Genomic DNA, 64588 nt, shown 5'->3' on the forward strand with positions numbered 1-64588 from the left:
ATATTTGAATCTCGACCCTTATCCTTCACATCTCATAAATATTTATAATTATGGCACGAAGGGTATGCGGTGATAAATGATTAAAAAATTCACTCACATACTGTTGGCCGTGTAATAAATCCGTTGGCAGCCTAATCACTTTTACTATCGGCCGCGTCTGCCGTAAGAATAAATACCAATGTATAATTTCTATAACACAGATTTCGTCATTTATAGCATCACATTACGTGGTCAACTAGACAACTGCCCACCTAATCAATTGGAGCTTATGTTAATGTAGCATCATTTGTGGCAACTCTTTTTGTATTTTACCAGAAATAAATCTATTGCCAGTTAGTAGTCCAATATTTTCATGTTGGATGATGATTCTACTTGCCAAATTATTTTCGTTATTTAATTTTGTAAGGTAATAAAAAGAAGTAATTACTTATTAGGAAAAGTTAATAGACTCTTTTAAAACATTGGTTTATGAATTATTTTTTTATAAACTATTTATGAAAAAATTACAAAAATTAACTAACTTTTTTTACAAATTTTTATATTTTTCATGAAAGCGATGTTAACAAAATTTTTAAAATAATTTATTAACAAATGGTGTGCTTGAGTATATCAACAGCTCCGCGACTCTAATTGCTGTTAGCAGTTTTGGAGTTAGCATGTTGTTGTATGTTTGTGTATTATTAAAAAAAAAAAAAAACTTGTGTCCCACGTCGCCTAGTTTACTTGGTGTGCGTGAGTATATCAACAGCTCCGTAACTCTAACTGCCGCTAGCAGTTTTGGAGTTGGCGTGTTATTGTATGTTTGTGTGTTATAAAAAAAAAAAAAAAATCTCTCGGTATTTTTAATTGATTATCATTTCCCTTTGTAACTAAGGAATTTATAAAAAAAGAAAATCTGCTGGCAAGAATCAATATGTTAAAATGTAGTTTCACCTTACCTCTTTTTAAAGAGTTTAAATCTTCTGTCCCACTTTTTCTGCTCTATTCTATACTTTACCAATAAAAACTTGTCACGTGTTAACATAATTAATTAAATATTATTATTAGTTAATAATGGTAATATTAATAAGTCAATAATAATAATATTTAATTAATTATGTTAACATATGACAAGTTTTTATTGGTGAAGTATAAAGTAAAATATTAATAAGTCAATAATAATAATATTTAATTAATTATGTTAACATATGACAAGTTTTTATAGGTGAAGTATAAAGTAAAGCAGAAAAAGTGAGACAGAATATTTAGATCATTTTTAAATGTTTTACCAAAAAAACAAAATTCTTTTTGGCAAAATGATTAAAAAATTCACTCACATACTGTTGGCCGCGTAATAAATCCGTTGGCAGCCTAGTCACTTTTACTATTGGCCGCGTCTGCCGTAATAATAAATACCCATGTATAATTTATATAACACAGATTTCGTCATTTATAGCATCACATTACGTGGTCAACTACCCACCAACCACTCATTGTCTTTACCAAACCACCCTCAACAAATTATCAAGATTGTCAATTCCTACCAAAGACTTGAGACTCTCAAGAATTTCATACTTTTTTTTTTTTTTTTTTTTTGAGCTTATCAAACTGATTAATTAATACTCTGTTTTTAAATGTGTTATTTTATACTGATTATTTAAATTTTTTTTTATAAATAATAAATACGATTTTTATAAGGGTTCTTTTGACGAAGATCTAAAATAAAGTGATTGTACTTTTTTTTTAGAGAAATGCTATGTCTACGATATTTCTACAACATTTTTACAACAAATCCTAAGTGGCAAGTTGTTACTGGTTGTTTTTGTTGGGGCAAAAAAGTAATCTTAGTGTTAGTTTTAAATTTGAACCAATAACAACTAACCACCCATGATTTGTTGTAAAAATGTTGTAAAAATGTTGTAAAAATGTTGTAGACGTAGCATCTCTCTTTTTTTGAAGGGGAGAGAGAGGAATGTCTGATTCAAATAATAGACACAGACCATCATAAGAATATTATTATTATTATTATTTTGTTTTTATCATAGGAATATTATTACTTACAATTGAGTGAAAGTCAAAATACAATTGAGTGAAACTCTATTACCTAAGTTTCAAGATTATAAATTCTATTCAAAATAAAGTTATATTACAAAAAAAATCAAAGAATTGAAAGTCAGGTCTTCTAAGTTGTGGTTGTGCTAAGTGCTAAGTGGCCATTTCCTGACCATGAAAAGTGGCTACTTGCTTTTATTGTTATAATTAAATTAGCCTGTCTAATTAATTGGTAGGATAATTTAATTTTAGCTATATTTCAAGAAATTAAACTCCAGCTAAAATTCTATATATCTTATTAATTATTAAGTTAATTTAATTTAATTTAGGCAAAACCCTATTATCTAAGTTTTGAATTCAAATTAATATTCCCGTTAAATTTCCATTGCTAAAATTTTCAATTCAAGATTAAAAAAAAAAAAATATTTATTTTAATAATTCTTGCACATTACATTATATCTCTACGTCAAGTGATTCAATATACATATTGTATTCCTGTAATTATAATTAGCCTCTATGCATGCATATTGTATGTGCTCAAAAGCTTTTCTATATATTTTAAAATATTTTTGAGTGTAATTTCTTTTTTGAACGTGTGTTTGAAAGTGGTGTTGTGATATATATAAAAGAATGAGTGGGAAAAATAAGATGAACTTGAGGGAAAGAAGACTAAACTTTATGAGTTCTCTTAGTTTTTTGTTTAAAAAAAATGGAAAAAGTCTAAATTTTAGGAGTTTTCTTCTTAAATTCAAAACAATAGTAGTTGTAGGTGTTGTAGAAAGTATAGATAGGTATCATAGATTGGTTATTTTTTTTCACATTTATGACCTTATTTTAAGAAAAGTTACCTTTAATTAATGAGAGTATTTTTGAATTACATAAAAGTCCAGTTTAAATAGGGGAACCCTCTTATAGATAGTATATATTACAATTTTAAATATCTCACTAATCATGATGATAATTTGAATTATAATTATAAAATAAATATATATTTTCTTTTATTTTAATTCGCACGGACATACAACTATTAGCGGTAAAAAAAGAGAACGAGGGGGTAACAAATTAATGGAGAGTGAAAATGAGGAATGAAGTTGCTTGTTATTTTAAAAGACTAACATTTTTTCTTTGTGTTTGTTGAAAGTTGAAACTTGTAAACACAAAATGTATCAATTCAATAAACTATTATGTTTTCAAAAAAAAAAAAAAACTATTATAAAAATAAAAGTGATATTTTTTTATGAAGAGTGTGCACGCATGTATGCCTTGCTTATTACAAGAAATGTCATTTCGTAATTATTTTTATTGCAAATAAAAAATAAAATTATTCCAATATTACTTGCTCGACCTTTGCTTTTTTTTTTTTCCCCCCTGATTGGTTTATAGAGTTTCTTTTAGCTCTCAAACGATGTGACATCATTGAGATTGAGAATAATATAATTGTATTTGTGAGAAAAATATTCATAAAAAAATGAAGTTATTGTTAAAAGTGAAATAATTACCTAAGATGGATGAGAAAATATTTGGTAAATTGCATTTTGGTAAGTATCTCAATTTGAAAACATTTTTATTCTGGTATTTCAAAATCTAAAATGTTTCTCCATTTTAATTCTTTTTATCAATTTCTTACTTACGTTTTATGTCCCTTAAAGTATATGGTCCATTCAATTAGTCCATTAAATATGGGATTAGTTTGATCTTGGTTGTTCAAATATAGGTACCTGCAACCCTAATATTAGGAAATATAGTGTTGGTTAATTCCATGACAAAAACTATTGTAATGTTTTGGGATTTTTTTACTTTGTAAGGGTGTAGAATGAATTGAATACTGAAATTTTTGTTCATTGTGCAAGACTGAAGACTTTAGCGAAATCGAAAACTCATTCCAATTAGAAATTTGTTCAGGTTGAACAAACCTTATTATGAAAGGTTACGAATTTTTCTTCCAAATATTTTATTGTAGCTATCTTACATATATTAAAGTCAAAATCAATTCCAATTTTCAAGAGAAGAATGCGATGACAAAATAAGGAAAAACCTTCATAAGAATCCCTATTGTAAATTTGTAATCCCAACTGTCTTCTGACCTCTCCATTGAATAACCTTGTACATTTTAAATTATTACCCTTAATTTTGGTTTTTTTGTTTATTAAATAGATGAATTTGCATGTAGTGTGAATTAATGCATATATTAAATGCAAAATTTATTTATTTATTCAAAATTTAAATATATTCTATATTTATACTATCCATTAAAATCTTGTTATAATTAAAATAAAAGACTATTAATAACCATCATAATTAACTATTAATAACTACCACAATTGTTAAGTTAATATGTAGACAAACATAAAAGAAATTAAAAAAAAAATTATATTTTGTTAAACTGTCTTAATATATCATATTATATATATAGCTCCATAAACAAACACATATAGTCAATGCCATTAATAAATTACATAATCATTAAAGTTTATGTTTAGACAAAAAAATAAGAGAAAAATATTATTCAAAGTTACACTTTCCTGTGTACAAAATCTATCACAATTAATACTTAATTAGCATGTAATTCATGCAAACACATGGATGCATTTAAAATTAAACACAATTTTTATTATAAAAATATAAATGATTAGTCAAATTATTAAAAAAAAAAAGTAGCATGTAATATGCGTATACCTATGATACATTTAGAATTAAACACAATTTTTATCATAAAAATATAAATAATTAATCAAATTATTATTTTTTTTAAAAAGTAAACGCAATTAGTCATATATTAAAATTCTTACCCAAATTTAATACTACTTATGATCATTTTTTTTTCTAATTTTTAATAAGATAGAATGTGTGGTGATCTTTGCTGTGTAATGGTTTCTATAGAGTATATGTGATTTTTTTTTTTAAAAAAATTGATAGTTCATTAATATTAGTTTCTTAGTATTTTGCACTTATTAACTCACTTAGTGCAAAGATTAAAAAAATTAAGTGGATAATTATGGTGTGGTCCCCCCCTCACACACGCATGTGTATATATAAGTGCCAATATATATACTTTCATATACGAATACACTCATAATCAATGTCATTAATAATTGACATATAAAATGTTAAATTAAAAAATAAAATAAAATAAAAGAGAGATGAAAATCTATAACAAAATATAAGCTTTTCAATGCATTGAATGAGTAACCAACTAATATGATTTTAACACTAAAAAGATAGGATTCATAAATGATTTAAATTCAATATAGATATGTAGTAGAGAGAGAGAAAGAAAATGAAGGTAAAGGATGAAAAGGAGGTGCCAACAGTGATGACTGCATCTGAATATGACATATTAGTATTGAAGGATATAAATTAGAAATTTTACATAGAAAATGCTATTTTTATGTAAATATATAAAATAAATGTGATTGATTATTAAAAAGGGCAAATGAGTCATTTAAAACAATTTGGCAGCCAGCAATAATTTCAGCTATCAGTTTTTTATTATTATTATTTTTTTCCCAATAAAAGGTTAATTATTGATTGTGGATAAACAACTAAAATTTCCTGCTACTTATCTAAATCTTTATGGCGAATCGGCTTGAAACATCTGGAGGAAAAAAGAAAAAGAAAAAGCCATCGTATTGTACTTAAAAAAAACTTATTAGTTCGTCCATATTTATTAAATTAGGATAAATAAAAAAACGTATACGTCCAAAACTCCCATATTTATCTACTGAGTCTAGTAGTCTACTCTTATTCCCCGAACCGAAGCCCACAATTGGGACCCACCATGAGCGGCTGTCGCGTGCCGCATAGGCCAACTCACACGTGTCACAAAGTCGTATTCCAATCTGTCACGTCTCGTATCAGTAAAACCTCTAAAAAGAAAAAAAAAAAGCTAAAATCACATCTATATTTCCAAGATTTTGTATATAGTAAGTGATTATTAATTTTTTGTGAGGAAGGTTCATCTGTTCTTAATGATAACTCTTTATCATCTTATTAATATATTAATAATTAGTAATTGATGTAGGTAGAGATTGAGATCCAAATATTTTATTCAACTACAAGAGAGTTTATCAATAAAGAAAGATAATGCCCATGGCTTAGATGAAAACCAATTAAAAACCGAACATATAAATATTTTGTAAAATATTATTAAATAGTTTGTGATGCTAGTATTACTCTAGTTTAATACGTCAGCGACACGCTGTAATAATATTGTAAAATAATTTGTGGTGTGGGGTCACCACATGCCCCCAAAGCCAATCTTTTTTTTTTTTTGTTTTTTTGAAAGCCCAAAGCCATCTTTTTCTAAGTTCTCTTTTCTCTATATAATCACAGCTAGGCCTGTCTCTTCAAAGAGAACCCAAAATCTCCTTCTCTTTCTTTCTCTCTGTGCTTTCTCTGTTTCTCTCGCTTAGTCTTTCCCTCTCTCTCTTTCTTAGTGTGCTGTTCGTTTCCCGGGAAAGTCGGCGTTTGGTTGGTTTGTTTAGGCTGGCTATACCTCGATTCGAACCTCAACAACCATATATTTCTCTCTGCACGTGACTAGGATATTCTCTCTGAAAATAGCGTGTGTGAAAATTATTGTTATTGTTTTTTAAATTTCAATAAACTACCTGTATTTGTCTCTGAATCAAACGGATTTTTCTCTGCAAAAAAAAAGCCATTTGGTTTGGCGGAGAACGAAGCTGAACCGTTTAGATCTGTGAATCTTATCGTAAATATATTTAAAAAAAAAAAAAAAAAGAATCAGAGAGAGAGAGAGGGAAAAAAAAAATAGTGAAACTCTCTCTCTCGAAGTCTATCTTTGTTTCTTCGCTCAGATTTGAGTTTATCTGGATCTTGTATTTCAATCTTATTTGGACTAAAATACGTAGATCCGATTTAGGCTCCTAAAAGAGCTCCAAATTTCTTTAAATTTTGAAGTATATAACAGAATCGGGAATCTAGCTAATATTGGACTTTCGATAATTCCCGAAAATGTTAGCGAGTTCGGGTTCGATTTTCCATCTCCGAACCGGTTCTTCCTCTCCTCAGCTTTCGCTTAACAAGTCCTCGAACCAACCGAAACCGAAACTCAATGCCGCCCCGATAACCCGGTTCAGTGCTCGGTGCTCGGCGGCGGCGGCGGCGAAGAAGTCGTCGTCGGTGAATGTATTAGACAAGAAGTTTTTGGGGACCCGATTGAGAGCTTCCGGGCCGGGGAGGCTCCATTTTTGGCAGTCGGATGGACCCGGCCAGTCGCCGAAGCTCCGGGTCGGAAAAGTCCGCTCCGCATTGTCTCTTGTGCCCGAAAAGCCCCTCGGGTTATACGACCCGTCGTTTGATAAGGACTCGTGCGGGGTCGGGTTCGTCGCGGAGTTATCCGGCGAAAGTAGCCGCAAAACGGTATGTATGTATGTATGTATGTCTGTGTGCATGTGTATTTGCATGCATGTGTGAAATATTTTTGATTTTGTGCATGTGAATTTAAAAGCTATGTGATTTGTGGGCGTGCGTGTTTGTTTTGTAGCTGAAGTGGGTGTGGGTGTTTTTGATTGGGGGTTGTTGGATTTGTGGGTGGGTGTGTGTGTGTGTGTTAAAGACTTTATAGCTTTAATGGGTTTTTAATGGTTTTTGTAGGTAACTGATGCTTTGGAAATGTTGGTACGTATGGCACATAGAGGAGCTTGTGGCTGTGAAGCCAATACCGGTGATGGGGCTGGGATTCTTGTCGCTCTTCCTCACCAATTCTACAAGGAGGTACTGTATATAAATACAAAAAAAGTATTTGGATTCTGTTTAGGATTAGTTTTATTTTTCACCTACTTTGCAATTTCTATTTGTTGGTTTCTGTTTATTTTGACTGATTTTTAGCGAAAAAAATTGTTTTTTTTTCTTCTCAGTGTGGTATTGGATTAAATTTCCTTTTTTTTTTTTTTTACTTGCTTGTTTCTAGTGGTCCCTGTTCTGGAGACATTTTTCACGGGAAAAAGTTTCAATATTTTTTGAAAATCCTAAAAATTTGTTCTTGTTCAAGAGCCTCTGATTTTTTTATTTTATTTTTTATTTAATGATTAGCAATTAGGCAAATTGATCTATGTTAGTTGAATTTGGGATTTATTTATTTATTTATTTGTTGGGTAAGATTTAATTTGATTGATGCTTGGTTGGTTTTTTGTTTAGGCTGCTAAGGATCTTGGGTTTGAGCTTCCATCACCAGGTGAATATGCTGTTGGCATGTTCTTTTTGCCCTCGTCTGATACTCGAAGGGATGAAAGCAAAAATGTATTTACAAAGGTAATTTTGATTGGAGGTTTAATGTTTTGCCTTCGAGGGGTTCTTATCCATTTTCACCAATCATACAGTTTAATTGCTGCGTGTCATACATACACTGTCAGTTACTTTGTTGTTCTTATCTCAAACTACATTTGTTTGATCCTGTAACACTTCCAATTTAGTTGTTCAATTTGAACGGACCACTCTTTTTACAAGTGCAGTAATATTTCCTTATTTGCATGGAACTTACTTGGTTTGAAAAGAAATTTCCCAGCTGTTTTCTGTTGATAGCTGGAAGGTGGAAATCCCTTTTTGATTCAACGTGAAACTTGACATTGATTAGTAGGTGGTCTTCTTATGCCTGTCTTTATTGGAGGAGATTAACCCTTCACTTCACCCCCATGCCCATGGCTATATCACTTACAATGTATATTAGCCAGATGGACTGTGGTCCTATGAATATAACTTCTTTGCTATTTAGGTGGTCTCCTCAGTGGATTTCATGTTTATTGAAAGTGGTTTTTACTGCATACCTGCTTATGTTTCACTATGTCCAATTTGCTTTCTTTACTTTCTCATCTGCTTCTTCTAATGATTTTATCTTTTTGGTGGGAATATTTATGAAAATCTTTTTTTGAAGGTTGCGGAGTCTCTTGGGCATACTGTTCTTGGGTGGCGACGTGTGCCAACAGATAACACAGATCTGGGCCAGTCTGCCTTGCAAACAGAACCTGTGGTTGAGCAAGTGTTCCTTACCCCAGCTCCTGAGTCACAAGTTGATTTGGAGCAGCAGGTACATTTCTTTTTCTGATACCCTACAAGTTAGTTATAGAGGTTCAAGGTGGAAGGCATGATTCTTATGCAGCAGTATTGTTAGGAGAATGCTTTTTTCTTAATCACATTGATAGTTTTGTTTTCCCAATTGTCAATTTTTCGGAGCAAAGCATATGTTTTCAACTAGGAACTATTTTGAGAATTGAGTTGGTAAAAGAAAAATGTTGCATGATTTGATGATTCAAACCAACCTGAATTTTTTGGACTCAAAGGAAACAAAGGGTTTGATTATTTGTACTTCAATTTATTTTTTATAGTTAATGTGGGAACAAATTTGATAGCATTCTCCTGTAGTTAATGCTTGTTTTCATTGCTTTCTCCACAGATGTACATACTGAGAAGGGTTTCAATGATTGCTTTAAGAGCTGCTTTAAACCTTGAATATGGGGGTGCCAAGGACTTCTATATCTGTTCACTTTCCTCAAGGTGAGCTTTTTGGAAAGCCAAATCACTAGGTAGTATATCATCTAGTATCTTTGCCTCCTTGCAATAACATTGTTCATTTCTTTACCTGATTTGTGCAGGACTGTTGTTTACAAAGGTCAGTTAAAGCCAATTCAGTTGAAGGATTATTATTACGCAGATATTGGCAATGAAAGGTTTACGAGCTACATGGCCCTGGTAAATATTTTATCCATTCACTTTTCTTCTCTCTACACTAACTTCATACTCCAAACAGCATGGGAACAACCGGTAACTGAAGAAGTGCAAGGTTGAGGAAAGACTTCTGAGGCATTGAGGTTTGAATGATCTCTTAAGTTCTTCCACTCCCTTGATTACTGTTTGAATTTGGATGCTGGATTAGATGCTTTGGGTGAGTTGGTAAGAAAGCTTCATTATCAAGATAATCATGTTTGCAGAGAAACTAGGTGCGGTGCTCTTTGTGATCAGTTATTGAGGATGAGATTTTTCAATCGAGTGGTGGGAAAGAAATTGTGTTGATCAAACTAGCTTAGGTTTTCCAAGATTTATAATGGCATTGCATTAGTGCCTAAAAAAAAATTTCATCTATGCTGTTTCCACATCCACTTATTATACTCTGAATATGGTAGATTGGATTGCCCATGACAATCTTGGTTCTTTTGATCGTTGGTGCAGATCCACTCTCGATTCTCAACAAATACATTTCCTAGCTGGGATCGTGCTCAACCTATGCGTGTCTTGGGCCACAATGGAGAAATTAACACTCTTAGAGGCAATGTAAACTGGTATGTTGTTGAGCAAAAGGGTTTTGGTTATGTTCTTAGTGAATGGTGGGATTGAATGATGTACTGTATAACTAATAAAGATCCTTCTGAACATAAAACTATGCATGTCTTGTTAAATCAGTTTGTGATTGATACATTAGCAATGCACCTTGATTTAGACACGGTTCCTTTATTTCCTGTCAAGAATGCTTGTTCATGGCTGAAGTTAATAATTGTGATGTCATCTCACAAGAACATTTCCTACTGATGTTTTGCCATTATTGTCATTGGGTAAAATTGTAATTCAAATTTTAGTAATGTTGTGAAATGTGCTTGTCCTTTGATTGGTTGCTTATAATATATGCTGGTGAAGATCAATCAGAAAGGCCACTTTTTATCTGAATGCGCTTTATGAGAGTTGAAGTAAATGTAAGTGTTAAATGATGCTTCATAAGATACAGTTCTCATTGACGCTGCTCAGTTAATGACTTCTTGAACAGGCATATGATATCTGGAGGATACTCCAGAATTACAGTCTGTAAGCTCATTTTTGACTGCAAGGAATAAATAAAGGAATCTTTAAAAATCCACTTGGGAAAGAACTTGAGTTTGTTTATGAGACAATCACCATAGTCTAAATCTGTCTCTAAAACCTTGCCAACCACTGTGTGTGCATTCTGTTAATTCACAAAATTACTAAAACGAGGGAAACTGTGAAAAACACATAGGCCATAGCTGGCTGATTTACAGAATATGGTCCTGTCAAAGCTGATTTCTCTCTCTCTCTCTCTGGTTCCAGAATAGTGAATGGACTGACACATTTTATGTTTTACTCAGGATGAAGGCCCGTGAGGGTCTATTAAAGTGTAAGGAGCTTGGTCTCTCAACTAATGAGTTAAAGATGCTTCTACCAATTGTTGATGCCAGTTCATCTGATTCAGGTGAACTTTTTAGCTTGATATCTTGTATATATGCATTCATATATAAGTTCTTGCTTGAAGGTTATGAAGGTTAAATGGTTAGATGCATTATAAGTTCTGTTTATGATCTTATCATATTATGATGTGCCTTTATATGACTTTTTTTTTTATGTCCATAGGAGCTTTTGATGGCGTCCTTGAGTTTCTGGTTCGAGCTGGTAGAAGTCTTCCTGAAGCAATTATGATGATGATTCCTGAAGCATGGCAAAATGACAAGAATATGGACTCTGATCGAAAGGCACTGTATGAATATTTCTCAGCTCTGATGGAGCCATGGGATGGCCCAGCTCTTATATCATGTAATAATTCTAGCAATTTTTGCACTCTCTCCAAATCTTTATAATAAATATTATCTAATTTTTCAGCTATATATGTGAAATCATTTGCAGTTACTGATGGCCGCTATCTGGGAGCAACTTTGGACCGCAACGGGCTGCGACCTGGGCGTTTCTACGTCACCCACAGTGGACGAGTTATCATGGCCAGTGAAGTTGGTGTAGTAGACATTCCACCTGAAGATGTGAGTAGGAAAGGCAGGCTAAACCCTGGCATGATGCTTTTAGTGGATTTTGAGAAGCATATTGTTGTTGATGATGACGCCTTGAAGCAGCAATACTCACTGGCAAGGCCTTATGGCGAGTGGCTTAAAAGGCAAAAAATTGAACTCAAGGATATAGTTGACTCTGTTCATGAATCTGAAAGGGCCCTTCCTCTTATTGCGGGAGTGATTCCTGTAAGTATGAGAATACTGTTCTCTTTAATTTTCTATTGTGAGAAATTCTCATTTTGGTTAATGTATTTTCTTACTTTAGGCGTCTAGCAATGATGGCAACATGGAAAACATGGGCATTCATGGTTTACTGGCTCCATTGAAAGCTTTTGGGTATGTAAATCTCTGTCCTGCAAATGCTATTGCTTTCTTGAATTTTACACTTGACAGGAATGATTTACTAATTGTTGCATCCCTATGTAGTTACACTGTTGAAGCTTTGGAAATGTTGTTGCTACCCATGGCAAAAGATGGTGTAGAAGCCCTTGGTTCTATGGGAAATGATACTCCCTTGGCTGTAATGTCTAACAGAGAAAAGCTCACTTTTGAGTACTTCAAGCAAATGTTTGCCCAAGTAACAAATCCTCCAATTGATCCTATTCGGGAGAAGATAGTCACCTCCATGGAATGCATGGTTGGTCCAGAAGGTGACCTGACGGAGACCACTGAAGAACAATGTCATCGTCTTTCTTTAAAAGGTCCTCTTTTATCTATCGAAGAAACAGAAGCAATCAAAAAGATGAATTATAGAGGTTGGCAAAGCAAAGTTCTAGACATAACTTATTCTAAGGACCGAGGTAGCAAGGGACTGGAGGAGACACTGGATAGGATATGTGCTGAAGCACATGATGCAATTAAGGAGGGTTATACATTACTTGTGCTTTCTGACAGAGGTATAACATTCTCTCCTTTTTTAGTACATTTAATTTCATCCAATAAATTAAGCATTTGTAGTTGATTTGAGTTGAGCTGAGTTACATTTAATTGCATTTAACAGATACTTGATGGAAAACCATGGCTTTCTGAGTGATTTATTTTTCCTTGTTGGATTTGTAGCTTTCTCACCTAAGCGTGTTGCTGTAAGCTCCCTCTTGGCTGTTGGTGCTGTACATCAACATCTAGTTAAAAAGCTTGAGCGAACTCAAGTTGGGTTGATAGTTGAAACTGCTGAGCCACGTGAAGTACACCATTTCTGTACACTGGTTGGATTTGGTGCAGATGGTATATGCCCATACTTGGCTATAGAAGCTGTTTGGAGATTGCAGGTTGATGGAAAGATCCCACCGAAAGCAAGTGGTGAGTTTCACTCCAAGGAAGAACTGGTAAAGAGGTACTTCAAAGCAAGCAACTATGGAATGATGAAGGTTCTTGCCAAGATGGGGATATCAACTTTGGCATCTTATAAGGGTGCTCAGATTTTTGAAGCTCTGGGTCTTTCATCAGAAGTGATCGAGAGGTGCTTTGCAGGAACCCCAAGTAGAGTTGAGGGTGCAACATTTGAGATGCTTGCACGTGATGCGCTTCATCTGCATGAGTTGGCGTTTCCTTCTCGAGCTTTCCCTCCTGGAAGTGCGGAAGCTGTTGCACTGCCAAACCCAGGGAATTATCATTGGAGGAAAGGTGGTGAACTTCACTTGAATGATCCCCTTGCCATAGCAAAGCTGCAAGAGGCTGCCCGAACTAACAGTGTAGCTGCCTACAAAGAATATTCCAAGCTTATTCATGAGTTGAATAAAGGCTGCAATTTGCGGGGGCTCTTGAAATTTAAAGAGGCAAAGGAAAAAGTTCCTTTGGATGAAGTGGAACCTGCCAGCGAAATTGTCAAACGGTTCTGTACTGGGGCCATGAGTTATGGATCAATATCATTGGAGGCACACACAACATTGGCTATTGCTATGAATAAGATTGGAGGAAAGTCGAATACAGGTTTGCTTTTTACTACCTTTATAATGTCCCCACATTTAACTAGAGTACTTACTTAGTGTTTGGTCAAGGTTCAGCTAAATACTATAACATTCATACGTGGGAGTTTGGTGACGATTGAATCAGGCTTTGGAATTGATCTTTTTTGCATTGCTTATGTAATGAGCTTTTTTTTAAAGCTTTTTATGTGTAATTTCTTACACATGAATTTTTTTTTTTTTTTTTTTTTTTTTATTTTAGGAGAAAAGGACTAATGATATTTTCAAATTACTAATTCTTCATTTGAATTTCGCTGAAGGTGAGGGAGGTGAGCAGCCATCTCGCATGGAGCCTCTTGCAGATGGCTCAAGGAACCCAAAAAGGAGTGCAATTAAGCAGGTTGCAAGTGGGAGATTTGGAGTTTCGAGTTATTACCTTACTAATGCTGATGAATTACAGATAAAAATGGCTCAGGTACCTGTTTGATGTTATACGTTTGAACTTCAGTTTATGTCTTTTGATGTTCATACATTCCTATTTGGCCCCTATATTCCTATTGGAATGGAGGTTCCTCTTGTTTATGGATCTGTGTTCATGGCAGATGATGATGTGTCTGCAAAGCACCTCTGGGTGCCTTTACATCTTTTTTTGACATGTACATTTGGCATTTGGTGAGGTTAAATAAGAACTGAGTTTGTTTATTCTCTGTAATTGATGTTGTTTTAACTTCGATCTTTGTCATTGCTCAGGGGGCCAAGCCTGGTGAAGGAGGTGAGCTTCCTGGACACAAAGTTGTAGGAGAAATTGCGGTCACCAGAAATTCTACTGCTGGGGTGGGACTTATAAGTCCTCCTCCACATCATGATATTTATTCAATTGAAGATCTTGCCCAATTAATTCATGATCTTAAGGTTTGTGCACATGCTGTTCCTATGCCTGTTTCTTTGGTAAATGTACTTCATTGTATCCCCCTTCCTCCACTGAAAGACCTTATAAGCTGCTTATTTGTGTTCTTTTGTTCAGCTCCCTTCCATTTGTTAGACTATTGGTTTTGCTATTGGGTAGAAATAAACAATGAGTCTAGATGTAAACTGAATCTTTTTCAGGAAAATGGGGGTTGAAATTTGTGTACATTTAATTGATTAATGGAGTTGTAGGCCATCTGATGTCTTTCCTTTGATTTGTAGAACTCCAACCCCGCGGCTCGAATTAGTGTGAAGTTGGTATCTGAAGTTGGCGTGGGAGTAGTTGCTAGTGGAGTGGTGAAGGGGCATGCTGACCACGTTCTGATCTCAGGTCATGATGGAGGAACAGGGGCCTCTAGATGGACTGGAATCAAGAATGCTGGGCTCCCATGGGAACTTGGTTTGGCCGAAACTCACCAGACATTGGTTGCTAATGACCTTCGTGGTCGAACAGTTCTCCAGACAGATGGCCAACTTAAAACTGGAAGAGATGTGGCCATAGCTGCACTTCTTGGTGCTGAAGAATTTGGCTTCAGCACAGCACCTCTCATTACTCTTGGCTGCATCATGATGCGGAAGTGCCACAAGAATACCTGCCCTGTGGGCATTGCTACCCAAGATCCAGTACTTCGAGAGAAGTTTGCTGGAGAACCGGAACATGTTATTAACTTTTTCTTCATGGTAGCAGAGGAAATGAGGGAAATTATGTCACAACTTGGACTTCGAACTGTAAGAGAGATGGTTGGCCGTTCAGATATGCTTGAAGTGGATAAACAAGTGACTAAGAACAATGAGAAGCTGGACAATATTGATCTCTCTTTAGTACTTAGACCTGCTGCTGAACTTCGACCTGAAGCTGCACAGTACTGTGTCCAGAAACAGGATCATGGCTTGGATATGGCACTGGACCAAGAACTTATTTCACTGTCTACAGCTGCATTAGAAAAGAGTCTTCCTGTGTACATTGAAACACCAATCTACAATGTGAACCGTGCTGTTGGAACAATGCTTAGTCACGAAGTGACTAAACGCTATCAAATGGCAGGGCTTCCTGCAGATACCATCCATATCAAATTCACTGGAAGTGCAGGTCAGAGCCTTGGAGCATTCCTCTGCCCTGGAATAACACTGGAGCTTGAAGGTGACAGCAATGACTATGTCGGTAAAGGGTTATCTGGTGGCAAGATTGTAGTTTATCCTCCAAGGGAAAGCAAGTTTGATCCAAAAGAAAACATTGTAATAGGTAATGTGGCTCTCTATGGGGCAACAAGTGGGGAGGCATATTTCAATGGGATGGCAGCAGAAAGATTTTGTGTTCGTAATTCGGGGGCTAAGGCCGTTGTTGAAGGAGTTGGTGATCATGGATGTGAGTACATGACTGGTGGGAATGTTGTTGTACTTGGAAAAACTGGCAGAAATTTTGCTGCAGGTATGAGCGGTGGTATTGCATATGTTCTTGATGTGGATGGAAAATTCCAATCTCGATGCAATACTGAGCTTGTAGATCTTGATAAAGTTGAACAAGAAGAGGATATAATGACTCTTAGAATGATGATACAGCAACATCAGCGTCACACAAACAGCCAGCTTGCCAAAGAAATACTTGTTAACTTTGAGAATCTTCTGCCTAAATTCATTAAAGTTTTCCCTAGGGAGTATAAACGGGTTCTTGCAAACATGAAAGCAGAGGAAGCCTCCAAGGAAGCTGTTGAACATGCTTCTGAAGAAGCTGATGAACAAGATGAGGGAGAATTATTGAAAAAAGATGCTTTTGAAGAGCTTAAGAAGTTAGCATCTGCATCTTTTAATGGAACATCCAATCAGGTAATTCTCTTCTGATGGTAATTTGTCATTACGTTTAACTCTGAATATTGGTCCTCTCTTTCTCTCTCTCAAACGTGAGAAATTTTATAGCTAGCTGGTTCATAAAATCAAAATCCACAACATATTTCACAACTACCAATGTGGCAAGTTGTTAATGGTGGATAATAAAGTAGTATCAGTGGTGGATCCAGATGAGAATCATCAATAACTTTCCAACTCAGCAATGGTGCTAAGTCCGTAGCTGTTCATATTGATTTCTTGACTGGAAAGTTTTAGTCTTCAAAACCACCTCACTTCTAAAGGAGGTTTCTCCTTGCTTATGCATTTGGTAGGCTTAGTTTTCTAGTTCACCTGTATAGTGTGTATAACTTATATGAGGGTCTGATGTTAGTGGTGATATTTGCAGAAGGTAGAAGAGGCTGAACCATTGAAGAGGCCTACTCAGGTTACCAATGCAGTCAAACATCGAGGGTTTGTATCATATGAGCGTGAGGGTGTTCATTATAGGGATCCTAATGTTCGGATGAATGACTGGAAGGAGGTTATGGAGGAATCAGAACCTGGCCCACTTTTAAAGACTCAGTCAGCCCGCTGCATGGACTGCGGTACTCCTTTCTGCCATCAGGTAAGAATTACTCTCTCATTTTCCCCTTTTTCGTAAATTGTATGCAACCATATATTTTCATCAGGGTTTGAACTTTCATATGCACTTTTCCTCATTTAAATCTTTATTTCTAAATTTTGCAGGAGAATTCTGGATGTCCTCTTGGAAACAAAATACCTGAATTTAATGAGTTAGTGTACCAAAATAGGTGGCGTGAGGCATTAGATCGTCTCCTTGAGACAAATAACTTCCCAGAGTTTACTGGCCGAGTGTGCCCTGCACCTTGTGAAGGTTCTTGTGTCCTGGGCATTATTGAGAATCCTGTATCTATCAAGAGCATTGAATGTGCCATTATAGACAAGGCCTTTGAGGAGGGATGGATGGTACCACGGCCTCCCCTGAAGAGAACTGGGTATGCTTTTTTTCTTAGAATATATTAACATGATTTTGTATTTTCTGTCAATTTTTCCTTCTTTGCAATGAGGAGGGTTTTTTTTTTCCCCCTCCTTTACTGGAGAGATTTGGAATTATTTTCCTTGATTAAATTGTTGACTGACGAAGTTACTTTTTCTTGTATCACCCAGTTAGAATAGCCCTACTCTTTTAAGAGAGATTCTATATGGATAATTGCTTTCCATTTCATGAATATAATTAATGTGTATGGTTGCAGAAAAAGAGTTGCAATTGTTGGAAGTGGACCAGCTGGCTTGGCTGCTGCTGATCAGCTAAACAGAATGGGACATACGGTGACTGTGTATGAGCGTGCTGACAGAATTGGAGGACTTATGATGTATGGTGTTCCAAACATGAAGGCTGACAAAGTGGATGTAGTTCAACGGCGGGTGAACCTTATGGCTCAAGAAGGTGTCAATTTTGTGGTTAATGCTAGTGTTGGAACTGATCCCTTGTATTCTCTTGATCGGCTCCGAGAGGAGAATGATTCTGTTGTTTTGGCAGTAGGAGCCACAAAACCAAGGTAAGTTTTAGTAGGTGGATTGATTACATTAATGATTTGTCTTCAGTTCCTATTTACCACTAGAAACTCGATTATCTGCACTTAGTCATTATCAGTGCATGTTCAATATTGCTGGCTATTTTTGGTGCAGGGACCTTTCTGTACCAGGACGGGAGCTATCAGGAGTCCATTTTGCTATGGAGTTTCTTCATGCAAATACTAAAAGCTTGCTTGATAGCAACCTCCAGGATGGTAACTACATCTCTGCAAAGGGAAAGAAAGTAGTGGTCATTGGTGGAGGTGACACTGGCACGGATTGCATAGGGACATCTATCCGGCATGGATGTAGTAGCATTGTAAATCTAGAGCTTCTCCCTGCGCCACCACGAACTAGGGCCCCAGGCAACCCTTGGCCACAGGTTTAACTTTCTTTACCCCACCATTTCCTTTATGATGCATGTTAATGTCATGCCTTTTCCTTTAGTTACATAAGCATCTAAATACTGAAGGGACCATCAACCAAATTTGATAACTAAAAGTAATTGTTTCAGCGTTATCATTTGTACAACAAATTCCTTTATGTGCACATTTGTTTGCTCCAAAGTTGACAAAATTTGCATGAGATTGATAACTTATTGCAAATAATATGAATTTATGTTGAAATATTTGGTTTCTATTTTCAAAGAAAAAGGTATGCAGAATGTGAGCTTTGTCACATAAATGTTTAGATGCTTATGTAACTAGTTTGTTTAATTTTGGGATTGCAGTGGCCTCTTATATTCCGGGTGGACTATGGGCATCAGGAAGCTGCAACCAAGTTTGGAAAAGACCCAAGATCTTATGAGGTATTGACCAAGCGATTTATTGGAGATGAGAATGGGGTTGTCAAAGGGCTTGAAATTGTACGTCTCCAATGGGAGAAGGATGCTAGTGGGAAGTTGCAGCGCAAGGAAGTTGAGGGCTCTGAGGAGATCATCGAGGCTGACCTTGTTCTACTAGCCATGGGATTTCTTGGCCCTGAGCCGGTTAGTTTTCTTCATTTTGCTATTACCTTATAATTCATCATTAGAATGAAACTGGTGACCAAGTTGAGTTTCTCCCTAGAGCAAAGTCTGAAAGAAAACAAATGGCCTAATTAACATTTTTTTTTAACTAACGAAATCTTGGTCCAAGTTATCTTGGGGCTGAGATCTAAAACTGAGTTTACCTGGTTTGTTAAAGAGAGTTGCTCATTGATGTTCTGCTTTGTGCCTATACAGACAGCAGCAGAGAAGTTGGGTTTGGAGCAAGACAATCGATCAAACATCAAGGCAGACTATGGCCGTTTCTCAACCAATGTAGATGGGGTCTTTGCTGCAGGTGATTGTCGGCGTGGCCAGTCTTTGGTAGTATGGGCAATCTCTGAAGGCCGGCAAGCTGCTGCACAGGTTGATAAATATCTTACAAGGGAGGAAAAGGACCTTGAAGTTAGCCCTGTTATCAAGGAAGACCTTATCAAGAGGCACCATGACCTTAACAAGAGGCACCAAGATAGCAGCAAACACACTGTAATGACATAGGTGACGTCAATTATTCTTTCCCATACAGTATTCAAACGAAAGAAGATATAGAAAAAGTATAAATTCAAAAATTGGAGTGGGAGGAAAAAGTGGATTTCCTTGGGTAGCGGCAAAGGTTTTTGCAGAAGTAAGAAATAGCTTCAAAGTGGCTGGACATAGATTTTAGGATTTTGGGTTTAATTTATGTATTAATAATGTTTATAGGTTCTTTAAATTTGGTCGTTATTAAGGAATAAAATGTACAGTTTTGCTTCTAAATTATTGATTAAAGAATTGCGTATGGGAAATTTAAAATTTTTTTAATGCTATGTTGATTGAAGTTCTGAGTTGCCTGGATCTCCATTTGTGCACTTCTGTCAACAAATTTGAAATGAATAGCTCTCATGAAGTCCATTAATAATATTTATGAGAGCTATTGATTTCAATAAGTTCATTACAATCTGAGTTGGTCTTGCGATCTTAAATTACTATGAATTGTGTTTATTAATATGTTTTTGCAAGAATTGAGCGATGTATTTGTAGAATTTATTAAAGGTTGTGTAGGGCATCTTTTCCTCATTAAGAATTCAAATAGGTCAATGAATTGATGAAGGGAAAGAAAACTCCCCTTGTCATATATGTGGGTCATTTGCTTAAGACTCCCAAACCCCAACCCTCTGGAAATTTGGAATGCCTATATTGTCACATTGATGTGCTAACTTTTTTTGAGTGAAAAGGGAAAGAGTTGTACATGTTCCACTTCCAGATAATTCATCCTTAACCAAATGCAGGGGTCCTTAATATACTTAGCATATGCAGCTAACATCTGTGCCATCTTATTACATTGCCTAGGAATCGAATGAAAGAAAATTTTCAAAAAAAGAGGAAGCAAGATCTTGGATAACTCTAGAATTAAGCCTACCATATCCTTGTTGATTTTCTGGTTCATTGCCTCCTTTTGTTAAAAGAGAGAAGGTGAAACCATTCTGTCCAATTAGACTGCCAGAGCAACTAATTTGTGGGATAAAACTTATGAAATTTTGCTAATTCCTTCTGATTTGTACTTGGTAGGAACTATTTATGGTGCTTATTAAGCAGGAATAAAAAATGGTGCTCCTTCTACATCATTTTGATATTTATTCCAATTTTTTAGTCCTCTTCCTTGTTTGATTTTTTTGGTCATTTGTTTTTGATTTCTGGATGAAAATCATTAAGTTCTAAGAAATTGGTTGTTTATTTGAAGATTTTCGACAGTCGCATTTCCAATAAATATCATAATTCACACAAAACACAAGAACTATAGCTTTTATCTTTTAAAAAGATGTTGATGTTCATATATCTTGTTTTTGTGAAATATTATAATTTCACACATGTTCAACTTTTCGTTGCAAAAGTAACTACGTAGATTATATTTTAGAAATATATATATATATATATATATATATATCTTATTCTTATATTTCACCCAAAGATACATTTATTAACGGTTGTGCTTGTTTTGTTTGTCGTTTAAAATATATCCATAGTTGTCAAATTATGAATTCTATAGCTTCCCTTCTAGATAAGAAAGTATAAAATTATTTTAAAGATATTGTGCGCCTAATATATGATAGAAATTTAAACAATAGAATATCCGAACAATGACAATAAATCTTGAGATTTTATGTTCTCAACAACCGAACAGGCCTAGATGTTGGAGTTCAAGTTAGATTTTTCACTCACATGCACCCACATGCATTGATAAGCCCAGGAAAATCTTGAAAGACTGGCTGCCGTTGGACATGGGAGGAGTCTAATAAAAGGACCTCCAGCTAAATAATGATCGTACTCATAACACAACGGAGACGGAGTTTGAGAGAGGTGGTTGGTAGACATCCTTACCTTCAATTCCTAGACTCAAACACCTGATGCATCGCTTAGGTGGATGACAAATTATATTGGTTGACAATCAGAAGCCCAGTGCCTCATATACTCACAATCTAACAGACGTGAATAGTTCCTAAACAAGGGGCAAAGAAAATACATGGACTGAAATCATAAAAGGAAAAAGAAAAGGCAACGAAAGTATCATAGTCAATGCCTTTTTATTATTATTATGGAACATTGAATAAATAACCACATTATTTCCTGGGAAATCATATACATTTATTACTTTTGCAAGATCAAAGCAAGGTCTATTTATCCTGCCCTCAGAACTCCTTTACATTCCAACTCTCTTACATATACAATAAAAGAGTATTTAAAGAGCTTGATTATTTAGCAAAATGATAGAAAACAGTACATTAATACCCTTGATGACATTGCATTTACATGGTAATAATTCTCGGCCAGATCATTCGCATCCACCCAACTGGAAAAAAGTGAGAGGAACAAAACAATATATCAGTTTCTAGTTGAAAAGTTACTAGTGGGACTTGATATGCTACATAGATCTTTGTACATCCTTAATTATTACCAGAGTGATGAATTCCGGTAATGAATGCATTACATAAAATCAAGTAGTAATAAAGGAGTTTTCCAGCATACAATTTCAGGGAAATCTTATCTTTCCAAGGCTCAATTACTAGGCAGGCATTTTGCCACAAAAGATGGAAAGTTACCTAGCAACCTAGCTGTGTGTGTGGAAAACACCCTCATTGCACATTTTGAGGTTTAGAAGTCAGGTTCAGTTCTGATCTATCCCAACTCCAAATATTTGAATTTTGATAATTCTACAGAATATTTATCTTACCAGTATAGCCTCTATCTCCTTGTTTGAGACTGGTGTACGTTTTGGCTGAAGAGTAGCTTTCCCTCCCACAGCAGTGTTTATGGGTGCTGCTGGAACATCTGACTTATAAGTGTCCTTATTTGTTGATGCATGTTGAGCTAGAGATGCAGAACCTATACATGGAAAAGTATGGCACTCTAAAATAATTATTTTTGTAGGTGCACACTTATAAACAAACAAGAAAAGCTATAATGCATATCTGTACTAAAGATCAATAAAAGTAAATGCAACAATGCTTCTACAACAGTTGCCAAAAAGGTTGGTCCGAGGATACGCCTTACATGCGTTAAAGTTGAGTGACTCTCTTGGGGTGTCAATGCAGAGTTATACCAAAGAATACATCAATGGACAAAATTTTTGACCAAAGGCGTTTCCTCCTTAGGATTACTAGTAGGTACCAGTTAAAATTAGAATATTTTCAAGGGGAAAAAAGCAGCTTACTTGTCAAAAACAAAAAAAGTTTCATGTCTCTTCATTAAGCTTCACACAATTAAACATAGAGTTGCTTGCTCAACCAAGAGCATCTCATTATCTAATTTGTTATATGTGCTTCAATGATGAAGCCATTCCCATGAGAGTTCCATTAGGTATATCAAAATTATTGAAGCCAGCTTGAAACCATTTCTTGGTAGTGCAAATTTTGTGACTTGGGTGTCTGAAAAATATTTGCAAAATATCAGATTTACAATGTAGATAGGAGGAGGGATATTGCTTGTACAATCATTGAAGGAGCCCATTTCTACAATGTTAAGCATAACAATGTTAAATGGGCATACAGAAGAAAGGCAAAGCACTGAGCAACAGACTATGAAAAACTACTGCCACTCATCATAAAAAATGACATTCTTGTGCCATTGATATATTTCAGATTGTTTGAATTGAAAGACCATGGGTTCGATGACCAGACCAGTATTACAAGTACCTGGATTTCAGTAGAGACATCTTCATGGATTTGTGGTCCCACAAACAGTCATATGATACAATCTAAAAAGAAGCATTACTAATTTTTTTTCCTTTCAACAAGCTAGTCACTAGACTATTTCATGAGAAAAAGAAAAGCCTCGTCCTTTACTTGGGATCAGCTACAAAACCTTCTCTGCTCCATTGTAATGTCGACATACATTCCTCATTAGCTAAGACCAGATACCACATTCTTGTCAGCCTACAAGTGGTACATGGATGTAATGTGATGGCATTGGCATTATCTAATCTTCCTCTTTTTGATTTTATCAACCTCTTGCATTTATTTATTCTTTTGATAATTCAACCTCTTGCGTTTTTATTTCTCTTTTGTATATCTCTGGTGCCCATTGGTGTGTTTCCAGTAGTTTTAGGACACTTCAATAATTTCTCTCTCGTATACAGCACTTGTAGCGCTTCTTCATTTAAAAATAAAAAGGAAAAGAAAAAGAAAAAATATAAGGTTTTAGAACCAGTGAAAGTCATAATCAACAGTTTCCTGGGCTTTGGACAGACATCTTAACCTACATACTTCCTAGCAGTCAGGATAAAACTTGAACAACACCTTACAGGATGAACTTAAAAGTGAAAAGGCCCATTGCTTTAATAAGTATCACCAATATTTCCTTTTCTGCTCCATTATATGCTCTATCATTGGCTTCCTTTTTGTTCTTCTAGATATTCATATCATTAAAAAATAACATCATAACTTCTGTAAAGCCAATTGTATTTCTATTTTCACAACCCCCATGGGTTTGCCACTCCATTTATAATTGCATCAGCAGCATCCATGTTATATAATCAAAGCTTCACACTACTCACTAATGGCCAGTTTAATAAGCCATCACATACCCCGTATTCTCTAATCCCATATTCCAAAATCCCAGCTTCACATTACTCACAAGAGAACCATTGAAGCCTACTTTCCTTTACATTGTCACGATTACTACCACCTCTAACTTCTCATACTGTGTTTAGCTCGATCACATCCTTCATGAATCATACATTTTTTTTGGAAATGGCTGCAAAATCCTCTGACATTATTTGTGCTCCTCCATTTTTCTCATCTAAAACCCTGCCCTTTCTGGCCTTCCCTTGCTCTTGTAATGTTCCACTAGAATCAAACAAGACATAATAAATACAATCACATCAATCAATCTAGTATAACACTTCGAACAAAACCATATGCCATTGTTGCTTTTCTTATAACAATAGCTCAAAGACATCCTCATTCCTCATCTGTTCAGTCTTGGTAGCATACAGCTCATTCATCTAAATAACATGGACACTTAAAATTGGACATAATTAGCAAATCTGAATTACTAATCACATAAAAAGTTTGAAATAAAAAACAAGAGTGACCCAGTATTTAATTTGACAAAACAACATAATAGAGATGCACAAAACATGAAGCTACCATAGTATAAAGCATTTTGAATCAAAAATTGACCCGAACTTTTTGACCCACTTATTTCTTTCTTAAACTGTGTCATGTAAATATAGACGTGTAAGAATCAATGACCACTTGTTATATGCAAAAGGAAGTCATAACAACATATGAAACTGACAATAAAAATAACAAGAAGCAAAGGAAAGACGAAAAAAAAAAGAACAGATTGAAAAGAAAATAGAAAGAGACAGATACCTGAAGAAGCTGAGGAAGTTGGGTGTCTCTGTGGGAATTTAATGCGTGGAATTCTCTTCAATAAATGCCCTTCTGCACCCATTATCGCCTTCTTCCACTTTACCCTTCTTTCCTCTGTGTCCTTCTACCTTGTAATCTCTTTCCGTGCTGTGTATAGCAGTATAGGGCGTGTTTGGATTTTGGAAAAGCCTATAACGGGTTTTGGTTGTCTTTTTTTTTTTCTTTTCTTTTTCTGTGTGTTTTACGCAAGTCAAGAATCTTGAACCTATCAATCTTCACCCTTCACCTTATACTTGGGAAAGCTCTTGGTCCACTTTGGTATCCGGTCCATTTGGTCCACTTACTTTTTCTTTTTCTTTTTTGGTTGAGAGAGAGTTTCGACCTATAACGTTCACTTTTGATGATAGTTCTTTACCTTTAGATTAAGACACCAATCAATTTTTGGTATAGGTGGGGATTAAACTCCAAATATTTTATTCAACAACCAAAGACTTTATCAATTATGCTAACCGGAACCCACAAGGTCCACTTACTTAAGAATGAAAAAAAGACAAATTTGAATTAAGAGTAACTATTATAAATTCTAATTTATTAAAAAAAATATAGATCTCAATTTTGTATTACAAATTTTACTACAAAATCCTTGCATGATATGTCAACTTCTAAATACAAAACAAAAATATTAATTACAAATTTATTTATTAGTATAATGATGATGTAATATCAAACACATTCATTATCCTATTTTGCGTAATTTGATTCTATCTCTTTTCCTTATGAGAATAATACAATACATAACATAATACCTAAATTTTTATTGTGATTAAAATTAAGATGTTGACATTGTCATTAATAATATGTGAACTTTAGCTTTTGTTATTCTAATTGTAAGATCAAAAAAAAAAAAAAAAAGTTTCTTTAGTCATTATTTCTTGTAAGAACTCAATTCGCGACGGCCCCAAAACAGTATTGGGTTCGCACGTTGAGGGCCCAAACAATATAATTTGTAGAGCGAAGGCTAGGCCGTGGTCACCGAACGGTGGTTAGTCGTGGTGGTCATACAGAATTAAACCGTGTTCGCTCGGGGAGTCTTTCTCCTCGAGACGGTCTAGGAGGCTCTGGTTCTTGGCCTTTTTTTCCCAGCCCCTTTCCCGGATTGCTTGCTTCCCCTTTTATATTAGCTTATATCTCTTATCCAACGTCCACGTGTAGGTTCGACTTTACAGGACTGATACTTGTCCCATCAGCCCATACCCAAAGTGGTTGGGGGTGGTTGTAAAAGCTGAAGAGCATGGTTCTGTCAGGTGCAGAGTATTCAATGGCAGTAATGGCAGCTTTCCCTTTGTCTTTGGTCGCCATACTGTCCAGTGGTCCTTTCTCTATCAACATAGATATTTTAGGTTTTTCCCAAAACTGTTCCTATACCGTTTTTGCCCTTTCTTTCAGGAGGACCTTGGGAATGCCAAGGACAGAACCATCCTCGGTTATGTCTCAAGATTACTTGGACTTTTATTATACGTCCTCGGCTATATCCCTTCTCGGCTCGGGCCTTGGGCCCCAATGTAAAAATGGGTCAGGGCCACAAATTATTGGGCCCTACATTTCTTATTGCCATAAGAATCATTTTAAATTTATTTTGCTTCTTTTTAGAAATTTTGTATAAAAAAACTTATTTTCTTTTGTTTTTTGGAGTGAAATGATTCTTAGTGATCTATAAAAGATTATTAGTCTTAAACATAAATATCTTCCTAGAGTCTTGTCAAATTAAAAAAAAAAAATCTTGTCCTTTTTTTTTTTCTAATATATTTATATGAATAATATTACGTCCATAATATTTTCATAATAAATTTTATTAGTAGATTGTTATTGATAAGTAAAAAGTGATCTCACTAATGGGTCTTGATTAGAATCAAAAATATTCTTCTACTTAAAATTTATTGTGAAATTATTTGGAGCTAGCATTACTCTATTTAATTTTTTTTTTTAATTTTTTTTTCTTGAGGAAGTTTTTTTTTTTTTTTTTGAAATTCTTGAGGAAGTTTTAGATTAGGGCCTGGTCCTATCTTAATTTGACCGACCCCCCCCCCCCCCAAAAAAAAAATAAAAAAAGTCAATAGCCCAGACCTAATTACCCCACAAAAAAAGAAGCCCAGATCTATCAGTAGCCCACAAAAATAATAGAGAGTTTTCAAATTTCAATAGTAGAAGACAAAAACGACACCGTTCACTTATTAATAACCTCAACAGTTCCTGACATTTTTAGATTGATTTTCATTTTTCAGGGTTTGTTTGTTTGTGTGATTATATATTTTGCAGAGGCAAAGAAGGAACGAACGAAACAATTCACAATGGCGAGCCGTCGTTTATTGTCATCAACAGCATCAACTCTCTCCTCCACTCCCAAGCTGGTCTTTCAAGCTGCTACCACCCGACCCGACCCGCTGATTCGCTCAGTAGTGACCCGATTCATGTCCTCCGCGACTCCACACCAAGAAATCCCCCTTCAGAATAATAAGCAAGAGTCTATCAAAGAAGACCTAGAAACCAAAAATAAAGAAGAAGAAGAAGATGATGCTCAATATGTAGATGAAAATGGCAATTTTGTCAATAAAGCCACCGGCGAAGTGGGTGGGCCCCGCGGACCCGAGCCCACCCGTTATGGCGATTGGGAGCAAAAAGGTCGCTGCTCTGATTTCTGAAAATCATTCCACTCTAAATCAAAACTTATCTTTTTTTTTTTTTTTTTTTTGAATTGAATTGTATGCTCTCTCTTTGTGTTCAATTTTTGTTATGTTTTTTTAGTGTGTAATATTTGATGAGAAGGAATGAAATTAAGAGCAAATAAATTTGTGTTTTACGCTATTGCTTCTTGTTTTCTCTCTGGAAACAAATATGGGCACATGGTTTGGTTTTTTCTTGTTTGTGAAAAAGGGTAGAATTGAAACCTATGGGAATTGCTGAAAAAAGTACATCATTGGAGTGTAGTGAATGGTAGATTAGCTAAAATTTTGGTTTGATTGCATGGAATATGGCTGATCTATAACCATAATCAATGCTGTTTATCCTTGGAGGCAACTGGGAACTGGGCCTGTTATTAGACTAGACTATTCATGGTTGCAAAACTTCACAAGGCGGTGGGCCTATGGAGAAAAGAACATGTCATTAAAATGGTTAATGGACCATGTAAGCATTTTAGTTAAGATGTTAGGATACCAAAGAACTTCAAATTCTCACACACGCGCATTTGTCAGCGTGGAAGTCATGGCCTGCTGTCTCAAGGGCATACCCTGAAAAAGTTCTACTATAGGAAAATGATTGCGTTTGGAATGTCTCAAGCGTGTAATTGGTGTCGAGAACAACAACCAGGTACATTGATCGATACTATTACTTGGGTTTTCTGTTCAGGTTTTGCTTATGTTATTTTTATTTCTTTGTCTGTCTGTTGATTTACATATGTTTGATAATTTGTGTGTGGGGCGTCTGAGAAAATGTCTGAAAGAAATTTGACCTTAATGTTAACTCGGAGTAATTTTTGAGAAGACCAGGCTATCAAAGCCTGAGAAAAAAAAGTGGAAACAAGATGAAAAGTGTCAAGGTATCTGGTTTGATTGGAGCGTACACTAGGTCAAGGTGTTTGTTTTGAATTTGTAATGACCTATCAATGTGAGAGTAAGCAGTGTTTTGGAAGGTTATGTTTTCATATTTTAGTTTGCATTAGAGTTTGTCAGGCATTTTTTGATAGATAAGTGGGTTTTGATTTGAAAAATGGTGCAGAGGATGAGTGAATTGTATGCTTGTAAGCATCTGAAAATCTAATGTGAATGCTCTATTGTATATATCTTTATATTATGTATATAAAGAAGAAGAGTGTGAAGCACTGGCCCTTAATTAAAGTCATGGCCAATTTTGGATGGCAATAACTTTATAATGACCATTTTGTTTATTTTATTCTCTTGATGCTAGAATTGCATATATGTTAAAACTATTTATTCACTTCTCTGGCAGTCTAATTTTTAAGCAGTAGGTAGGAATTAATTATAATGTCAAGCATTTTGAATCTTTGTTATAATGAAAAGATAGAATGCTTGGTTTCTAGCTCTCATAAATCTAATTTATATTTAAGAGTTAATAAAGGCTTAGGTTGCAGTAGCTGGTTGATTGTGGATTACAGAACAACAGATGTCTGAATCCATTCCATATTCTTCTATCATCCATTTCTAATATCTGGTTGTGTACATTTCCTTTGCTGTCCATAAAAAAATCAGAATTATCTTGGTTAAATTCTTTAATATTTACAAGGCCATTTAGCGTTATTTGGTTTCTGTTTGTTTGTATCAGACAGTGTTTTAAAAAAAAAAATTACCATTTGGATTTTTTATGGGTAAATATGGGCCATCTAGCCATATAGGTTGAACTTATGGTCTTATCCTTCAATTTTATTTATGTAGGATATGCCATTTGGTCCAAAGATCATTGGGAAATTATTTTTGAACCATACAATGACATTGTTGGAGTGGGAAGTATATGCTTATATATGCTACTTCCTTCGGGGGTATCAACTGATAGTTTTGACTGTCTGGAAGAATACTTGATATTTAGCAAATTGTGTTGATTGTTTATGCTGTTACATTGAAGTTTCCAAGAATCACATGATTGTGTTCTATTGTATAATCTTTTAGCATAGAATGGTATTTATGCCATTATGTTTTAGAGGGCAGCTGTCTAACTAAGAAGTGAAAAATGGGTCTCGTGTGGTTCCGTGTCATGAGGAGAGCTCATAATCTGCTGTTGTTGTCTTTAATGTTACTGACGGGTTTTGTAGGAACCACAAAGAATGTGAGGAATTATCTTTGATCTGCAACGGGCTTGTTCAGATCAAAAACAGCGATCCAGTCTACTAGATCTCACTCAGGTTTGTGTCCATGCTTGAGAATTGAGGTCATGCATTTGTCACTGTGATGTTTTAATCTCTCTCTCTAAATTGTTGTGGATTTTTCCTCATATTGTTGGACTTGACCAACTGGTAAATCATGTCTTCCTATGCCAAATGATTTTAATTTATTTATTTTATTGGTGCCCTGATTGAACACGTGACCTCAACCTTCACCTTGCACACACTCGAAGTCTTGAAATTATAGATGACCCACCATAAAATGCACTAATAGCTTAAAAGGGTGCCCCCTAGAATAAGGTGAAATGGTGGAACTGATTGTGGCAGAAATTTGCAGCTTTTGGTACACAAATCAAATTTAACATGACTTTATTTGGATGAACCTAGATTTCATTTCATACAAGATTCAGGAGTTCCAGAGAAGTGCAAAAGTTTTAACACTTCTATCTTTAAATCTATCTGGAATAGAGCTTATGAGATATCAAGTCATAATAAGTTGGCATAGCTCTATGGCATCTGCCTTGAACACTGAACTAGTCACAGCTTTTAGTATCACCTCTGGAAGCAGTCTCATGATACTCTTGTAAAAGAAAGAAAAAGAAGCTAATTCACCAAAAAAATGTTGTCATCTGGTGCAGTGTTCATTACTAATTGATTCTTTCTTTTAGTAAAAATTGAGAACTCACTTAGAATGAGCCACAAAATGCCCCATCATGGTATAGAGGATGTATGAAGGAGTAGAGCTTATTTTCCATTTTGTTAAGAGTTGTTTTTCAATTTGTTTTGTGTCGCAGTTACTTGATCTGGAAAGGTGGTAATGATGTGGATACAATCATGATGATGGGCATGCATATATGGTTTTCCAAGTGAAGTCAAGGTATTGAGTGATCTTACAACAGAAGATTGAGATCCCTAAACATCCCACGTTCAATCTCTCTGTAGGGCTTTAAGAAGATCTTATAAATAAGACGTCTCTCTGTAGGGTTTTACCAAGACCTTACAAATAAGACATGTTACATCAATAGTTGGCCATCAAAATTATTGTGGTATTGCAACTACTCGCAAAACCTTGAAAGAAAAGGAAGAGACGTGAATCAAATAGAAAAGTAGGATGTGGTGTCACTCAATGTACAACTTCTTGATATTAAGATTTCTTGCAAGGATAAGGCCATCCCAAAGGCCCCACATTCTGTTGCCATGGAATGGGTAGTGCCGATGTTCCTAGAGAGCACCCCACCACTCTAGGTCCCTTCGCATTTTCTGATTAGATCACTTGTACCGGCTTTTCCTGGGTTACCTTGAACTAAACCATCTGTATTGAGCTTGAAATAATCCATGAATGGTTTTATTTGCTTTTTCTTTTGCCAATTAACACATTTTCCCACCATAACCTTCTTGTCACTTTGAGTTTAGCCTCCGCAAAAAAAGGGTTTTCTCTCTTCACCTAACTTATACCATTTGAAAAAACTTTCTATGTTATGCAATTAATCACTAATTTCTCTTTTAACACTTTTATTCATATTAATTACAGACTTGCACAATGCACATAAAAATTTGACAATTTGTTTTTGTTATGTGAAAAATGAAAATAATAGATGAAACTTATAAGTGTTTTGAATAGCTAAAAGAGAAAGCAAATATATGTAAATCAATAATTTATATTAGAAAAAAAGTAGACTTTAATAACAAAAAAGAAGAAGTAATTTTATCAAAAACCTACTAACATTATGTTGAGAAGATGACATAATTGTTAATGAAGCGGCTCTACATTCTACTCAATCTTCTCCTCCTAAAGCATCATCGAAGTGAACTGAATGTATTGAAATGGACCAAATTGGATTGAAATGGATCGAAGTGGACTGAAATAAACCAAATTCGACCGAAATGCTACACTGATGTGGTTCAATAGGAGTGTAGTAACAATAAATACTACCTTTAAACTTTTAGATGTTATATAGATTAGCCAATCTAGGGTCCCCTTGAGACCAAACCAATGATGAATGAGAAGGGTGATTTTCTTCCATAAAACTAGCATCTTGATGTGTGAACATAATGTTGGATTGCCAAGAACGATAGCTGCCTATCCAGAGTTCCTTTGGTAGCGGATAATTCTTCAAGTTTTACTTCCATTGGTTTAACTTCTCACACAACTGGTTGTAGTCTTGGGAAAAAGTCTTAAATTGGGACTATAATTCTGCATTAGTTACCACTATCTTGTGCGAATTTTTTTGTCAAATGATTGGCTGAAGAAGATTTTAGCAAAGAATTGTAGTAGGATTGGGTAGGATTTGGGCTTCGATATGATGGAATGAGGGGTTAGGAGAGTTTGTGGATTTGGGTTTAGAATTTTTAAGGTTTAATTTTTGTCAACTTAGTTCCTTAATTTGTTAAAATGAGTATAAGAAGATATATTAGATGCCACATCTCATTATTGTTTTTAGTTAAAATTTTTTATAATAAAAGCATAATGTTTAAACGACATTAATTTTTTTTAGTTTTGCATAAATGACATTATTTGCTAATAGATTTGAGCAGAATAGCCAAATGGACAAATTTTTACAAATGAGAGACTAAATTGTAAAATAAAAAAAAAACAAAAAAAAAAAAAACCTTTGGACTAAGTTAAAAATTACCTTTTTAGTTTTATTATGTTTCTAAAGCTTTCGTTTTCCTTTCTTGCTTTTCCATCTCTAATCAATGAACTAAAACTAAATTAATTTTCTTTGGTTTTTGAGTTTAAATCTTCTGTCTCACTTTCTCTATCCCACACTATGTTCCACAAATAAAAACTTAACATATGGCCATCTATTTAATTAATTGCTAATTTTCTGCCTTTCTTAATTTAGTTACCTTAATTAAATAAAAGCTTAAAAATTAAAGCACAACAGTCAACACATTCCCACCACCGAGCACAGGCACCATCGCCATTTTTCACTGGCACCATATGCCCCACTACCACCCCCACCAACCATTGCTGGCTCCATTAGCAGTCGCAAATGTGTTCAATGTCGCCAGACAACCATTCACTACCATCATTATTGGGTATTGGTATTTGTTATTATTGGCGGATGCCATCATCTATAATTATAACTTGTTAAGAGATTTGAAGAAGACAAGGAGGCGGTGGGCACCCATTATGGATTTAAATAAGAAACTTGTTGTTTAGAATATGATATGGTAATTTTATGCTCCAATTTTTTACCGTCAGTAGGGGATGGTGTACAACTTGATGTAGCCTTTTAGTTTTATAATGCATCTTCTTTTACCAAAAAAAAGAAAAAAAGAAAAAAGGTTAAGAATGAATAAAGACTTTGGAAAGAACGTATAGAGAAGAAACAGGAGACAAAAGACTATTGATATAGTAAGGATTTCTTTATTTTGTTTCTTTGGCAACTTGTTGCTGCTAACAAGTGGTGCCGGTAAAAGTTAGTGGTGGTGTCGGTGGCGGTGACATGTTGATTGTTGTGTTTTTTTTTTTAAATTTAGATGACTAAGTTAAGAAAGGTAGAAAATTAGCAATTAATTAAATAGATGACCATGTATCAAGTTTTTATTTGTGGAACACAAAAGATTTGGACTCTTTGGTTCTCTCCTCTTGGATTGGGAACCTTTCTCATCAATAAATGTATCGGGATTTCTTGTCTCTGCTTTGATCATTTGTAGGTGGGAGGCTACCAATGTATCCAAAAAATAAAAAAAATAAAAAAATAAAGGAGGTAAGAAAATCCTCTTTGATTTCACGGGTTTGACTTACCTTTAGTACTTTTTTAATTGGACATGTCCTTTTATTTTAAATATACAATGGCAAATGATAGTGGGTTTTAATCGTCACATTTTATTTAGTTAGTGAGTGATGTGACCATCTCTTATTAAAACAAAAGGAGATTCATTTTAAAAAGTACTGGAGGTAAGGCAAACCCAGATTTCACTACTGTAAAACTACCATTTTCTTTTCAGGGTCAAGACCACCACCGACAAATTTTAAAAACTAAAAGTAAATCAATTAATTTCGGGCACAAGGATTATTAATGGTGGAAAACATGGTCTAAAAAAAAAAAAAGGAAAAAATAGTGGAGGAAATTGGTAAAGACAAACTCTCACCCTAAGGCCAGTTGTGTTAGAATCTTATAATAAAGCTATGAACTCCAACACAAAGGCTAGAGCCTATGTTTAGTGTCTAAAGTGTCGGCACTCTATGCCAATGGTAGTCTTATCTCTAGGTCTAAACAAGTTTTTCTAAGACCATAATTTTTGTTATAACTCTAACGTGTCTGATTGTGAATAATTGCCCGTTATGAATAGTTGCCCGTTACTTTTACATGCACTTATTATTTTTCTTCATTACTCACCATCAATTGCATCAAGGTTTGTAGTAAAAGTCGTGTCTCTAGATTGATCAAGCCTTGAAACGAAAGATTGATAGAAAGAGCATAAACCCAATCCAGGAAGCAAAAAAGAAAAGAAAAGAAGCGCGGAACAGTAAGGTTGTGAAACCCAGACTGGACCGTACGGTCTGACCGATTAACCGGAAACCGTTCATCAATACGGGTTTTTACTTTTTAACTCTCAAGAACCGGCCTATAAAAGAAAAGCAGTGAACCGTGCAAACCGCGGTCGAACCTTCCGGGTTTGAAAACTGTTGACGGTTCTTATGGTTCAAATTTGGATTTTATTTTTGGTACTTACCACCATTGTTGATGCTTCAAACCACCATGAGATGCTGTTAGACCTTTAGATTGCATCGCCTCTCTTCTTCTTTTCTGTCTTACTCACGTTTTCTCTCTAATTTTTCTGCGTTTTTTTTGCCTTTTTGCCGTTTCAGTTTCTATGTCTAGACTGAGGACTCTGGAGTTGCTTTGCAAACGATGGAGATGGTGAAGTAATGCTTGGCTGTCATCTACTTACTGACCAACCACTTTATTCTTGGGCTTTGTTTTGTATTTAGGCTATAATTTAATGAGTAGACTTCTAGCTTCTCCTTTTTAAGTCCTTTATCTTTTTTGTTTTCCACTTTTAAATTTCATTGGAAAGTTGACCGTTCAAATAGGCTTGAGCATCAAGGCATGGGCTTGGTTTAATTTGTGCCTAAGGCATGGGCTTAATTTAGACGTAGGCTTCACAAAATATATATATATATATATAATTTTTTTTTATAAAATTACATTTTTGGTACCTAAATATTTTCTTATTTTAGTCAAATTTTCTATTATTTCTAATTTAATATATTTATTTTTATTAAATAATTATTAAATTAATTATGACATCATCACGGTTCGACTTCGGTTCAATCTTAAAAATCTTAAACTTCTCTTTTTTTCGGTTCATTGAACGGTCCGGGTTTGAAAACCATGAGGAATGTGCATGGGACTTATTGATCCATACAAATATTTGGTTCAACATGTTCCACATAAAAACATTGAACTAGCAATTGAGTTGTAGTTCAAGTTAAATCCTTCACATTTTCTTTGGCTTCCATTCGAATTGAATGCCCAAGGCATGGAAAGCGACTGACGGGCAAGGGCATAAGCCAATTAAGTGCCAAGAATTTTTGGACAAACTTTGAACAACTCACTTGGACCATCATAGTATGGGTGTGTTTTAAGTCTTTTAAATCTATCTTTTGTAGACTATATATCAAATAAGTTATACCCAAACGTACACTTAATCTAAATCATTAAATGTAAGTTCCAGTTAGCTCAATTAGTAAAGTTTTTTATAGATGAATAAGATATTTGAGGTTCAATTTCCGCCCACACAAAAAACTGATTGGTATCTTGGTTTGATGATAAAGAGTTATTACTAGAAGCGGACGCCATAAGTTGAAACTCTTAAAAAAAGAAAAAAAATCTAAATCATTAAATAGATCTCTTTTAAATGCAATGATAATTTTTCACCATAACGAACCAAAGAAGAAGCAATTTCACTCGGAGTTCAATAACCATGTGTTTCTGTTGTACTTGCTAGGGGCAGAGTGGCGTGATAAAAAGAGAAAAAAGAAAGAGTCCAAGCTTTAATTACAATTTGAATTGTTTGCATTAGTCTTAAATCTTAATAAATATTGTCATCAGGTCGTTATCAGTCAGTGGATCAATCCCATTTATACAATTATTATGAAAGACCAGGTATCGTTAGCAGCTATCATATGCCCTAATCTCCTTAAGTATGTGGTGCAAATTTCAATTGTGAATGCTTTAGAACTTTATATCAAAGACGACCCAACTTTGTTTTATTGTAATGACTATATGTTGTAAAATAGCGGAAGCTTAAATTACTAAGATTGATTGTGAAAAAATTTCAGGCTTGAGAAAGATCTCTAAACTAATCAATATGAACAAAGAAAATTCATCCAAAAGAAAATAGACACAAAACACCAAGAATTACGTGGTTCGGCAATAGCCTACATCCACGGGCAATGATGAACAAATTTCCCTATAACAAATTTGGGATAATACAAATTTGTGTAGAGACATTCTGACAAACCCAAATCCCAAATACAACTAAATAACTACAAAGAACCAAAGGTTCACAAATACCAAATACCAATTGCGAATTGCACACAAACCAAAGAGAGAGTCACAAATCAAATCCAAAAGTTACAATGCACCAAGAGAGAGCAAATCACCAAACCACAAAACCAAAACCAAGCGGTAACAAACCTCTCTCACTATTCCAAATTGCAACCCACAAATATCAAAGAACCAAACCAAGAGAGAGCCTCTTTTTCTCACACACACTCTCTAAATTTGCCACAACACTCTATTTATATAGGAGATTTGAGTCGGCTAGCATATCCAAAACCAAGAAGAACTAGATTTCTTTTTCACACAAAAAAGGAGAATCACTTCTATTCCAAATAGAATTCAAAATCAAGTGGTAGACGAGACTTCTAATAAAGTTTGATAACTTCAAACAATAGTAACCCAAAAAGAATAAAATTCCTTCCTTATTCAAATCCAACAAGGAGTCAAACTCCTAATTCAAGACATATTCTACACTCAGTGGCGGCTCCAGGAATTTTTTTTAGGGTGTTCCTCAACAAAAATAAATTACATGATCTAATAAAAAGAAAAATTTGTATATTGACAACAACAACAATTAAAAAACACGTAAAGACATAAAATTTACAATTGTCTTGTACATGGTTTTCTTATCAAATATTTGTCTATAATTTTAGCAAAAGAATAAATAATAAACTATAAGTCCATTTGAAATATTAATAAAATTATTAATTATTGTTGTTTAGTTGTTCATTAATTTATTTGTCTTTTATAAACTATAATTTGTTATATTATTGTTGCATTAATTATAAAATTATTAATTGTTGTTTAGCCTAACATAATTTAATTTGTTTGTCTTTTATAATGTATTGGTTAACTAAATTATTAATTATTGTTTATTAGTTGCTTCCCCCAATTAATTATTGGTTAATTAAATTATTGTTTACACTTATGTATTAATTAAATTAATATTTATTTAATATTTTTATATTATAATATATTTCATTTAAAATCCATTTTTGGTGAATTTCTTGCTCATTTGTGAAATTTTCATCTAAATTTTGTGTTATATTTTGTTTATTACTAATAACAAATTTATCCATTGATCATTTTTAAGACTCAATTAGTTTTTTTTTTATTTTTTTTATTTTAAGTTTTTCATATTTAGATGCATATTTTCTAGTAAATATTTCTAATCAAACAATATATTTACAAAGACTAAAATAAAAATAAAAAATAACTTTCAAGTGTAGAGCAAATGAGAAATAAAACCCGGTTTATATAAAAAGTATTATTGTAGTTTCACTGAACAATAAATTTTTTTTAGCAATCTCAACCTGCATAAATAAAAATTTATTCATTATATTCCTAATAACTAAAAAATATATATAAAAACACAAGATTAAAACAAAAAAATAAAAAATAAACACAATACTGTACAAGCCCAGGGCCCTAGCCCAGCCAAGATGGCACCCACAAAAAAAAAAAATAAAACAAATCCTATTGCACCAATAACACACACACACCCAAAAAAAAAAAAAAAAAAAAAAGTTTAAAAAAGAAAAAAAAAAAAAAAAAAAAAAAGAAAAACCGGGCTTAACAAAGCAAAAAAAAAAAAAAAAAAAAACGCAGGCTTAACAACCAAAAAAAAAAAAAAAGGCCCAGACATGGTGAAACGTCCAGCCCACTGCCCAGAGAAAACTTATCTTTAACAAATCTAAGGAAGACTAGAAGAGTCTAGAGAAAGGCAGTACCTCAAAACTCAAAACCAGCCATTCTTCAGTTCTGCTTCTGCAGAATCAAAACCCAAACGCAACACTCAGCAGCAGCGTAAAAAAAAAAAAAAGAGATGAGATCGGAGGAAGCTTGGTCTAGGGCCGGCCCTGATAGTGGGAGTGGAGAGAGAATGAGAGAGACGGAGAGCATGAGTTGAGAGAAAAAAGCAGAGCAAGAATGAGAAAAAGAAAGGTAAAAATTTTGGCGAAAATGGCCAATTGGCCTTAAAAACCAAACAATCTAGTTAGTAGGCGAGAATTAGAAACTTATTTGGTTAATAGCATCTCGAGCCTCTAAGGCTCGATTTTGGTCTCAAAATCGAGCATTTAAGCCTCGATTTTCATGTGTGATCTGGCCTGCACACGCTGGAATGGTCCAGCTGGAAATCGAGTCTCTTAGACTCGATTTCCACGTGTATTCCAACCGGAAATCGAGTCTTAGAGACTCGGTTTCCAATTGGGCTTTTTCAAAATTAACGTTCTCACTCTCTCACCCTCAGTCTTACATCTTCATTTCCCACACTCACAGAACTCTCTCATTCTCTCATTTTCTCTCTATCTCTCACACGGCCTCTCACATTCACACACGCTCACACACACAGAGAACCCCGCCGGCGTCGACGAGCAGAGCCCGGCCCAGCCCAGCGACGACGCCGACGAGGCTGAGCCCAGCCATCTGCTCCTCTCCTCATCGATCTCTCTCTCCCTCACTAGGAGATCCTTTATCCTTTTCTCCCTCTCTCTCATTACCACCCCCATACCCATTCATTTTTCCTCACCATACCCATACCCATTCCGATTTTGGTTGGTAAGTTATTTATATGATTTTTTGTTTTGATTAATGTGAAATTTTGGGTTTGGATTTGGATACTTAACATCTAGGTTATTTATTTAATTTTCAGTTTTGATTTTTGTGAAATTTGGGTTTGGATTTTGTGGTAGATACTTTATTTAATTTTTATTTTATGATTTTTATGAAATTTGGGTTTGGATTTGGTGAGTGCAGATGACATTCAACTCTCTTTGGCTGAAGTCAAATTTGCTTGGTTACCCATTCCGATTTTGCTTGGTAAGTTATTTATTTGATTTTTTGTTTTGATTATTGTGAAATTTTGGGTTTGGATTTGGATACTTAACATTTAGGTTATTTATTTAATTTTCAGTTTTGATTTTTGTGAAATTTGGGTTTGGATTTTGTGGTAGATACTTTATTTAATTTTTATGTTATGATTTTTATGAAATTTGGGTTTGGATTTGGTGAGTGCAGATGACATTGTTGCTTGGATAGTGCATATTGTTGCTGCCATCCTTAAGAGTTTCCAAATTTCTGCCTTCAGGTTAGATTGTTATTGCTGATTAGGATTATAGCTTTTACGAGAGAATTGTATATCTCATTAGGCCCATTTGCTTGTCTATTAGGAGCTTAGAACTTACAAGTTTATATGAAATAGTTATCTCATATATTTATAGTGCTTGCGTACCATTACAAATTACTAAATTATATGCATATAAAAAAGCACTTAGTAGTTTGCTATTGAAGAAACAAATTACATAGTCTTTTTTCAGTTATGTATTTTGGTTGATTGGTTATGATTTAGGTTTTTCGGTTAGGAATGGTTTTGTTTAATTAGTTTAAATAGATGGATTAGATTTAGTTTTGATTAAGGGATTTTGGTTAGAAGTTTTGTTTACGTTAGCTGGCTTGGCATAAATTGGTTTTAGGTATCTAGAAATTTCCATATAAGGAAGTAATCTCCCAGCCTTTATCGGACTATTCCACTCCCAATTAATAGGACGCCTCAGAATTCCCATGGACTGATAGCATAGAGAATGGAACATTGGATGTTTCTATATTAAAACTCAAAATAAAATTTCAAATTAATAGAAGAGCAATTCATTGTAAAAGTTACCAAATGACAATTTCCTTTTTTTATAAAATTAGAAAAATACCCTTAACACTAGGAAAAAAAAAAAAAAAAAAAAAACCACACCACCTTCCTACCTTCCCTGTCCCACTTCTCCTCACTGCACCACTGCCACCCCCTCCCACACCCCCCCCCCCCCACCCCAAAAAAAAATAAAAATAAAAAATACAGAAGCTCCTCCCACCACCGCATACTAACTTTTTGTTGGTTTTAACATAGAAATTTTGTGCAACCTTAGATTTTGTGCAAACAAATAGTAGAAAAAAAAATTTCAGATCTGAAAAAAAAAATAAATAAATAAAACTAATAATAATGATAAAAAAAATAAAACAATTTATTTTCCTTGAAAATATTGTGTAAAAAACATTTTTGCCAGGAAAATGCTTTACATAGTAAGAAACGGAACTAGTAATGCAGTTGCTGTCAGTGGAGCCACTCAAGTTTATTATTAGTTCCAATGTGTAAGACTACTTTCACCAGGCCATCATTTTTTTATATATATTTTAACAAATTTTTCTTATTGGTATCATTTTTTTTATATATTTTTTTTAACAAATTACAATTTGTAAATTCATTACCCCACCATATTTGAGCATTGGGTAAATAACATAATCCATCTTAATCTGTCTCATACTGATGAGTGTATCAACATGCATGTGTGCATACAACAAAATCATCCAAGACAACATCCTTTTCTTCAGCCTCCTGTACTAGGATAATCTACTCCTTGCGCTTGATTCATGATCATATAGCTGTCTAAAAATTATACCAAAATCCATACTTATGTATCTTATAATAATTTCTATTATAAATTATCTAGAAAAACGTATAACTAAGTAGGCTCATGGATATATATGAAGTAACATAAACAATATTTAGAGAAAAACAAGAAAAGATACAATTGATTACACTACCTCAAATGCTGCCACTTGACCACCATTACAAGCCAACTCCTGCTCTGTTTCGGAAACTAACATGAGTTTTCTCTCTTCAACTATCTTGCTCATTTCTGTGACCAATGTCACATGCTTTGAAACATTTCCATGCATTTTTCTGTACTCAGGGTATTTGTCAACAAATTTGGCCATGTCTTCTGCAGAAATTCAAAATGTTGGAATGATGGAATGTTATACCTCAACCCACCATGCTAATTTAGTAACATAATATCTCGTAAATCTGAATTTATCAAGCCTCATACAAACCTATTGTCTGGATGCTCTGGTTACTCTTTGAAATCTGCTGAAATTCATCTACCAATCACTTGATATTCATCCCAATATCTCCAAAATTCTCATACATGTTAGCTTTGAAAAAGGCATCTTGTTCTGATGACAACACAACCTCCTGTGAGTGTGAATTGAACAAAGATCATTTTCTTAGCAACGCAAAACATAAAAATAAATATGCGCACTATAACAGGAAATGCAATGTAACCTTTTGATCCTTTGGAAGTTTGCCAATGTTTCTCAAATCCACCTTGTTGTCTTGAATACCTATCAATTCATGAACCATTGCCTATGGAACATGATGTGATAAATGAGTTCAATAAATGATAAAACCATCCATGTTACATCAAAACAACGAGGCATTTCTCATATAAATGGTAAAATCTGTACTGACAACTCCAAATACCTGATAGGTCCACTGGTTTAGCAAAGGGGTCACAGGATCATCCCTCCTATCAATTACTAGCAACAATGGGGAAACTTCCATTCGCCTGAAATCAAAAGGCCCACTTTCCTGCTGGTACATCAGCTTCTGATACATCCCAAAAAAGTATTAAAGTCAGATTTCTATGAACCTAAAATAGTAAAATTCAAAGGAGAAACTGCATCCAGTAAAATTAACAATGATATGAAATATCATGAATACACATATCATCAATCAGTTTCTAGGGGAAAAAATATACATGTGTGTGTATGAAATTCTGAAAACAGATCTCCTGGTGTGTGTATAACATCCAGGATTCAAATCCCCCCTCCCCTATTGTAACTATCAAATTATAAAAAATAAATTACACATTAAAAAAAAAAAAAAAAATCTGAAAACAGAATGCTTTAAAATTAATATGAAACTCGGTGATACATATATCATGAACAAGTAACATCTACATGCGTGTGCATTATTCAATATAGGGAAAAAAATGGGAAGGTTATGAACACCTAAGTGTTCTCATTGGAGTATAGTAATTCTAGTTAGACCTAAGTAATCTCATTGAGATTATAATCAGCAAGTTTATATAGCTAGTAAAATATTAAATTATCATATTTTTGTTTTATTTAGCTCAGAAAAAACTTTTGCTATCTATGTTTACTTGCAATGTCAATATTACGTGCTAATTGCTTATCATTCTTGTGCAGTATGGATGCTGCAAATGCTGGACGGATTGACCATACACGGCCTGGCCCTATTGACGATTCGGTGTTAAAGTTGCAGTCCACCCATCGGTCAGAAGCTATTTGGAATGGACAGGTACAATACAGCAGTAAATATTTATGTAAAATGTACACGTATTTAATTCATACAATATACATGCAGACGTTTGTCATATGTTAATCCAAGGATTCGTTTTGTGCAGGATCCAGGGGCCCTTACTTGCCGTGGCCGTACTGAAGAGTTCTCAAACCGAGAACCAATGGTAGATGATCGAGTTGTTCACATTATTAAGGCATTGGGGTTGGAGGGACTGCTGAGGCAGCCGGGTAGAGAGCTTGACCACGGCCTAATTACAGCCTTAGTGGAGCGATGGCGGCCCGAGACTCACACCTTCCACATGCCACATGGTGAGATGACCATTACATTGCAGGATGTGGAGGTGATTCTCGGGCTTCCTATCGATGGTGACGCTGTAACAGGGAGCACACAGAAAACTTGGACGGCTGTGTGCGAGGAGTTCCTTGGCTTTCAACCTATAACTCAAGACCAGCATAAGGAACTTCATGGCCAAAGGATTCTCATCAAACGGCTTTTGGAGCAAGTTGCTAATCCATTGCCGCCTAATGCCGAAGAGGATGAGCTGTATAGGTACGCACGATGCTATATCCTAGCGCTACTGGGGGACACAATATTCATGGACAAATCTGGCGATAGGGTGCATCTAATGTGGGTGCAGCAGTTGGAAGACCTTCGCAACCCACGAAGGTACAGTTGGGGGAGTGCTTGCCTTGCATGGTTGTACCGAGAGCTATGCAGGGCAAGCCATAAGGAAACCAGTCAAATCGGTGGATGCTTACTGTTGGTGCAGTATTGGGTATGGGCCAGGTTTCCTTATTTGTGCCCGGCAATTGAGCGTGGCCCACCAGTAGGAGCTTATGGTCCTCCAGCGCGTGGTCCTCTGTACTTGAAGTAAGTCTCTACTTTATAAGGATTATTTCTTATTGTAGTGATATTATTAATTGCCTAGTTTTTATCTATAACATAATCTTAGTAGTTATATGTGATAACATTATAGTTTTAGTCATGACATTATCTTAGTAGGAAAGTTATAAATATTAATCTTTTGTTCTTGACAACACTTGTAGGTGGGCGTGGGTCCCAAACAAGAAAAACAGGCCTGCCCACATCTTCAGGGATAGGTATCGCCAGCAAATAGCTTCAATGCTGCCAAGCCAGGTATGAAAATGCCTTGTTTAACATGTTAACATGTTTAGGAACAAGATATATGTTTGGTGAATTTTGAAATATAAACATAGTTGCCTAATATGTTGCGTACTTGTTTTTGGGCTACTGTAGGTGGTGTGGCAGCCGTACGAAGCCCATTTTGAGGACCTTCCGCCATGGTGCGTTGCAGGGAGGGCTGTGTGGACGGCAACGGTGCCGCTTGTATGTTTCCACCTAGTAGAGATACATACACCGGATCGTGTCGTTCGTCAATTTGGGATGATCCAAGAAATTCCCGAAGATGTTAACACTGACCCCGTGCTTCATGCCATTGATTTGAGGGGGAAGGTGGGCGTTGATTGGATGCGGAAACATGCCACCCATTTACTAAATTGGGGTAACCGCCTTCAACGGTGTTGTCAAGCAGTGCTTGGTGATATGCCTCCACAGCATCAGTACTTCGACTGGTTCAAAAGGGTGACTCGGAGGTTCATTGATGTTCCTGGTGCTACATTGACTATACTGGTAACTTCTCCACATTTTGTACATTTTACCGTACTCCTTAGCATGAAACAATATTGCATGCATGAAGCAACATTACAAATTTGATAAAAATCAGTTTTAGAAAATTCGGTAAACATGTTACTAATTTATTCAAAAAGAGGGTATAAAAGAGCGGATATGAAGAAATTAGGTTTTATACCATCGGTGCTAAGAATAAGGAAGCATCTGCAACCCGGGAAGTTATTATCACGTTTGGCTGGTACTTCTCCAAACATTCAACAATAGGAGCAGCTCCTACATATGTACTAGCACCCTTAATACATTAAGACAAAAAGATAGGATTCAGATTTACAAAGTAGTAATAAAAAAGAGGGGAATTTCAATAGTGATTAAATAATTCATTAAAAGAAAAGGTTTATTTATGCAAGCATCACATGCTAATGAAAAGGTGCCTCAGATTATGTAGCCAGTGTAGTCAAAGGGAAAAAAAAATGAACTTAAGGCACATCCTCGTGAGTTGACAAAAAAGTGCTCACCTGAGTGAACCAAGGTACTGAACTCTAAATATAAATATTATAAATTGTATGTATCTAATGCTTGTTAGGCATGGTTTGAATTTTTCAAACTTTACAGTAATCTCATATATACAATTAAAAAAAAAAAAAAAAAGGAGAGAACCAACTATTAAAGCTAAAAGATTATGAATTAAATCTAAAAAAAAAATATATATTTCTAAATTGACTTTCACCTCTATGTCAGAAAGCAAGTAGTTGTAGTTGCTCGGGAGTGATCACCAGTCAAGTAGATACAAGCATAATCACCAGTCAAGGAGAGAGTACATCAGATGCAAATAATTGGATTCAAACAGTTACTATTCATGGGCATTTTAGTTGCCCTTAGCACACAAAAACAGTCAATACATTATCATCGGTTCAAACAGTTCAAACAAGGCCGCTGTGGTTGAAGTTGGCAAAGTAGTAGCTACATTGCCAATGCCATATCATTGCATTACAGGCAAAAGCTGCACAACGCAATTAATGTAACGAGTACAATGGATAACAAATGTTCAATTACCACAATATTTAGCAATAAACAAAATACAAACTAAGTCAATACAACATAGTCTACATAGTCGTCTAACACTTGTCCATACTAATACAACATACTCTACATAGTCACCTATAACATTTCCATACTGATACAACATAGTCTACATAGAATTTGCTGCACTTGTCCATACCGAACATAACCACAAGTCCCACGTACAATGCCATTCAAAAATCCAGTCTCCGCTCGCCTGACAACCACGAAGGTACAGTTGTTAGTTTCTGCAATGTGAAGAACAACAACCAAATGACATTCTGAGCATATTATATAAAAACAGTGACAACACTTGCCTAGTTTGCAGCACTACCACTTGTCGAAGCCCCATGGGAATTGGGACAGCATCTGCGGTTATGCCCCTCTTGATGACACACTCCACATCGTTGCCTTGGTTGAATCTCCCTCAAGTCCGGATCTTCCCTCCGGCTTCCCCGTTCTCGTTGTATCCCATCCATTTCATTCCTTAATCTTGACTTCACAGGACGACCTTTGCCCCGCAACAGCTGTGGGTTAGGCACCCATCGTGGTCCGCGAACATCCCTCCACAATGACTCTGATTTTGGCACCACAAAATGATGTGAATATGTCTGAATGGCGTTGTTCAAACTGTAACATGGGTCAATATAGCTGGTCGCATCGAGGTGCAGACCTTTAAGAACTTTAATTGCATGTGAACAAGGGATCTTCAAGTTTTGCCACTTCCCACAACCACATGTTTGCTCAATTACGTGCACTTCATGACTGTGGTTTCCTCCTCCACCTCTATGATCGTTATACGGGGTAACCACTTGATATACACCAATTTCATGATTAAAATTCCTCAGAGTGTGTCCTGCAGTTTTCTGCTCATTTTTGTTATAGATCTTCATTGCATAATCACTCCACACCTTACCTTGAGAGAGATCAGAAAGAATTTTTTCATGTCGATCGTAGAAATATGCAACAAGTTTGGACCATGTGAACTCAACCATTGCAGCAATGGGCAAACCGCGGGCACCTTTAAGTACCCCATTAAAACACTCAGAGATATTGGTTGTCATTGCCCCGTAACGTCTTCCACCATCCTGTGACTGGGTCCATTTATCAACATCCTCACTCATTAGATATGTGTAAGGCATATAGCGTAGGATGTGGCGATCAGTAGGGTCTACACCCCTCAGTAAATTAATCTCGGCCTCCTTAATAGTTTGCATTATGGACGTGAATTTTGCTTCATGAGTTGCATATCCAGCTTTCAAGGCCAATGCCTTTAAAGTCGGGTCCTTAAATTTTGTGTTGAAGTTGCTAGCAACATGTCGAAGGCAATATCGATGATATACCTGTTCTCTTCCGTCCTCACCTATAGGCCACTCTCGAATGGCGCATTTGATACCTTTATGTCGGTCAGAAATAATGCAAATGCCATCCTTAGGTATGACATGCTCTATGGAAGTCCTAACACACTCTAAAAACCAACCCCAACTAGGCCCTGACTCCTTGTCTACAACAGCAAAGGCGAGAGGCAAAACCTTTTGGTTAGCATCAGTTGCCATTGCAATCATCAACACCCCTTTGTATTTACCATACAAATGAGTCCCATCAATACTGATCACTGGCCTGCAATATTTGAATGCAGCAATGCATGGAGCGAATGCCCAATATACATAGTGAAGTACCGCAATACCTTCGTATGGCCTAGGTATGGTGTGATAGCTGTACTTGGTACCTGAGTCCTGATCCAAGTATGCCAACAACAATTTCCGCAACCTTTGGTAAGACTCCTCCCAATCCCCAAATATCTTAGCAATTGCCTTTTGTTTTGCGTCCCATACTTTATAGTAAGAAAGCTCATGATTATACTTAGTACGTATGATCTCCCAGAGCTCATCAATACGAGCAGTGTGATTTTGTCGCAATTTTTCCACAATTTCTGATGCAACAAAATTAGAATCCATCATTCTACCGTCTCTTTGCAGGCCAAAGGGTATACAAGTGTGTGGACCCACATAAGACGTGACCACCCACAGACCATTAAGTTTATTCTTCTTGAATGCCCCAACATACCACTTGCAGTTGTCATCAACGCATGCGACGCACAATTTTGTGGTGTTCGACCTCCGGGTTATAAAATTTCTATTATCATTTGCTGCATATATTGTCAATGCACGTTTCACCGCCGATTTATTTGCAAAAGTCAACCCTTTACAAAAATGCATCCCATCTTGCCAAGTACAAACAAATGGTTCTAATAGACGTGAAGGATCAAACATATTTTCCCAAGTATTTGCGTAGAATGAGTCGGCAGGAGGTCTGTAGCCAGTGGTCGTATTTGTATCACGCTGGATGCCAATATCATCGTCTGCATCATCTTCATCATCGAACTCCATATTTTCCTCTTCAAAATGGGGAACGACTTCATGGTCATCCACATCGTTCTCAAGGTCACCTCGTTCAATCCTCTCTTCGTACTCATCCACACCATCAATACTTTCACCATCATTTGTAGCATGATCTTCGTCTTCGTCTTCGTCTTCGTCTTCAACATAGTCTTCGTCTTCAACATAGTCTTCGTCTTCAACATAGTCTTCGTCTTCGTCATCCTCCTCTAAATGTGTCTCTTGACAATGGAGGGTTTCACCAGTATTTACAACATGATCTTGAGATGGGAGCATATAATCTCCCATTGTATACCCTCCCATTGCAGTGCATCCATCATCAAGGGCTGTAAATTGTAAAGACGTAGTTGTTTGTTGCACCATCTCAGTATCAACTTCCGCAAGCGGCTCTGAACTTATGTACAACTCAGCAGCATTTACTTGGGGCATTTTCTGGATCCTATTAAACATCATCTTCACATGTTTGTCTTCTTTAATCGCCATATACCCGTAATTTATCCGTTCATGTAGGACTTCTTGTGGGTAACGATAAATAATCTTGATGTCATACCAAGCAGAGTTCAAATTCAATTCGTCCATTATTTTCAACTTCAAATCAATCAACGTCTTCAACTTACGACGTATCATCATGGGGTAGCATTGGATACCCGGCCCTGTAAATGGAAATCCCTCAATCCCCCCAGGATTGTTAAGAGGTCCACCGTAGTATACATTTATATCAATATTCTTCAGATGTTGTGAACCTATTAAAGAGTCAAGTATAATATGTTAGCGACATATTTTTTTCTTTCATTTAACCTCAATTACAAAACCTTTTCTATCTACTCAAAGTACAAAAATCACAAATTCTCACCCCACAATTGCATATACTCACCCCACATCACATACAAACACACTCAATCATTATCATTTCGTACTCAAACAAATAAAAAAACTAAAAACAAAACTCACCCCCATTACAAAATTTCAACTCAGCTCTAACTAATATAAATAAAAATATCAAACCAAACAACAAGAAAAATAGCCATGATAAAAGCCTAGCAATACAAATATATATCTACAATATTTTTTACTTGTTATAAAATCCTAGCAAATATATACATTAACTTGCAAAAATAGTCATGATAAAAGCCTAACAATACAAATATATATCTACAATATTTTTTACTTGTTATAAAATCTTAGCAAATATATACATTAACTTGCAAAAATAGTCATGATAAAAGCCTAACAATACAAATATATATCTACAATATTTTTTACTTGTTATAAAATCTTAGCAAATATATACATTAACTTGCAAAAATAGTCATGATAAAAGCCTAACAATACAAATATATATCTACAATATTTTTTACTTTGTATAAATCCTAGCAAATTATATACACTAACTTGCAAAATTAGTCATGATAAAAGCCTAACAATACAAATATATACCTAAATATATTTTTTACTTTGTATAAAATCCTAGCAAATATATACACTACCAAATATAACTTCTTACAAACCCCACATTTGCATATTCACATACAAACACACCCAATCATTATCATTTGTTTCCAAAATAAAATAAAAAACTAAAAAATCATTAATTATACTAAAAAAAAAATAAAAAACTAAACACACAACTCACCCCATTACAAACTTTCAAATCATTCTATCAAAAATATAAAAAACAATATCAAACCAAACAAAAAAAATTAATCATGATACACATACCCATAAAAAAACCTAATAATAATATATATATATTATATTTATATATGAAACTAACAATTAGAGAGATTGAGAAACCTTACCTGACATGAGGATGTGGGGTGACTTGAAGTTTATGCTGAAATGAAAATGAGTGAGAGGAAGGATGTGGGTCTCTTTTTCAAATTTGATAAATGTTGCTCCTATAAGAACTTAGCAATGAACACAGCAGTCAGGCTCTAACCTTACTTCCTCTAACCGTACAGGAGAAAGAGAAAAGTAAAAAGCAGCATGTGTGTACCTATAAGCCAGACAACTAAATGTAACTTACAATGAGCATGTGCAAACTGCAAAGGCTGACTCTGGAGCTGAGTGAGCATGTGCAAACTGCAAAGGCTCATCCTGGAGCTGTGGGACAAGACATGACCAGACATCAGACACGAATAAAGCAATAGAACTGTACAATAAAATCGAGTTTGTGAGACTCGTTTTCCAGCTGGAAATCGAGTCTTAGAAACTCGATTTTCACGTGGAAATCGAGTCTAAAAGACTCGATTTCCAGCTGGACCGTTCCAGCGTGTGCAGGCCAGATCACACAAGAAAATCGAGGCTTAAATGCTCGATTTTGAGACCAAAATCGAGCCTTAGAGGCTCGAGATGCTATTAACCAAATAAGTTTCTAATTCTCGCCTACTAACTAGATTGTTTGGTTTTTAAGGCCAATTGGCCATTTTCGCCAAAAATTTTAGAGATTTGAGTTTTTTTTTTTTTTTTTTTTTTTTTTTTTTTTTTGTTTTGACAACTTCTAATTGCGTCTTTGGTTTTTTATTATTTTGTTTTTACAATCTGTGGGTTTGCTACCATGTTGGGTTTGCTACATTGTTTTTTTTCCGTTAGATTGGGTTTGTAATCTGTTGTTTAGGATTGATGTTGAGCCTTTTTTTTTTTTTAATTTTTGGGTGTTCCTAATTTTGGTTGAGGGTGTTACTAATTCTTTTTTAAGGGTAAACAAATAAAAAAAATTTAATTATTATATATATATATATATATATATATAAATTTCAGGTCAGGGTGTTCCTGGGAACACCCTGACCTCAATGTGGCCCCGCCACTGTCTACACTATATACATTTCATTTTCCACATGAGTTGACCACCTACAAAATCTTATGAACTGGTCTCACTCTTAAATATTCAATCAAGCTCTTTATGCATGATAGTTCTATCTTTTCATTTTTCCTCCTTAATTTTGGTGGGCAAGCTCTGAATAAGTCTTTTACACATTGCGGTCAAATCGTTTCCGTAGGATTTACGTTGGTCAAATGCTCTACTCTCACTTCAAACTTTAAGACATTTCTTTTTCACACAAAAAAGGAGAATCACTCATATTCCAAATAGAACTCAAAATCAAGTGGTAGACAAGACTTCTAATAAAGTTTGATAACTTCAAACAACAGTAACCCAAAAAAATAAAATTTCTTCCTTATTCAAATCCAACAAGGAGTCAAACTCCTAATTCAAGACATATTCTACACTATATACATTTCATTTTCCACATGAGTTGACCACCTACAAAATCTTATGAACTGGTCTCACTCTTAAATATTCAATCAAGCTCTTTATGCATGATAGTTCTATCTTTTCATTTTTCCTCCTTAAATTTGGTGGGCAAGCTCTGAATAAGTCTTTTACACATTGCGGTCAAATCGTTTCCGTAGGATTTACGTTGGTCAAATGCTCTACTCTCACTTCAAACTTTAAGTCACAGTAATGAGAATGCTAACTTAGTGACATTTTTTACTTTTCTTTACTAGAAGAACTAGAATTCTAATTCATATTTTCTCTACATGTTGTTAATGATTAAAGTAAGTATTAGTTTTCTATTGTTTATAATTCACGTCACTTTTATTATGTAGCATCAACAAACGATATGAGCAAATGTAATTTTTTTTTCCTCCTTACACTTATTGTTTCGTCAGATTTAGAATCAAAAGACCATGTAACATTTGTACTTCAATTTTATTGTACACGGCCCAACATGACCTCGAGTGGAACCATTCTTATTATGGCCTTCTGTTTTTAGTTTGACTTTTTGTTTTCTAGAACTTTAATTTAGCATGGTATTAAAATACTTATGATCGTAGACTTTTTAATAAAACATTTGTTGGTTAATAACATCTTCAAATGAACATAAAAAACATCAATTTCTTATTCTCTCTCCAACAATAAATATATGTAGTATTTATATTGCTTGAGTAGAGTAGAATATAGCTTTGCATCCAAACATCAAAATATCCTAACACCAAATGAACATTCTCAAAGTCACTTCCTCCATCCTCTTCTTCTTCTTCTTCTTCTTCTCCTTCTCATACCTTGCAACCAGCACAGAGTCATGCAAAAACTCTGTTTGCAGCTCCAACAGCCCGGGAATTCACTTCCCGTTTCGGATACAAAGCCGTCAGCCAGAGTCATGTGGCTATCCGGGTTTTGATTTATCCTGCAATAATGCAACCCAAACAGTGCTTCTGAACCTGCCTTATTCAGGACAATTCATTGTCCAAGGGATAGACTATACCACACAGCAAATATGGATCAATGATCCAAAAAACTGCCTCCCTAAACAGCTTCTTTCGCTTAATCTCTCTGGTTCTCCCTTTAAGGGTGTATATCATCAAGAATTTTCATTCTTTAACTGCTCCTCTGGTTTATTGAAAGATCAATTAACACCTATTATTTGTCTTAGCGATTCAAATCACACAATATTTGCTACCTCGTCTAGAAGAGTTGCTGCACTTTTGTTATCAACTTGCGAGTTCATTACAAATGTTTCGGTTCCAGTTCAGAGGCCATTTTATGAGCAAATATTATCCTCAGACCTTAATGATGATCTCTGGCTAACTTGGGATGAACCTTCTGGTTGTGGAAAGTGTGAGTCACGAGGAGGGCAGTGTGGGTTCAAGACCAATTCAAGCCATGAAATTGTGTGCTCTAATATTCCTCATCAGTCCGGTAAGTTTCTACTTGGTCCTCCAAATGTTCTATTTTTTTGTTGTTGAGGAAATCCAAATGTTCTATTATGTTTGTTATTTTAGCAATTTAATTTAATTTTTTAGAGAAAATATTCACAATTTAAATTAGTTTAATTTAGACCGTTAGCATACTAAGGCTTTTCAGAAAATCAAAGGGTTAATTTATTACTTGGATTTGGATTACATATTAGCTATATCTTATATCCAAAAGCAAGTGATTTTTTATCTTGAAAGAGGATATATTATAAATAATTAATAAATATCATGTATTTTTTTTTTAGATAAGTAGTAATATTAGGATAAAATTTAGTTACAAAATTAGTTGTAGTATCTCAATAAAATAAACATTACCATATGTTTTGAAAATCTAATTGTTGAATAGTGTTGAGGGCCATTTGTGGAAGCCCAGGCAGACAGAAAAGCCCAATAATGAGGGTCACGAAGAATTGACAAGATAAATAGCAAAAAACCCATTAGGCCCAAGCGGCAGGAATAATGGATCACAGGCCTAACAAACAAATAAATGGGTCTTGAAGAGGCAAGCAGGCTCAAAGAAGCTAAGAAAGAAAGAAAGAAATAGCATCCTATGGGCAAAGTATGAGGTAGAAAAGTGAGAAAGGGCCGCCGCAGGCCCAAGGTAATGCAAACTAAGAGAGTAAGGGGTTTATGGCAGGCCCATGAACCCCAAAGATAAGGATAAGGTTATTGGGCCGGGGAAACCCAATTAAGTTAGTAAAAAGCCCATGGGAGTGTGGAATTAGCAAACGGGCTGAGGAAGTCCAAAGAAAGCAATCGGGCCATGGATGCCCAAAGAAAAGCCCAAAGAGACATAGGAGCCCATGAGTAAAAGCAAAACAGTGCCCATGACAGGCCACTGAGAAAAGGGATAAACGGCTGGCCCAAAAAGAGGTCCAGTAGGATTAAGTTATTACGGCAGGAATAACAGTTCAACGTGGCAGGCAATAAAGAATAACAAAAGTGGGTTAAAGAAATGTAAGCCTATCATCATACGAAGCCTAGCTCCTGAATGGAGCAGGAAATCAAAGAAAAGCCCACATGAAGGGTTAGGAAACGTAGACGGAGAGTCTCCAGATCACGGCAGACGTATGAGCAGCAGGCAGACTCTTGGACATATCTGAAAGGGAAGCACGTGCAAGGCCCAGGCACCACCAGCCTGTACCCAGCCAGTATAGGACATAGTGGGGTCATGGGTTAGAGGTAAGAGGTAAAGGGGGTATGGTTTGGTGATGGGGAGAGGGGAAAAGGTCTGTTTGCGGCTCTTGCTCAAAACCCTTTTGGGAGGTACGTCCTGCTGGGATGACAGACCACCCAAAAGAGGCAAGTTTGAGGGAGAACCGTTGGGTGCATGCCTTAAGAGTGGAGAGAGAGAGCATTTATATCGTGGCAGGAAGAAAGTTCTGCGGTAGAGGGAGAAATGAAACCTGCCTCTGTCTGGCAAGAGTGAATGGCACACACCTCTGGTAGTCGGCAAGTACGCCCAGACCAGACAGAGGTGGTTAAGAGGCAAAATGGTAAAACCTTGGTCACGGTAGGCATTATAAAAAGGCTTTTGCCGTGCCCTGTAGAAAGGATCGGAAAACAGAGTATATTTTACAGAGTGAAGAAAAACATAACGAAAACAAAAGAAAAAAATATAAGAAAGAAAACAGAGGAGAATAGAAAGAAAACTAAGGAAAAAGGAGAGTTAGTTCAATGGGCATGCACCAATAGATCGGTTTCCCTCTCTCCCCCTTCAAATCTTACTTTCTCCAAGACGTAAATAAGGATATTTTCTTTTTGGGCAATAACCATTCAGGTCCGACTCCCTCAAAGCCATTAATCCCCACGGCAGGATCTTTTTCCTGGGGGATTATTTGCATTGAGAAGAGGCGTTCTCTCCTCTTTGACTTTGTTGCGGCAGATTAAGTTCAAAACTTAATTTATGCCTATTTAAGTTAGCCAGTATTATTTTCTTCATTTTCTCTCTGTGATTGACATCAATATGACTGTAATCATGCTTTATTAGTAAGGAGTACATAGTCATTTATTTAAATAATCAGAATACTCTGTTTTAATTATTATTATATCTGCCTGCCGTAACTCGTCTGCAGCAGTTCTGCTTGCTGTAAGTTTACTCTTGGCAGACAAGGCATAAGTTTGTGCACAAACCGGTCCAAGTTGAGTTACAATTGGACTGGCCCCAACTCCTTTACTCAGAAATATTCGGGCCCATCACCGCAGGAGGCAACCCAGCCTATTACTGCAGGAGGTAGCCCAAGCCCAATACACCATACACAGAAAAGGCCCTCTACAAATAGCATGTTTTTTATGTTCTTAATACACATGTCAAATTTTGTGTCAATCGGATATTATTTACTATATAATCTATAAGTTTATATTTTATGCATAATTTTAAATTGCAAAAACTTGCAATTTAAATAATTTATTGATGACATAACTATTAATCTTTAATTTTCTTGAAATTTTGTAAGTATGGAGAATATAAGAATTAGATGTAATCTAATGGTGGATTTATCAAAATTCATCTCTAATAAAAAGATATTGAGTAAGATTGTAGTCTAAGGCTATAACCAGTTTTATAGCTAAATTTTGTCCATAATATTATGCCTACTTAAAAAAAAAAAAAAAAAGGTAGTAATATTATGCACTTGTCAATTATGCGAAACTTTGCTATAAAAAAAAAAAAAAAAAATTGTATGGTCTCACCAGCTCACCAAGTGATAGAACCAAATATACTTTTTCTCAAAAAAAAAAAAAAAAAAAAAAAAACCAAATATACTTCTCTAACTAATTAGTAGTTATATGAAAATATTCAGATTAAGACAGATTTCATGGATCTAAACTGATATGAAACTAATTAGTTTATAAATTAAATCGCTAATGGATGTAAAGATGATATAATTGTTATAATAAGCTTAATCTGTCATTTTTAATTCGATTTTATCATTTTAAAATGTTAACGTCCTGCTGCATGTGTCACTTAATTTTTGTTAACAATAATACTTAATACTTAAAGAATAATATTAGTCAATAATAAAAGAAGATGAATGAATGATTGTGGAGTTAATTTATATAAAATGTGACTTACCTTAAGCCAATTTTGTGGTACCTACATTGCATGAGGTCAACATTTTGATTTTTAAATAAAGCTAGTGAATTGGTAAGTTTCAAGATAAGTGTTGACGAAGTATTATATACTCAAAAATTTTGGAGCAATAAAAGCTGTGAATTACTACTTATTTTTAGTTCTTTCAATGCTTTCCACACTGCAATCATAGCTTTTTATTTGGTTCACTTTCGAACACCCAGCACTATGGCTTATGGGATTTGGAATTTTTTCAACGCCTCATCGTACCTTCTCCTCGTGTTGCACCTCTTTCTTTATTTCTAGGGGAAAAAAAAAAAATAGTCCATAGTAAGAAGACTAAGAATAGCCATTCTAGTCTTCTAGACCCCTCTCGAGAAATCAACTAATTATTGATAGACATTTGGGATCTTTCCTTGTTCATAATATTTTTACACTATGTTGGCCGACATAGTCGTAATTGCATCAATAATGCTGATAACATAGCAAATGACTCTTCCTTGTAATTCTAGTCATTTATTAATGGGAAACATTTACTTCAAAACTGGTTTGAAGGAAAATTTATTCAACTTGTTAATGATTGAGAAAATTATCTGCACATATTTTTAGTTACATGATTTATTAAAAAGTTATATGACTTAATTAAAGAATCGTTACATAATGAGTTGAAGAAAATTTCTCCAAATGGGTTCGGAGGAAAATTTTGTTGATTTGAATTTAGAGGTGCTCCTTGTAAGGCTAAGGATGCTTTTGGGTACTGCTCTGTTTTGTTAATTTTTCTTTTAAAGCTTTTTCTTGAGGCCAAAAAAAGAAAAAAAGAAAAAAAAAAGAGACTAGAAATAGCACTTGGTTAGGGTCAAGACAAATATAAATGTGGACATCAAGATAAGGGCTGTGTGGCAAACAATATAAATGGCTTAGATTTGATCTATATAAATTGGTCTTGAAATAAAATTGGTCAATTTTAAACTTATTTTGATTTGTTATGTAATTTATTTAAATTCAAGTTGAAACTTGTTTTGAAATTTATGTGTACGTGTAATGAAAACTTAATAATCAACATCAATTACCTCAAAAATCAAAATTTACAAGACTAAAAAAGAAAAAAACACATAAATTTATTAACTGCATTGTCTTTCTTTTAAGATTCAAATTGTAATTGTTGGCTTTAAGTTCTCGAATTTTTAAATTATTGTTAAACCTCAACTTGTCCATAAAATCCAGGATATCACAATTGATCTAATTTTATATTGAAATTCCCAATAAGCCACTACCCATTTATGCACATTCACATAAAGACACAAACAATCACTACTGGTCCAAGTTATAAGCATCATTATATTTCTATTAGGGGTTTGATTTTTATGGGCTTGTATATAAATTGGCTTGATTTAGGCAACGAATTCTCAGTTCTTGAGTCACGTATAGAATTGGGTCCCAAAACGCACACTATATGAGTTCTTTTTGCTTATTTAATCAAGTCTAGCCAACCTAAATCTTGTTATGTGGGGCTAGGTGATTCGGCCTGCACTTTCAAACCTGATATTGGGCTCTGCTTGATTGTAATTTTTTTAATTTTCTTCAACCTGGTCCATTCAGTTGTCTTTGAAGCAATGCTTTTTGCCCGAGGTTGGGTGGGTTTGCATTTGCTTCATATTGGGGGTTGGGCCGTTGGGTGCTCAACAGTTGTGTGAATACAAATTTTTACAACAAATTGATTTTTTTTTTTTTTTTGAGAAGAAAATTGATTGTTTTATGATGGAAAAGAAAAGTTTAAATTGTTATAGGGATTATACAAATTTTATTATATGGGTTTTATAAACCAATGTGTTAATTTTGTAAACTTTTTATGATAAAATTGATCATTTTTATAGTATTTTACAAAAAGTAATGTAGTACAATTTTACAATTATCTCAATGAATTTTAAGCTAATGTGTAGTTGTATATTTATTGTAAAGTTAATAAATATGAAAAGAATTTTCCTTTTTTTTTTTTTTTTTTTTTTTAAATTATCATTATTGTTCAATATTTTTGTGCATGCGAATGGGTTGTAGTTTAGTTGATATTTAAAGTATAACTTGATGCCTTAATAATGATTAATGTGGTATGTTTAGGATTTCCAAGGAGCGCATGCTACGCCATTGCCGTTGTTGTTGGAGTACCGGGAAGTCTGTGCTTGATAGGGCTACTATGTTTTCTCTTTGGCAAGATCGAGTCCTATATTGCTAGAAGACACATTGAAATCCCAGAATTCAATCCTACAATTGCTCCACTGTCCAAAATTATGGTGGGCCTTGGTGGGTCCACAATAGAGTCATTCCCAAAAATAGTTCTTGGTGAGAGCTGGTGCCTACCCAAGCCCAATGACAACACTTGCCCAATATGTTTGTCAGAGTACCAGCCTAAAGAGACTCTAAAGATCATACCTAAATGCCAGCATTGTTTTCACATTGAATGCATTGATGAATGGCTTAGCTTGAATGCTACGTGTCCCATTTGTCGGAATTCTCTCCAATGATTACCACCAGTGGATATTTCATGACACTTTGGGATATATTATTTTCCCATTTCAATTCTAGACTTTGTACTAATGTTTTTTACAAATTGTGCTTTACTTTTCTTCTCTTGTTTGAGCCATTGTTTCTTGAATGGTCACATCATTTGATTTGAGCATAAACTAAATTCTAATGGTATCTGCAAATCCAATAATGTTTGCACCAATCAACACATTTTCAGGATATTTCCCGGCAATAGTTTCCAAATTGCTAAAGCTCAAATAATAATAATAATTTCTAAACATTAGGGTGGCAACTTTAATTTCAGAAATTTTTTTTTTTTTGAAAGTAACTCTAATTTCATATTGAATGACCCTTTCTTATTTTATAATTGAATCTTACAATTTTTTTTATTACACTAATATTATTTAAGGTATCCATGCAATTCTCGATGTGATTATAAGGTGTGTTAACGACTTTTCCCAAACGTTCCTTTATCAAGGCCTCTGTATCGTAAACTAATTTTAATTTTGTTATAAATTGAGTTGGGTTTTACTCGACTCATGAGTCATGACCACATGAATTAGTAGGTTAGGAGGAGATTTGTAAAGTAAAGATGACTAAGAGAAAGTTTCAATTTTATAAGGTCCATTTCTTCCCTCTATTTAATTGTTGTCTCAACATCTTCTTTCCTTATCATCCAAGTAGTGCCACAACAGATTGCTATGAGTATGGTGATATTCATTGACTCTTTGTTTTTGATTTCTCTGGCTATCTTTTGGCTGGATAACCAATTTAATCCAGCTTGAGATGCATTAAAAGTTTATTATTTTAAGGAATTTGATGGGCCAAGTGTTTTCTCTGCTCCACAGAAGATGCATTCCATTTCTCTTATATGTTTTCTTTTTTGTAGCACTGAGCTTGTTGGAATGTGATCTGTGTGTGTGTAGAAGAATGCCTTTCCGTACACAAAACTCAGGGCCATTATAAATATATTGCTTGTCACCAAGTCCATGAAACTGTTATGGAGAATTATCATTGTGCCCCTTCTATCTACAACAATATCCATAACATTAGCTATATGTTTCAATTAAAAGACTATAAAAAAGTCCTAAGCCTAAATAGTAATTGCAAAGACAAGATCATAGAGCTCATTGGCCAATGCCATAACCTGAATAAAGAGGCTTAATCTGGTAGCTAGTGGGGACTCGTAAAACAAAAAATCAGCTAGTTAAAACAATACTAGACTCCTTCAATTGGCAAACAATTGAGCAAAGCAAAGCTGGAGTGGGTATAGTGGGGCTCTTGAGGCCCTGAGCCCAATGCATCCAAGGGATTCTTGGTGCCTAAGCCCAACAGACCGCAGGAGAAATCCTTGGGCTAGAACATGGCCCAAAATATGTTGGGTCCGAAACCACATTTATGTGTGTACTTAGTACTTACTCCGACTTACCTAGCTGATCAAAAAAACTTATTTGCACTGATCCTTCGATCCCCTTTCTAGCTAACACATGAACCTTATTCTTTGGGCCTTTTGCTTTTGTTTCTTTTCACTTTAGTATTGGAAGTAAAATTCTAGTTCCATGATTTGAAGGTAATATTTAAGCCATATTGAGAATAATCATAGACATACAATATTAGTTTTTTATTGACCCAATTTTATTGTATACAAAAAAGTTATATTAAAAGTTTATATTGTAAATAAAAATACTGAAGAAATTATTCACTAACTTAAGGTGCAATTCTCAAATATGAATATGAATATTTTCATTGTTAGATTTACAACTAATATTAAGTAGATTAAAGTGCAATTCATAATAATTATTTACTTATTTTTCTTTATCTAATATGTTATGTTATATTTTTAAAGCTTTAAATAATTAGTTATCTTTTGCAGGTAATCCAAATTTTTATATTTTACATGCACGTGTAGCTGGCAAAATTGATAACATTAGATGCTCCACATCTAGTTTTTGTTTATTTTTTGGGTTCTTTTGTGGTGATGATAAGATTAATGAGCAACTTTGAATTGTATAATCTTAAGTATTTATGTATTATTTGACTTGGATTGCCAAGAGCTTTGCAGTTCAATTAGCACATCCTAGTGTTATTAACGGAGACATCCAGGGTTAAATCCCGCCACCTCAACTATCATTTTATAACAAAACAAAAAGAAAAAAGAAAAAAGAAAAAAGTGAGGTTTTGTAAATTTAAGAATTTTTTGTTGCTGATAATTTGATAGTTACAATGAGGGCTACTTGCTAAGTACGAAATTGAGTAAGTTCCATTTAGTTTGCGTTCATCATTTCCCTCTACATCACATGTGCAATTTTTTTGATGTGGAAATGAATATGATTGATGGACTTAAACCACATTGTAAATGAATATTTAAATTGTTTCTTTGTAATTGGTAATACATCAATTTATAAGTTTAATGTAGTAAAACTTGTAGTACTGTAAGCACTACTCCTAAGTTATATTGGAAAGCACCAAGGAAGTCTTAGTGCTGGAAACTTCATTCGTGCTAAAAGTGGAATTAAGCTAAAATATAAGAAATTTTTCTAAAAAAATATTCTTAAACAAATCTTAATTTATACTATTCCATATAAGGGCTCAGTTTTGACTACTCTTAAAATTCTCCAAAATAAGGAATAAAGCCTTATTTAAAAAAATTTAATAAACAAAAAAATTTAAATCTTATATTTGTTTCCTACCTCAACAAGAAATTAAAAGATACTTTTTTATAAGCATCACCTTGCTCATACTTGATATAAAAGAAACTGTCCTTGCTCATACTTGATATAAAAGAAACTGTCCCTACAATGACCACAATATTAATAATTTCAATCCTCAAGTACAACAGAATTGCAACCTATATTATTATTTAAGTATTTAGCCTAGTTTTGGGATGATTTCTAACTCTTGGTTTAGATGCCTTGCAGGTATACTTGCATTGAATCTTGTCGGTAGAGGCAAAGGGATTAGGAGGGACGGTTAATTTATCACCTTTTCCCTCCAATATTTGAACCACAACTTTCATGGAAGGGTGACCTATTGGGTGCCATTAGATGCACCAAAGTCCCACAATTGCTAATTTTTTTGCAATTTTAGCATCTTCATTATCCTCAACATAGATCTGTAGGTCTTCCTTTTGCTCTAATAGATTGTAGATCCATTATGGGAAATATATTTGGCCAGTGGTCTCCCCGTTTGCATCAACATTTTTCCTCCCTCCAACCATTTCAAGCAACAATATTCTAAAACTATAAATATCTGATTTGTAAGACACTTTCGCAAAGTTCCTAGAGAATACTTCTGGTGCAATGTAACAGATGGTCCCCCTAGTTGTAGTCATGGACACTACACATTGACCCTTTGCACATAACCTGGCTAGACCAAAATCAAAAAAATTTGGATTGAAATTTCTAATTTTCTCATTGGCAAGGTCAAGTCCTATAATGCTAGAAGACGCCTTGAAATCCCAAAATTCAATCCCACAAGTGCTCCACTGCCCGAAATTATTGTTCTTGGTGAAAGCTGGAGCCTAGAGCTTGCCCAAGCCCAATGACAACACTTGCCCAATATGCTTGTCCGAGTACCAGCCTAAGGCGACCCTAAAGACCATTCCTAAATGCCAGCATTGCTTCCACGTTGAATGTATCGATGAATGGCTTAGCTTTAATGCTACGTGCCCCATTTGTCGAAATTCTCCCTGACGATTACCACTGGTGGATATTTCATGATGCTTTGGGATTTACTATTTTCCCTTCCAATTCTAGATTGTGTACAATTTTTTTGACAAATTGAATTTTACTTTTCTTCTCTTGTTTGAGCCATTGTTTCTTGAATGATTGCGTCATTTGATTTGAGCGTAAACTGAATTTTATAGGTACCTGCACCAATGATGACTAAGAGGAGATTAAATGTAAAGTAAAGATGACTAAGAGGCTGTTTGGATTGCCTATTTCCATAACTCAATTCTCAGTTTTCATAACTCATAACTCAAAAATGGTGGGACCCATAACTCAATATTCGTTTGGCAAACGATAACTTTGTTTTCATCATTCAATTCTCTGATTTTTGAGTTATGGAAACTGAAAACACATTTTGGCTATTTTCAGTTTTCATAACTCATAACTCAATGACAATATTGTAATTAAACATACATAGGGGACTCACAAACAGTACTAGCCGCACCTTTTGACCACTTTTGACTTTTATTTTTTATTTTTTTTAGCTTCGGTGAGTTTGGGTACTGAAAACAAAAAAAAAAAAAAAAAAAGAAAAAGAAAAAAAAAAAGTTGCACCGGCTAACAGGTATGGGCCCACAAATAGTGTGAAAAATATTGAGTGATGGAAATTGGGTGATAATGCCAAATGGGTGTGAAAAATTGAGTGATGAGTGATGAGTGATGGAAATTGAGTAACGGAAATTGAGTGATGAAATTTTCTTATCCAAACAGCCCCTAAGTTTCAATTTTATAAGGTCTATTTCTTCTCTTTATTAATTGTTGTCTCAACATCTTTTTCCTTATCATCCAATTAGTACCAAAACATGTTGCTATGAAAAAGTTGATATTCATCGCCTCTTTGTTTTGGATTTCTCAAGCTATCTTTTGGCTGGATAACCATTTTAAACCAGTTTGAGATGCATTAAAATTTTATTATTTCAAGGAATTTGATGGGTCAAGTGTTTCCTCTACTCCACATAAGATACATTCTATTTCTCTTATATTTTTTCTATGGGTTGTGTTAATGGGCACTGCAAGGTGCCCATTAACAACTTTTTTGAAATTTTTCTAACAATTTTTTGTCTTTTATACAACTTTATCTAATTTTTTCAGCTTTATAAGTACTGCTTGGTGTCTTTTTTGACAATATTTTTTTTGTCTTTTTTGCACCTTAAGTTAACATTTTCCCTTTTTTATAGCACTGAGCTTGTTGGAATTTGAATATATATATATATATATATATATATATATATTTGATGTGTGTGTCCAAGTCCACGAAACCATTATGCAGAATTATCATTGTGTCCCTTCTACCTACAACAATATCCATAACATAAGCTATATGTATCAAATAAAAAACTACAAAAAGGTCATAAACCTAAATAGTGATTGCTAAGACAAGATCATAGAGCTCATTGGCCAATGCCATAACTTGGATAAAGAGGCTTTAATCTGGTAGCTGAGGAAGTAAAAACAATAGTAGATTCTTTCAATTGGCAAACAATTGAACAAAGCAATAAAGTGGGGCCCTTGAGGCCAGAGCCCAATGCATCCAAGGGATTCTTGGTGCCCAAGCCCAACGGACCACAGGAGAAATCCTTGGGCTATAACCTGGCCCAAAAAATGTTTGGTCTGAAACCACAATTATGCCTTTACATTTGTGTTATAACCTGGCCCAAAAAATGTTACCTTACTAAATTTCTGTTATTGTGGTACAATAAAGTTATTTCATATTTTCATTTTTCAAATAAGATATGAACAACTATTTTTGGAACACTATAAAATTTTCAATTGAAATTTATATTTGAAATGATAATATATTTATGTAAGAAAATTTGGGTGTGTGTGTAATATACACAACTATATACACATGATATATGCACTGAAATCATCACAATTTCAATGTAAATTTTGCTCAAGTGTTCGGTTGTGTGCAAGAGTGCGTGTAACAATAAATATCAAAATTTTGATTAGTTTTACATTCAAAGTTTTACGTAGAAGTAAAATAAATTTTGATTGAATTTGTTTTTATTATATTTTTTTAAGTTGGGATTCATGAATCTATATGTAAAAGCACTTAACACGAAATTAGAATGTTTTATTGAATTGTCTCTCAACTTTCAATTTAATAGAATATGTATGATTTGTTTATGGTGGGCAATTTATTTTATTTTGACCCTCAATATGAGCATATATTTCAAGTGGAATAAGGATTGAGATAAAAAATTGAGCAAAGAAAAATGAAAACGAAAATAGAGCCATTGTTGGAATATTTATGTGTAAGTGATTGGTTAGTTATTAAGTAATGAATTGGACAATAATAATAAAAGTATGTGGTTAATATAATATAATTGTGCCTAAGCCCATTGACTTAAACTTATATGTTATATTAACTCTTAAATTAAAATCTTGCCAAGATGTTATCTTCCCAACTGCAGTACCATCTAGGCATCTAGCTAGCTAACTCGGACAATGGGTCTTCTTGCATATATATATATATATATATATTTTTTTTTTATAGAATATAATAATTATATCGTGAATAGGCATTTAATAGGGTTATGATTTTACATGATATTTTCTATTCTTTTATTTGGAGAAAAAAAATGTTAGTATTTTGAGGACGCAAAAGTCCTTACTTACAAGTTACACTCAAATTTTTATGAAATTTAATCTTTACAATTTGAATGACTAAACCAAACATGACATTTTGCGCTGAAACATGAATCATCATGTTTTGTTTTCCTCAGGTCACCGTCCACTGAGGTCTTAGCTCACCTTCAAATCAATTTTTAAAATTTTTCTAGCAATCGCCATCAAATTAAATAAGCTAAAATTGGGATGTAAATTACATTCAATACTATT

At 34.7% G+C, this 64588-nt stretch overlaps 7 protein-coding genes across 9 annotated transcripts; 4 read left to right on the forward strand and 3 right to left on the reverse strand.

The window, feature by feature from the left end:
• The first annotated feature begins 6378 nt into the window (after positions 1–6378).
• Positions 6379–19946, forward strand: LOC126701266 (glutamate synthase [NADH], amyloplastic). 3 transcript variants are annotated; one of them, XM_050399385.1, is made up of 22 exons: positions 6379–7413; positions 7648–7767; positions 8191–8304; positions 8924–9076; positions 9443–9543; positions 9642–9738; positions 10216–10325; positions 11142–11245; positions 11404–11583; positions 11674–12017; positions 12097–12167; positions 12258–12727; positions 12891–13760; positions 14056–14210; positions 14486–14647; positions 14924–16525; positions 16932–17150; positions 17273–17541; positions 17800–18105; positions 18236–18503; positions 18852–19109; positions 19344–19946. In XM_050399385.1, the coding sequence occupies exons 1-22, from the start codon at positions 7006–7008 to the stop codon at positions 19641–19643; spliced, it is 6681 nt and encodes a 2226-aa protein (XP_050255342.1). In that variant the 5' UTR covers positions 6379–7005; the 3' UTR covers positions 19644–19946. The 3 variants fall into 3 exon arrangements, with proteins under 3 accessions (XP_050255342.1, XP_050255344.1, XP_050255343.1); XM_050399387.1 differs by lacking the exons at positions 6379–7413; positions 7648–7767; positions 8191–8304; ... (1 more) ...; positions 9443–9543; positions 9642–9738 and adding an exon at positions 9791–9857; XM_050399386.1 differs by lacking the exons at positions 6379–7413; positions 7648–7767; positions 8191–8304; ... (1 more) ...; positions 9443–9543; positions 9642–9738 and adding an exon at positions 9908–9931.
• A 1741-nt stretch (positions 19947–21687) lies between these two features.
• Positions 21688–25227, reverse strand: LOC126699583 (uncharacterized). Its single transcript, XM_050397482.1, has 3 exons — positions 24998–25227; positions 22354–22505; positions 21688–21972 (listed from the first exon to the last, which is right to left on the reverse strand). The coding sequence occupies exons 1-3, from the start codon at positions 25077–25079 to the stop codon at positions 21955–21957; spliced, it is 252 nt and encodes an 83-aa protein (XP_050253439.1). The 5' UTR covers positions 25080–25227; the 3' UTR covers positions 21688–21954.
• A 2025-nt stretch (positions 25228–27252) lies between these two features.
• Positions 27253–27859, forward strand: LOC126700266 (uncharacterized). The gene has a single exon (XM_050398341.1). The coding sequence runs from the start codon at positions 27346–27348 to the stop codon at positions 27694–27696; it is 351 nt and encodes a 116-aa protein (XP_050254298.1). The 5' UTR covers positions 27253–27345; the 3' UTR covers positions 27697–27859.
• Positions 27860–38610: 10751 nt separating this feature from the next.
• Positions 38611–44294, forward strand: LOC126700685 (serine/threonine-protein phosphatase 7 long form homolog). Its single transcript, XM_050398893.1, has 7 exons — positions 38611–38968; positions 39167–39229; positions 39428–39497; positions 42446–42557; positions 42664–43430; positions 43607–43697; positions 43818–44294. Exons 4-7 carry the CDS (start codon positions 42447–42449, stop codon positions 44292–44294), a joined length of 1446 nt encoding a protein of 481 aa, XP_050254850.1. The 5' UTR covers positions 38611–38968; positions 39167–39229; positions 39428–39497; position 42446.
• Positions 40673–41976, reverse strand: LOC126700267 (vacuolar protein sorting-associated protein 45 homolog). The gene is made up of 4 exons (XM_050398342.1): positions 41718–41976; positions 41520–41600; positions 41288–41429; positions 40673–41178 (listed from the first exon to the last, which is right to left on the reverse strand). The coding sequence occupies exons 1-3, from the start codon at positions 41850–41852 to the stop codon at positions 41343–41345; spliced, it is 303 nt and encodes a 100-aa protein (XP_050254299.1). The 5' UTR covers positions 41853–41976; the 3' UTR covers positions 40673–41178; positions 41288–41342.
• Positions 44295–45148: 854 nt separating the features above from the next.
• On the reverse strand, positions 45149–49862 carry LOC126700263 (uncharacterized). The gene is made up of 4 exons (XM_050398337.1): positions 49695–49862; positions 49468–49575; positions 45587–48411; positions 45149–45486 (listed from the first exon to the last, which is right to left on the reverse strand). The coding sequence occupies exons 1-3, from the start codon at positions 49795–49797 to the stop codon at positions 45587–45589; spliced, it is 3036 nt and encodes a 1011-aa protein (XP_050254294.1). The 5' UTR covers positions 49798–49862; the 3' UTR covers positions 45149–45486.
• A 245-nt stretch (positions 49863–50107) lies between these two features.
• Positions 50108–58218, forward strand: LOC126700265 (putative RING-H2 finger protein ATL21A). The gene is made up of 2 exons (XM_050398340.1): positions 50108–52370; positions 57612–58218. The coding sequence occupies exons 1-2, from the start codon at positions 51668–51670 to the stop codon at positions 58013–58015; spliced, it is 1107 nt and encodes a 368-aa protein (XP_050254297.1). The 5' UTR covers positions 50108–51667; the 3' UTR covers positions 58016–58218.
• The last annotated feature ends 6370 nt before the right edge of the window (positions 58219–64588 follow it).

The sequence above is a fragment of the Quercus robur genome, chromosome 9 (assembly GCF_932294415.1).
Source record: "Quercus robur chromosome 9, dhQueRobu3.1, whole genome shotgun sequence".
Taxonomy (NCBI): domain Eukaryota; kingdom Viridiplantae; phylum Streptophyta; class Magnoliopsida; order Fagales; family Fagaceae; genus Quercus; species Quercus robur.

Excerpts from the sequence above, each read along its gene's own strand:
- LOC126700685 (XM_050398893.1), top strand. The coding sequence starts at position 42,447 with ATGGATGCTGCAAATGCTGGACGGATTGACCATACACGGCCTGGCCCT. Across the intron at positions 42,558-42,663 it reads AAGCTATTTGGAATGGACAG|GATCCAGGGGCCCTTACTTG; the intron begins GTACAATACAGC and ends CGTTTTGTGCAG. Across the intron at positions 43,698-43,817 it reads CTTCAATGCTGCCAAGCCAG|GTGGTGTGGCAGCCGTACGA; the intron begins GTATGAAAATGC and ends GGGCTACTGTAG.
- LOC126701266 (XM_050399385.1), top strand. The coding sequence starts at position 7,006 with ATGTTAGCGAGTTCGGGTTCGATTTTCCATCTCCGAACCGGTTCTTCC. Across the intron at positions 8,305-8,923 it reads GCAAAAATGTATTTACAAAG|GTTGCGGAGTCTCTTGGGCA; the intron begins GTAATTTTGATT and ends CTTTTTTTGAAG. Across the intron at positions 9,739-10,215 it reads TTACGAGCTACATGGCCCTG|ATCCACTCTCGATTCTCAAC; the intron begins GTAAATATTTTA and ends TCGTTGGTGCAG.
- LOC126699583 (XM_050397482.1), bottom strand. The coding sequence starts at position 25,079 with ATGGGTGCAGAAGGGCATTTATTGAAGAGAATTCCACGCATTAAATTC. Across the intron at positions 22,506-24,997 it reads AACTTCCTCAGCTTCTTCAG|GTTCTGCATCTCTAGCTCAA; the intron begins GTATCTGTCTCT and ends TTCCATGTATAG.
- LOC126700263 (XM_050398337.1), bottom strand. The coding sequence starts at position 49,797 with ATGTCTGGTCATGTCTTGTCCCACAGCTCCAGGATGAGCCTTTGCAGT. Across the intron at positions 49,576-49,694 it reads GCAGTTTGCACATGCTCATT|TTCTTATAGGAGCAACATTT; the intron begins GTAAGTTACATT and ends TTCATTGCTAAG. Across the intron at positions 48,412-49,467 it reads ACCCCACATCCTCATGTCAG|GTTCACAACATCTGAAGAAT; the intron begins GTAAGGTTTCTC and ends ACTCTTTAATAG.
- LOC126700267 (XM_050398342.1), bottom strand. The coding sequence starts at position 41,852 with ATGTATCAGAAGCTGATGTACCAGCAGGAAAGTGGGCCTTTTGATTTC. Across the intron at positions 41,601-41,717 it reads TAAACCAGTGGACCTATCAG|GCAATGGTTCATGAATTGAT; the intron begins GTATTTGGAGTT and ends CATGTTCCATAG. Across the intron at positions 41,430-41,519 it reads AACTTCCAAAGGATCAAAAG|GAGGTTGTGTTGTCATCAGA; the intron begins GTTACATTGCAT and ends TCACACTCACAG.
- LOC126700265 (XM_050398340.1), top strand. The coding sequence starts at position 51,668 with ATGAACATTCTCAAAGTCACTTCCTCCATCCTCTTCTTCTTCTTCTTC. Across the intron at positions 52,371-57,611 it reads TAATATTCCTCATCAGTCCG|GATTTCCAAGGAGCGCATGC; the intron begins GTAAGTTTCTAC and ends TGGTATGTTTAG.
- LOC126700266 (XM_050398341.1), top strand. The coding sequence starts at position 27,346 with ATGGCGAGCCGTCGTTTATTGTCATCAACAGCATCAACTCTCTCCTCC.